The 72089-nt window shown below is 44.6% G+C and overlaps 1 long non-coding RNA gene across 2 annotated transcripts; it reads left to right on the forward strand.

Moving 5' to 3' along the window:
- Positions 1-14431: 14431 nt before the first annotated feature.
- LOC137312846 (uncharacterized) lies at positions 14432-49205 on the forward strand. Of its 2 annotated transcripts, XR_010960828.1 has the most exons (4): positions 14432-14594; positions 26534-26699; positions 43238-46263; positions 47778-49205. It is a non-coding gene; the product is annotated as an uncharacterized lncRNA (long non-coding RNA). The 2 variants fall into 2 exon arrangements; XR_010960829.1 differs by lacking the exon at positions 43238-46263.
- Positions 49206-72089: the final 22884 nt, after the last annotated feature.

The following is a 72089-nucleotide window of genomic DNA, read 5'->3' on the forward strand; positions in this document are numbered from 1 at the left end:
TTAGGAAATTGCAGGCAATCAGCCCATAATATTCTGTCAATTATTTTTAATGGAATCGAAGTGAAAATGTGGCAGGGTGTGCAATGGACGGTCGATCTGACACCACCTGCTGAAGGTGGAAATCGAGGCAACCGAGTCACCGAATCATAGATAATCGGAGCAGGAGTAGGCCATTCGGCCCTTCGAGCCTGCTCCACCATTCAATATGATCATGGCTGATCCTCTATCTCAATATCATGTTCCCTCTTGTGAAGTTCTTACAACCCGCTTTTATGTTCCTTCCAAGTTCACACTCATACTCTATTTTTCCCTCTTAATCAATCTCTTGGCTCGTTTTTGCTCAATTCTAAACAGCTCCCAATCCTCAGGCTTGCTACATTTTCTTGCAAATTTTTATGACTCCTCTTTGGGTTTCATCCTATCCATAATTTCTTTTGTTTGCCGTGTTTGGACCTCGTTTCCTTTTGTCTTTTTGTGCCAGATTGGAATGTATAACTGTTGCAATTCATGCATTCGTTCTTTAAATGTCAGCCATTGCCTATTCACCGTCATACCTTTTAATGAAGGTTCCCAATCTATCATAGCCAACTCGCTCCTCATAACTTCCTAGTTTCCTTTGTTTAGATTTAGTACCCTAGTTTCGGATTGCACGACTTCACTTTCGATCTTAATGAATAATTTTATCATGTTACGGTCACTCTTCCCGTAAGCATCCCGCACGACAAGGTTATTAATTAATCGCTTCTCAATGCACAACACCCAATCTTGGATAGCCTGTTCCCAAATTAGCTCGTCAACATACTGGTCTAAAATATCATCTCGTACACACTCCATAATTTAATGCTCCAAAGTAATATTGCTAATTTGGTTTGGCCAGTATATCTTTAAATTAAAGTCACCCATGATGAAGTGGGAATTGAAGGATATGGCGGAAATACGTCAATGGGGGGTTCATGGATAAGAGAGGTAGTTGTGGATTGAGGGATTTTTGTGAATGCGCGTCGGTGGGATTCAGTGATATGGGGAGAAGATGTGTCGGTGGGGATTGAGGGATATGGGTAGAATGTTTGTAGGTGCGGTTGACGGATATGGTGAGAGGGTGGTTAAGTGGTAATTAATGGATATGGTGAGAAGGTGGTTGGGTGTGTTTGAGTGATCTGCTGAGATGGTGCGTTTGTGGGATACGGAAGGAAGGTGGTTAGGTGGGGATTGAGGACTCTGCTGAGAAGTTGGGTTGGTGGGATTGAGGGATATGGGGTTAAGGTGCATGGATGTTGATTGAGGCATCTCGGAATGTGGTTAGTTGGGATTGAATGAAATGGTGAGAAGTTGTGTAGATGGGATTGAGGGATATGTTGGGATGGTGTGTTGGTGGGGATTGAGTGATGTTGTGAGAATGTGGGCAGTTGGGGTTGAGTGTTACGGGGAGAGTTTTGTAGCTGTGATTTGAGTGTTATTGGGAGTTGGTTAGGTTGTCCTGAGGGATATGGTGAGTATTTGGGTATCTGGGGTTTGAGGGATAGGGTGAGAAGGTGTGTAGGTGGGATTGAGGAATAAGGAGAGAATGTGGGTAGGTTGGGATTTAGGGATATGGGAGTAAGATAGGTCGGTGGGAAATGAGGGATATGGGGGGAAGATTGGTCGTTGGGAATTGTGAGATTTTGTATGACGGTGGTTAGGTGTGGTTGAGTGATATGTGGAGAAGGTGTGTAGGTGGGGATTGAGAAATATGGGGAGAAAGTGGTCGGTGTGGTGGACGGATATGGTGAGGAGATGGTTAAGTGTGATTGTGGGAAATATGAATAAAGGGGGTAGGTTATGATTGAGAGATATTGTGAGAAACTGGTTAGGTGGTTTAGAGTGATCTTGGGAGAAGGATGTAGGAAAGAATGCGGGATATGGAGAGAAGTTGGGTAGCCGTGTGTCAGGTGTATGTGGAGAAGGTGATTAGGTGGAGTTTGAGGGAAATGTGGAGAATGTGAGTTGGTGGGTATTGATGGATATTGTGTGAATGTGTGTTGGTCGGGTTGAGTGATGTGGGCAGAAATTCGGTAGGTGGGGTTGATGGATATGGTGAGAAGGTGATACGTTTTGTTGAGGGATATTGTGAGAAGGTTTGGGTGGTTGTGTTGAGTGAAATGGGGAGAAGATCGGTCGGTGGGAGTCTCTCTCTCTTTCCCTGTCCCTCTCCCTGGACCCCTCACTCTCTCTCTGTGTCTCACCCTCCTCGCTCTCTGCTCGCACTCTCCCTCTGCTCGCTATCTCACCCCTTCCTCTCTCCCTCTCTCTCTCTCGGCCTCTCTCTCTCTGTATGTCGCACTCTCCTCGCTCTGTACTCGCTCTCACCCTCAACTCCATGTCTCTCCCCATTCCTCTCTCTCTCTCTCTGTCTCTCTCACTCACTCTCTCTGTCTCTGACTCATCCCCATCTCTCACTATTTCTCTTCCGTTTCTCTGTCTCCACTTTTTCTTTCTCTTCCTGTCTGTTTCTCCATCTGCCTGTCTCTTTCTTTCTCCCTCGCCCCCACTATCTCTATGTCTGTATTATTCAGATTCTCACAGTCTGTCTGCCTGTCTCTCTGTGACTCCGCCACCTCCTCATTGTCTCTCTCGGTGTCTCTCTGCCTCTGCACTGTGTCATCCTCTTTCGTTATTCACTCTCCCCCCACTCTCTGCCTCTACTCTCCATCTCTCTCCCTCTCCACCTCTAGTCTCCACCTCTCTCAGTCACTAACTCTCTCCCTTTCTATATATCTCAACTTCAATTTCAAGCTTCTCTTTTACTCGTTCTCTTTGTCTCTGCCACGACACTCTGTGCCACTACACTCTGTGCACTACAGTCTGTGCCACTACACTTTCTGCCACTGCACCCTCTATCCCATCCCCATCCCTCTGACTCTTTCCCTCAGGTTCTCTCTTTCCCAGTCACTCAGCCTCCACTTTCTTTCATTCCCCGTCTCTCTACAAGCACCGTCCTATCTCTGTCTCTACTCTCTCTCTCTCTCTGTCTCCCTCCATTTACACTCATTGATCCATCTCCGTCTCTCCCTCTCTTTCTTCCTCCCTCCGCCCTCTCTCTCTGACCGTTTCTCCCTCTGTTTGTATCTTTCATTCTTTCTCCGCCACCATCTCTCTGTCTCTATAATTCTGTCTCTCTCTCTATGTCTCTCTCTCTCTCTGCTGATTCTCTGCCTTTCTATCACTATCTCTCTGTCTCCCTCTCCATCGCTCTCCCCCCGCCATTCGTCTCTCTCTCTCTCTCTCCGTCTCCCTCTGCGTCTCTCTCTCTCTCTCCCTCAGCTATCTCTCCCTTTGTCCTCGTCTCTCCCTCTATCCTCGTCGCTACCTCTCTGTCTTTCTCTCTTTCGGGCTCTCCTATTTCTCTCTATCTCTTGCTCTCTGCTCTCTGTTTCTATCTCTCTTTGTCACCTGTCTGTATCTCTCGTTCACTCTCCCGAACTATATGTCGATGTCTTCATTTTTTCTCTCCCTCCCTCTCCCCATTTATCAACCGTTTTGCTAATGTCTCTCTTTCTCTTGCCGCTTTCTCTGTCTCTCATTGCTCTGTCACTGCTGGTCAGCAGCGCCGACTGTTGAAGATTGTGGTGGGTGATGACATTGACCAGGTACGTCGGAACAGGAGTCGGTCATTTGATCCCTCGAACCTGTTACGCCATTCATTGGCATCATGGCGGATGTCTGACTGAACGTCATTCGCCCGCCTTAAACACAATATTAACAGAGTTAACAAAAATCTAACAACCTCAGATTTAAAATTAACAATTGAGCGAACATCGACTTCCGTTTGCAGAAGAGAGTTCCAAACATCTCCCACCCTTTGCGTGTAGAAGTGTTTCATAACTTCACTCCTGAAAGTTCTGGCTCTAATTTTCAGGCTGAGACCACTAGTGCTGGACTCCCCAACCAGCGGACATAGTTTATCTCTATCTACCCTATCAGTTCCCCTTAATGTCTTGAAAACTTCGAACAAATCTCCCCTTAATCTTCTAAATTCCAGAGAATGCAAACCTAGTTTGTGTAATCTCAATTCATTGTCTAACCCTTGATGTCCAGGTATCATTCTGGTAAATACAATGTCCAAACTGAGTTTTAACAGCTCGGTAAGTTTTAATGACTGCGTAACAAGTGAAGATTAACTTTTAAAAACGAGGACTCTCATGTTCCTCTTTATTTTATTAGTTTTTGGTTATTGAATAACAATTAAAACTACAATATTATTTTTTAAAACTTTTCCCTTCTGTCTCTTTAATTTAATTCGATTATTTCTTTGTTTTTAAATTCTTTTAAAATTTACAATGCCACACAGAATGCTAACTTTGAAGGAATGAAGTATGCTTGATTGTTTCAGCAATGCAGCCTGATTCTGTTGGCGGGACTGCTCGTCCTTACCGATTTTGTGGGCGTGTCTTCTCCTCGCACACCATTCCAGCTGCGCAGCAAATCACGCTGCTCAGAGGCTGGGTTGATCGTGCACAATTTTTGTGCAGTTCGAATTCTAGCAATTGATCGCCACAGAGCCGACAGTCAGTAGTTTTGTTAATTTCATTCGCAAGAGCTGCAGTGAGCGTTGCCTCGCCGCTCGTAGCGATTTCTGTCCCAATGTCTCCTGCCGCTCTGCCAATTTCCTATCCAGGTCAATCATTTCACCTCAATTCGACCAGCTTCAACTTTAGCCAACAGTCTCTTCTGAGGCATTTGATCGAATGACTTTTGGAAGTCCATTGAAACAAACTCCATAGGCATTCCCCTGTCCACTACTTTAGTCACCTCTTCAAAACAAAATCCATGCTGGCTCTTTCGATCAGCTGAAAATGTTCAAGGTGTTCAGTCACTATCCTTAATTAGAGACTCGAGTAATTTCTCGAAACAGATGTTTGGCGAACTGGTCCATAATTCCCTGGTTTCCTTCTGTCACCTTTCTTAAACAGTGGAGTGACATGTGCAGTTTTCCAATTTAGATAAATGTTCATGCACCTTTAGGCTATTAACTAATCTGCCCCATTATTCATTGATAATTCTAGTATGGCCTGCCCCCTTGTTGGTCCTCGGATATATTGTTGCAGAAATCTTTCCTGAACTTACTCCAGAAATTCGTTACCTTTCTGACATGAGCTCGTCTGTTTATCCCAATCAATAAGAAAGTTAAAATCTGTCCCCTTTACAAACACACTGCTTGTCTAATCTCCGCATTTATACATTCTGCCGCTTCACAGCTGCTACAGGAGGGTCCATACACAACTCCCACTTTGGTCTTAATTCCTTTTCTATTTCCTAATTCATCCAATAAAGCTCCACTGCCTGCTTACCTCTCGTTACATCCTCTCTTATCAATGAAGTAAATTCATACTTAATCACTCAGGATACTCCTCCCACTCTACCAGTTCTCCTATTCTTCCTATAGACATTAAAACCTGGTATATTCAGTTCACATTCCTGACTGTTGTGCAGCCATGCCTCAGCAATGGCGACCATTTCGTACCCTGTCGGTTGAATTTGTGCCCGCATTTCATTCAATTTGTTGCTTATACTCCAAGCGTTTCTATAATGAACGCTTATTTGGGCCACACACCCTACCCATATTGTAATATTTTATTTCTCACACTTTCCTTGTTTCTCCCTCCCGATTTAATTACTTTACATATTTCAATTTTTCCTTTACCTGCAGTGCCTAAAGCATAATTTCTGACGATAGTCTCTTCCCTTTTGTTCTAGAATTGTTATTTCTATTACTTTCCAACTGAGCCCTAACCCCCATTTACTCGTTTAAAGCCCGAGTTATCCTTGGCGCTGGGATCCTGGTCCCCGCCCGGGTCAGGTGGTGCCGCTCCCAACGGTACAGTTCCATCCTGTCCTCGTACAGGTGAATGTGTCCCATGAAATGGAACCACTCCTTCATCCATGTGTTCTCCTCCCAAATCTGCTTATCCCTCCGACTATTTGCACCTGGCTCAGGTAATAATCCAGAGATTATAACCCTTGAGTGCATTTCAAAAAAAAAATTGCTCCTGATATTCTCAGTGTCTGTACTGTGATCTCCTCTCTCATGGCTGGACTGTGATCCACTCTCTCAGTGTCGGGACTTTGATCTCTCTCAGTGTCTGGACTGTAATACCCTCGCAGTATTTGGACTGTGATCACCTCTCTCAGTGTCTAGACTCTGATCGCCTCTTTCAATATCTGTTCTGATCTGCATTCTCAGTGTCTGGACTACGATCTACTTTCTCTGTGTCTGCACAATAGTGGGCCATGGGAATGATGCCCCCGTCCCCCCACCATGATCCAATTGCCACATTCAGCACTGACCTGTGAAGGAACTGCTCGAGTAACCGAACACCAGTGAGAGACAGAACCTTCCGGTGTGATCAGAAGGATTTTTGTAATAACAGGGCTCACCAACAGAGACACTGTCACGGAATTAATGCTTTGGAAAATGAGGCATGGGAAATGCCAACCACCTGAGTTTAAAGTGTTCCCAGGACAGGTATTAAATGGGTCAGATATAGAGTAAAGCTCCATCTACAATGTCACATCAAGCACCCCAAGGGCAGGTGAAGTTGGGGTTAGTAACAGATTCAATCTCCCTCTGCACTTTTCCATCAAACCGTCCCAGGGCAGGTCCAACAACGGTGAGATACAGAGTAAAGCTCCCTTCACACTGTGCCATCAAACACTCCCGGCGCTGTTACAACACAGGTTAGATACAGAGTTAAAGTCCCACTGCACTCTCCCATGCTCTGTGTGTGGGTCTCAATCCCACACCGGGTGTTATCAACGAAAGGAGACCGGGATGGAGGCTGGGCCTTTCCCAGAGATCAATGTCTTCACCCATTCTCGCTCATTCTCCATTCCTTCGATGTCTGTTCCAGTCTCTCAGTCCGATTGATGTTAAGATACAAATTGCTGTTTTTGTCGAAATTCTTCTTGGAGCAAATCCATTGAAGCAGCAACAAGTGGCTATTGTTCAGCTGCCAAGAGCTCACAGGCATTTCCAAAACATATTCTTCTGTCTCTATTTACTTATCCCTCCTCTCTTTCTCGATATTCTGTTCCTCAAACTCTCTCTCTTTCTCTGTCTGTCTCTGCCTGTCTCTCTCGTTTTCTCTCTCTCTCCCTCTACTCTCTCTTTCTCCCTTTACTCTCTCTCTTTCTCTTACCCCCTACATACACTGTACAGCACAGAAACAAGCCATTCGTCCCAAAGAGTCCATGCCGTTGCTTATGCTGCAGATGATCCTCCTTTCATCCTTCTTCATCGAACCCAATCAACATATCCTTCTATTCCCTTTTCCCTCGTGTGTTTATCAAGCTTAATCTTAACAGCATCTTTGCTCGTCGCCTCAGCTCACTTGTGGTAGCCAGTTTCTCACTCTCACCACTCTCTGGGTAAAGGAGTTTCTCCTGAATTAATATTGGATTTATCAGTGACTAGCTTCGTTTTATAACCCCGAGGTCTGCTCTCACTCGCTGGTGAAATCATCTTCTCTCCGTCTGCCCTATCAATCCTGTCATTACACTTAAAGTCTTCTATCAGGTCACTCCTCAGTCTTTTCTTTTCAAGCTTGTTCTCTCTTTCGTGATAGTTATATGCTCCCCGTTCTATGATATTGTTTCAGTAAACTGTCCGAGATGCACTATAACGCAGACAATGGGAAAATTCAAATCTCCGATTATGACTGCTTTGCCTTAGCTCCAGGCTCCTCTGACCTCCGTATTTCTGTGTGGGCTCAATTCTTCCTGTTTGAAGTATTTGTTTCATTAATTGAAAGCTTTTCATGCCCCAGTTCCCCTCAGTGGGTTGTGATCTCCAGTATGATCGAGCCGTCTACGATTTCATTCTCTGAACAGTAACTTGAGTCTATGATCCAGGACAGACAGAACACCCCTTTAAAACAGACACAGACTGATCCTGGACTGACAGCACTCCCCTTATAAACAGACGCAGAATGATCCGGGACTGACAGCACACCCCTTATAAACAGACACAGACTGATCCGGGACTGACAGCACACCCCTTATAAACAGACGCAGAATGATCCAGGACTGACAGCACACCCCTTATAAACAGACACAGACTGATCCGGGACTGAAAGCACACCCCTTATAAACAGACGCAGAATGATCCAGGACTGACAGCACACCCCTTTAAAACAGACACAGAATGATCCAGGACTGACAGCACACCCCTTTAAAACAGACACAGAATGATCCTGGACTGACAGCACACCCCTTTAAAACTGGCACAGGATGATCCTGGACTGACAGCACACCCCTTATAAACAGACACAGGATGATCCTGGATTGAGAGCATACTCATTTTAAACAGGCACGGAATGATCCAGGACTGACAGCACCAACATGAAAATGCTTCTCCGATGCTCTGTTCTGAGTGAATTTCCTTCCGAACTTTGCATTTATAATTCGCTCACAGTCTAAAATAAAGAGAAGATACTGCGCCTCAATATAAAAACGTTCGTGGCCCTTACATGGATCAAACCTTCGCCCTTTGTGGTATTAATATCTAACCAACTGAGCTAATTTTCACTCTCTCTGTTTGTCTCCCCTGTTTTTTTTCACTCTCTCTGACTTTTTTTTATCTCTCTGGCCCAGTGTCGGTCTCTCTCCTTATCCCCCTTATCGTTCTCTGTCTTCCCCTCTGTCTCAGTTTCTCTTCTTGTGCTCACCTTCTCTCTCTCTTACCCTGTCTCATCCTGTCCTCTGCCTCTGCCTCTCTACTCTCTCTCTCTCTTTCTCACCTTATTTTCTCTATCTCTCTCTCTCTCTCTCTCTCCTGCTTTCTCTCTCACTATACTCGTTCTGTCACTCTCTGCATTCTCTCTTTCTCCAGCCCAATATTCTCTCTCTCTATTTCTCCTCTGTGATAATAACATAATTGGCAAAAGATCTCGGGGAAATTTGGACACATTTTTTTCACTGAGGTTTGTTATGATTTGGAATGCATTTCCTGAAAGAGCGGTGGAACCACATTCCATCGGCACTTTCAAAAGGAAAGTGGGCATATCATTGAAGAGGACTAATTTGCAGGGTTATGGGGCAAAATCTGGGGTGTAGGACTAAATTGGGGAGTTCTTTCAAAGAACCAGCACGGGAATGACGGTCCCAATGTATGCTAAGATTCCAGAAATACTTAGACTGTACAGCTGAGAAACGGGCCATTCGGCACAATAGATACATGCCGGGGTTTATGTTCCACACGAGCCTCCCACCACCCTTCTTCATCTAACCCCATCTATATATCCTATTCCTTTCTCATCTCATAGAAACATATAGTATTCTGAGGGACTTGACAGGATAGATGGTGACTCCACTGACTGGCGAATCTAGTCCAATGGGGAATAGGCATTCCCCATTCCCCAGATAAGGGGTCGGCCATTTAAGACTGAGAGGAGCGCACTCGGTTTAACATCTCATCCAAATGACGAAACTTCAAAGAGTTCAGACCTCCCTCAGTACTGACCTTCCAAAACTGCAGCGCTCTCTCAGTCGTGACCTTCCGACAGTGCAGCGCTCTCTCAGTCCTGACCCTCCGAAAGTGCAACACTCCCTCAATACTGACCCTCCGACCGTGCGGCGCTTCCTCAGTACTGCTCCTCTGACAATGCATCATTCCCTCAGTCCTGACCCTCTGAGCGTGCAGCGCTCCCACAGTACTGGCACAGGAAATTGTCGGCCTGGATTAAGATGCACAAGTCTCTGGTGTGTGTGGGGTCCGAGCGCAGGACCTTCTGACTCTGAGGAGAGATGCTACCGACTGAGCCTCGGCTCATAATGATTATGTCAGGTTATTGCTTGACGAGTCTGTGGGGCAGATCTCCCAACTTTGGCACCAGTTCACAGACGTTAGTGAGAAGGACTTTCAGGCCCGTCTGGGCTGGGTGCGCCTGTCTGATCCAGAGGCCATATTTCAGAGCGCATTTATGTCAACCAGGTGAGTGTGGGAGTTGATTCAAAGTTTGAATGAAAGTTTGAGTATCATGAACAAATTAGCCCTTTATACCCCTTCAGAAACTGGAATACTCCTGCGAGTGATTCTCAGTCTCCAAACTCACCTTAATGAAAGGAGTATGTTCTGAACTCTTGAGAAGGTGGGTAGGTGGGAATGAGGGATAAGGGGAGAAGGTTGGTAGGTGAGAGTGAGCAATATGGGGAGAAGATGGATAGTTGAGATTAAGGAATATGGGCAGAAAGTGGGTCGGTTGGAATTAGGAAATCTGGGGAGCAGGTTGCTAGTTTTGGATTGAGGGATATGGTTGGAAGGTGGGAAGCTGGGTAGGTAGGGATTGAGGGATATGTTGAGACGGTGGGTAGGTCGGGTTCAGCGATTGGGAGAGAAGGTTCGCAGTTGGGGATTAAGGTAATGGGGAGAATGCGAGTAGGTGGGGTTTAGTGATATGGGGAGAAGGTTGGAAGTTGTGGATTGAGGGATATCGTGAGAAGCTGCTTTTTAAGTAGCGTCACAAAGGAGGAGAGTGAATCAGAGGCAGGAAATTCCAGAGCTTATGGACCAGGCAGCTGAAGTCACAGCCACCAATGGTGCAGTGCAGGAATTCGGGAATGCGCGAGAGGCCAGAATGGGAGGAGTGCAGAAAACTCAGTGGTGGAGGATGGGGTTGTCGTCTTGGGGGAGATTACAGAGATAGGGGGATCGTTGGCCGTGGAAGGATTTGAACACAGCGATGAGAATTTTAAAATCGAGTCGTTGCCGGACCGGGAGCCAATGCGAACACAGGGGGTGATGATTGAACAGGACTTTGTGCGAATTTGGATACGGGCAGCTGAATTTTGGATGAGCTGATGTTAATGAAGGGTGGATGATGGGAGTTTGGCCAGAAGAGCATTGGAATAGTCCAGTCTCGAGGTAACAAAGGCACGGACAAGGGTTTCAGCAATAGGTGAGAAGAGACGTGAGCGAGACCGTCGAGATACAGAGATGGAAGTAGGCGGACTTGGTGATGGATAGAATATGTGGTCGGAATTTCAGCTCAGGTTCAAATCGGAAGTCGAGGGTTGTGCATCGTCTGTTTCTGCACCAGACGTTCGCCAGGGAGAGGGATAGAGTCGGTGGGTTGGGCCTGTTACGCGAGCATATGATGTGGACTGGCAGTGATACACCCCATGGTACACAAACCACACTCAGCACTGACCCGTGGGGCATCTGCCGGTGGAACACGGATCCATGCGAGAGGCAGAACCTTCTGAGGTGAACAGAGAGAGTTTTATAATAACAGGGCGGAGCAAAATAAAACACTGTCACAGTGTTTAATGCTTCGGAATGTGAGGCATGAGGAATATCAACCACTTCAGTCTGAACTGTTCACAAGTTAGAAAGAGCACGGGTTAGATACAGAGTGCAGCCCCCTCTACATTCTCCCATCAAACACTCCCCTGGCAGGCACAGCACAGTTTAGATACAGAGTAAATCCCCCACTGCACTGTCCCATCAAACACTCCCAGGGCAGGTACAACACGAGTTAGATACAGAGTATAACCCCCTCTACACTGTCCCATCAAACACTCCCAGGGCAGGTACAGCACAGGTTAGATACAGAGAAATCCCCCCTCTACACTGTCCCATTAAACACACCCAGCACAGGTACAGCACGGATTAGATAGCGAGTGAAAACCCTTCCAGAGTGTCCCGTCAACTACTCCCAGTGGAGGTGCAGCACCGGTTAGATCCAGAGTAAAGGCCCCAAGACACTGTCCCATCAAAAACTCGCAGGACAGGTACAGCACGGATTAGATAGGGAGTTAAAGCCCCTCCAGAGTGTCCCTTTAAACACTCCCAAGGCAGGTACCGCACGCGTGAGATGGAGAGTTAAGCTCTCTCTTCTCTCTACCATTCTCTGTGTGTGGGTGTCAGTCGCACACCGGGTGAGATCTACCAACAGAGACTGGGATGAAGCCTGGGCCTTCTCCAGAGATCACTGCCTTCCCCCATTCTCAGTGATTCCAACGCCCTGTGATGCTGTGATCCTTGTTCTCTCTCTCTCTCTCTCTCTCTCACACACACACTCGACTCTCTCTCTCTCTGACCAGTCTCTATCACTCGCTCGGTCCCTGTCTCTCCCTCTCTTCGTCCGTCTCTACCCTGTTTCTCTTTCTGTCTGTTTCTCTCCCTCTCCATGTCCCTCTGTCGTTCTCTCACTCTCTCCGTGGTCATTCACTGTCTTCCCCTTTGACTCTTTTTCTCTTTTTGTGTTCTCCTTATCTTCCTCTTGTCTCTGTCTCATCCTCTCTTCCTCTCTTCGCCGCTACCCTCTCTGTCTTTTTCTATTCTCTCTGTTTCTCTCTTTCTCTCCTCTCTCTCTTTCTCTGTCTCTCGTGCTCTCTCTGTACTCTCTCTGTCTCCTTCCACTCTCTCTCTATCTCCCTTCCACACCTTACTCTCCTCTTTCTCCTACTCTCTCTGTCTGTAATCTCTCTTTCTCATTCTACTCTGTCTTTCTCACGCCCTCTACTCTCTCTCTCTCTCTCTCCCTACCGCTCCTCTGTGAGATAAAAAATAATTGGCAATATATCTCGATGGGAAATTAAGAAACATTTTTTCACCGAGGTTTGTTATGGGATTGAGTGCAATACCTAAAAGAACGGTGAAACCACATTCCATATGCACTTTCAAAAGGCAATTGGACATGTCATTGAAGAGGAATAATTTGCAGGGTGATGGGGAAATCGCTGGGATGTAGGACTAAATTGGGCAGTTCTTTCAAAAAGCTAGCACAGGCATGACGGGCCGAATGTAGGCTAAGGTTCCAGAATTCCGTGGACTGCACAGCTCAGAAACAGGCCATTCACACCACAAGGTCCATGCCGGTGCTTATTCTATAAAACACCCCACGCCTATCCATCTTCCTCCAACACCATCAACATGTCCTTCTATTCCTCTGACATCTCATTGAAACATATAAAACAGAATATAAGATTCTGAGGGGGCTTGACAGGATAGATCCGGAGAGATTGTTCCCCTGGCTGTCGAGTCTAGAACAAGAGGAAATAGTCTTCAGATAAGGAGTGGGCCATGTAAGACTGAGATGAGGAGGAATTTATTCACTCAGAGGGATGTGAATCTTTGGAATTCTCCATCCAGAGGTCTGTCGGTGCTCAGTCGTTGATTATATTCAAGGCTGGAATTGATAGATCTTTGGGCTTAGGGGAATCAAGGGATTTGTGGGTCGGGCGGGAATGTGGAGTTGAGGTAGAAGATCAGCCAAGATCTGATTGAATGGTGGAGCCGGATCGAGGGGCCGGATGGCCTCCTCCTGCTCCCATTTTTTATGTTCTTATGTTCTTTCTCTCTCATGTGTTTATCCAGATTCCCCTTAAATGCATCTGTGCGATTCTTCTCAACTACCCTTTGTGGTAGCGAGTTAAACATTCTCACCAGTCTCTGGGAAAAGACGTTTTCACTGAATTCATTATTCGATTCAATTCGATTTATCAGTGACTATCTTATAATAATGACCCTTGGTTCTGGTCTCCCCTTCAAGTGGAAACATCTTCTCCAGATCCACCTGAACAAACACATCATTAATCTTAAAAACCTCCATCACGTCACTCCTCATTCTTCTCTTTTCGAGAGAAAAGAGCCTCAGCTTGTTCTCTCTTTCCTGACATGTGTAACCTCTCAGTTCCATGACATTGTTTCAGAAAACTGTCCAAGATGCATTCCAGAAATGTATTGCCTCCGTGTCCCAGTCTATATGAAAATTAAAATCTCCCTTCATAACTGCTTTGCCTTAGCGACAGGCTCCACTGATCTCCGTATTTCTGTATTGGGTCAATACTTCCTGTTTGAACTATTTTTTTCATTCATTGAAAGCTTTTTATGCCCCAGTTCATCTCAGTTGGTTGTGATCTCCAGTGTGATCGAGACGTCTATGGGTTCAGGCTCTGCACAGCAACTTGATTCTCTGATCTGAGACTGACAGCACACCCATTTTAATCAGGCACAGAATGATCCGGGACTGACAGCACACCCATTTCAAACAGGCACAGAGTGATCCGAGACTGACAGCACAGCCCTTTTAAACAGACACAGAAAGATCCGGGACTGACAGCAGACCCCTTTCAAACAAACACAGAATGATCAGGGAATGAAAGCACATCCCTTTGAAACAGACACGTAATTAGTGAGCATTTCAAATTCGGAGAAGGTGAGAATGGATTAACTGTAGACATTTGACATTGTATTTGACAAATTTGAGACAGTCTTGTTGAGACGTGACGATATAGGTCAATGTATTGTAACACATGCGGCATATATGGTTTTTCAGAAGGTATTTGATAACGTGGCTCACAGGAGGCGTCAGTCGTTTCGTTTAAGGGCAAATGTAGCCGCGCGGATGGAAGGTCGATAATGTGTATTTTTCTCCATTGTTGTTCACAGACCGAACACTGCGATCACTGAGTTCTGGACAAAGTCTGCCGGTTACCAACTGATCCAGTTTAAGAAATTCTACCGGGACAGACTAGAACAGGAAGTTGACGAAGGGGTGGACGGAGTCAGTTCGTTGACAACATACGAGAGACATTTCAGTGGACAAGAACATCGGGTAAGTGGGAGGGGACAGGATGAGTTTGGATTATTTAAACATCACAAAACTAACAAGATATCAGATCTTAGAATCAGAGAAGGGAACAGAAGAGAAACAGACCAAACTGGAAAGAAATGGGTCAAACTGCAGTTATTGTGAATCTGAAACAATGAAAGGAAGAGGTGAAACACCCAGCGGATCGGTCAGTATCTGGACAAAGGACAGGGTAACGGTTCAGGTATAACTCTAGTGTGGACTGAAAACAAAGTGAAACAGTTTTAGTGGAACTGGGAAAAGGACAGAACGGAGGCGACAAACAGGAGTTAGACGGAATTTCATGCTTTCACTGACGTGGAATCTATTTCAGGATATTGAGGAATTGAGAGATGACAAAAATTTCCGCGGAGTAAATGAGAGACATTTCAAGAACAAAAATGTTTAAATGGTTGAAATGCCTAAGACCGAACACGGAAAATAATCAAACAAACAGTGGGTAGCGCGAAACCGAGGCCGTGCGGGGTTTTGTTCTCCCCCATTCATCACCGGGGGTTAATTCTGCCTTCAGCGGACTCACAATCCGGGCAGTGGAGCTTGCGCTGGAGCGTCACTCCCCGGGAGAGCACTTTAGGAAATTGCATGCAATCAGCCCATAATATTCTATCAATTACTTTTAATGGTATCGAAGTAAATGGAAGTGAAAATGTGACAGGGTGTGTCATGGACGGTCGATCTGACACCACCTGCTGAAGGTGGAAATCTAGGCCTCCGAGTCATAGAAACATGGAAAAGATGAGCAGGAGTAAGCCATTCGGCCCTTCGAGCCTGCTCCACCATTCAATATGATCATGGCTGATCGTCTATCTCAATACAATATTCCCGTTTGTCGAAGTTTTTACAGTCCGCTTTTATGTTCCCAGATAGTTCACTCTCATTCTCTATTTTCCCTCTTAATCAAACTCTTGACCATTTTTTGCTCCGTTCAAAACTGTTCCCAATCCTCTGGCTTGCTGCATTTTCTGGCAAAATGTTATGATTCCACTTTGCATCGCATCCTAGCCTTTACTTCTTCTGTTAGCCATGGTTGGGCCTTTTGTCCTTTTGTCTTTTTGTGCCAGAATGGAACGTATAACTGATGCAATTCATGCATTCGTTCCTCAAATGTTAGACATTACCTCTTCACCGTCATGCCTTTTAATGAAGGTCTCAAATCTATCACAGCCAACTCACTCCTCATACCTTCGATTTAGTACCCTAGTTTCGGATTGCACTCCTTCACTTTCCATCTTAATGAAGAATTATATCATGTTCCGGTCACTCTCCTCTAAAGGACCCCGCACAACAATTTAATGAATTAACCGCTTCTCGATGCACCATACCCAATCCAGGATAGCCTGTTCCCGAAATGGCTGCTCAACATATTGGTTTGAAAAACCATCTCCTGCACACTCCAGGAAATAATGCTCCACAGTATTATTGCTAATTTGATTTGGCTAGTATATATGCAGATAAAAGTCACCCATGATTAAGTGGGGATTGAGGGATATGGCGGAAAGATGTGTACAGGTGATTGAGGGATATGGGAGGTAGTTGTGGATAGAGGATTTTTTTTTAATGTGGGAAGTTGGGGTTGAGTGATACGGGGAAAAGGTGTATAGGTCGGGATTGAGGGATATGAAGATAATGTGGGTAGGTGGTGTTGACGGATATGGTGAGAGGGTGGGTAAGTGGTAATACTGGATAGAGTGAGAAGGCGGTTGGGTGTGTTTGAGTGATCTGTGGAGATGGTGCGTCGGTGAATTTGTGGGATACGGAGGGAAGGTAGTTTGGTGGGGATTGAGGGCATTGCTGAGAAGTTTGCGGAGGTGGGATTGAGGGATAGGAGGCTAAGGTGCGTATGTGTTGATTGAGGTATATGGGGATGTGGTTCGTTGGGATTGACTGACATGGTGAGAAGTTGGGTAGATGGGTTTGAGGGATTGGGACAACGTGAGTAGTTGGGGATTGAATTATATGGCGTGAAGGTTGTTATGAGGGATATGGTCGAAGGTTGGAAGGTGGGGTTGAGAGATTTGTTGAAAAACTGCGTAGGTGAGTTTAAGCATTTGGTGAGTCGATGGATATGTGCAGATTGTGGAATATTTGGAGAAGATGGGTAAGTATGAGTGAGGGACATGAAGAGAAAGCGGTTAGGTGGGGATTGAGGGATATGGTGCGACGAAGTGTAGGTGGTGATTGAGAGATGTTGTGAGAATGCGGGTAGGTGGGTTTGAGTGTTATGGGGAGAAGGTGTGTAGCTGTGAATTGAGGGATATGGGTAGGTGTGTCGGCCCGATTGAGGGATATGGTGAGAAGTTGGGTGGTTGTGGATTGAGGGATATGGTGAGAAGTTGATTAGGTGGAATTGAGGTATAAGGAGCTAATATGGGTTGGTGGGGATTGAAGGAATTGTTGTGAAGGTCGGTAGGTGGGGATTGAGGGATAAGTGGGGAAGGTGGGTATGTGGGCATTGACGGATGAGATGAGAATGTGAGTAGGTGGGGTTGAGGGATATGTGTAGAAGGTGCTTCAGTGGAGATTTAGTTAAATGAAGGGATGGTGGGTAAGTGGGGGTTGTGGGATATTGTGAGAAGGTGGGTAGGTGGGGTTGAGGGATATGGCGAGAGGTTGGGTGGGTGAGGATTGTGGTCTTTGGGGATGTGGATAGGAGTGTCGGAGGAATCTGGTCTGAAGATGGCAGGTGTGGATTGAGGAATATGGGGAGAAGATAGATAGGTGTGAGTGAGGGATATGAGGAGAAGGTGGTTAGTTTGGGATTGAAGGATATGGTGGGAATGTGTGTTGGTCGGGATTGAGGGGTCTTATGAGAATGTGGGTAGCTGGGGATGAGTGTTATGGGGAGAAGGTGTGTAGTTCTGGTTTCAGGGATATGGGAGGTGTTTACGTGGTATTGAGAGATAAGGTGGGATGTTATGTCCGTGGGATTGAGGAATAAGGTCATAATATTGGTAGGTGGGGATTGAGGTATTTGGGGGTAAGATAGGTAGGTGGGGATTGAGGGACACGGGGGATGATGGGTAGTTTGGAGTTGAGGGATTTTGTATGAAGATGGGTAGGTGTAGTTGAGTGAAATGGGGAGAAGGTGTGTCGGTGCGGTCGACCGATATGGTGAGGAGTTGGGTAAGTGTGATTGTGGGAAATGTTAATAAGGCGGGTAGGTTATGATTGAGAGATATTGTGAGATGGTGGTTATGTGGGGTTGAGTGATCTTGGTAGAGGGTGGGTAGGAGGTAGTGAGAGATATGGAGGAGAAGTTGGTTAGCCGTTTGTGAGGTATATGTGGAGAATGTGTTTCAGTGGGGATTGATGGATATTGTGTGAATGTGTGTAGGTGGGGTTGAGTGATATGGGGAGTAATTCGGTCGGTGGGGTTGATGGATATGGTGAGAAGGTGGTAAGTTTAGTTGAGGGATATTGTGAGAAGGTTTGGGTGGTTGTGTTGAGTGATATGAGGAGCAGATCGGTAGTTGGGATTCCCTCCCACTTTCCCTGTCCCCCTCCCTCTACCCCTCTCTCCATCTCTGTGTCTCACTCTTCTCGCTCTCTACTCGTGCTCTCCCTCTACTCGCTCTCCAGACCCTCTCTCTCTCCCCCTCTCTCTCTCGGCCTCTCTCTCTCTGTCTCTCACACTCTCCTCACTCTCTGCACGCTCTCACGCTCGACTCCATGTCTCTCCCACTTCCTCTCTCTCGCTCTCTCTCTGCCTCTCTCTCTACGCTCCTTGTCTCATCCCCATCTATTACTCTTTGTCTTCCGCTTCTCTGTCTCCCCTGTTTCTCTCTCTTTCTTTATCTGTCTGTCTCTTTCTTTCTCCCTCACCACCACCATCTCTCTCTCTCTGTATTATTCAGACTCTCACAGTCTGTCCGCCTCTCTCTCTGTCAATCCCCCCCCCCCCACATCCTCATAATCCCTCTCGGTGTCTCTCTGCCTCTCCACTGTGTCTCCATCATTCGTTCTTCACTCTTTCCCCTCACTCTCTCCCCCTACTCTCCAACTCTCTCCCTCTCCACGTCTACTCTCCACCTCTCTCAATCACGAACTCTCTCCCTTTCTTTATATCTCACCTTCAATTTCAAGCTTCCACTTTACTCTTCCTCTTTGCCTCTGCCACTTTACTCTGTGCGACTGCACTCTGTGCGACTACAACCTCTGACCCAGCCCCATCTCTCTGTCTCTCTTTCTCCCTATCTCTCGCCCTCTGACCATCCCCGTCTCATCCTCTCTCTATCTGTCCCTCCCTCTGTCTCTCTCCCTATACTCTCTAACTCTGTCCCTTTCTCTCTCCCTCTGACTCTTTCCCTCTGGTTCTCTCTCTTTTCCGGTCACTTACCCACCACTCCCTTTATCTCTCCCTTTCTGTCCGAGTATATCTGCACCTACACTTCTATCTCTGTCTCTCATCGCTCTCTTTCTCTCTGTCTCCCTCAATCTACACTCTCTGATCCATCCCCGTCTCTCACTCTATGTCTATCTTGTATCTCTGCCTCCCCTGTTTCTCTCTCTCTGTCTGTCTATTTCTCCCCCTGTCTGTCCCTTTCTTCTCCCTCACCCGTACATTTTATCTGTCTCGATTATGCTTACCCTTACAATCTGCCTGTCTCTCTGCCACTCTCAAAGTCGTCATTCTCCCTCTCTCTGTTTCTGTCTCCCGGTCTCTCTCCCTCTAATCTGTCTCTCCTTCTCCACTTTCCGTCTCAAATCCATTGAAGCAGCAACAAGTGGCTATTGTTCAGCTGCCAACAGCTCACAGGCATATCCAAAACATCTCCTTCTGTCTCTATTTACTTATCGCTCCTCTCTTTCTCGATATACTGTTCCTCTAACTCTATCTCTTTCTCTGTCTGTCTCTGCCTGTCTCTCTCGTGTTCACTCTCTCTCCCTCTACTCTCTCTTTCTCCCTTTACTCTCTCTCTTTCTCTTACCCCCTGCATAAACTGTACAGCACAGAAACAAGCCATTCGTCCCGAAGAGTCCATGCCTTTGCTTATGCTGCAGATGATCCTCCTTTCACGCTTGTTCATCGAACCCAATCAACATATCGTTCTATTCCCTTTTCCTTCGTGTGTTTGTCTAGCTTAATCTTAACAGCATCTTTGCTCGTCGCCTCAACTCACTTGTGGTAGCGAGTTGCTCACACTAACCACTCCCTGGATAAAGGAGTTTCTCCTGAATTAATATTGGATTTATCAGTGACCAGCTTCGATTTATAACCCCGAGGTCTGCTCTCACTCGCGGGTGAAATCATCTTCTCTCCGTCTACCCTATCAAACCTGTCATTAAACTTAAAGACTTCTATCAGGTCACTCCTCAGTCTTTTCTTTTCAAGCTTGTTCTCCGTTTCGTGATAGTTATATCCTCCCCGTTCTGTGATATTGTTTCAGTAAACTGTCCGAAATGCACTATAACGCAGACAATGGGAAAATTGAAATCTCCGTTCATAACTGCTTTGCCTTAGCGACAGGCTCCTCTGATCTCCGTATTTCTATGGGGTCTCAATTCTTCCTGTTTGAAGTATTTGTTTCATTAATTGAAAGCTTTTCATGCCCCAGTTCCCCTCAGTGGGTTGTGATCTCCAGTGTGATCGAGCCGTCTACGGTTTCAGGCTCAGAACAGCAACTTGAGTCTGTGATCCTGGACTGACAGCACACCCCTTATAAACAGACGCAGAATGATCCGGGACTGACAGCACACCCCTTTAAAACAGGCACAGGATGATCCTGGATTGACAGCACACCCCTTTTAAACAGGCACGGAATGATCCAGGACTTACAGCACACCCCTTTTAAACAGACACAGAATGATCCCGGACTGACAGCACCAACATGAAAATGCTTCTCCGATGCTCTGTTCTGAGTGAATTTCCTTCCAAACTTTGCATTTATAATTCGCTCACAGTCTAAAATAAAGAGAGGAAACTGCGCCCTCAATAAAAAGAACGTTCGTGGTCCTTGCAGGGATGAAACCTGCACCCTTTGTGGCATTAATATCACGCTCGAAACACCTGAGCTAAATGTCACTCTCTCTGTTTGTCTCCCCTGTTTATTTCATGTCTCTCTGACTTTTATTTTCTCTCTCTGGCCCTGTGTCGTTCCCTCTCCTTATCACCCTTATCTTTCTCTGTCTTCCCCTATGTGTCTGTTTCTCTTCTTGTGCTCACCTTCTCTCTCTCTTACCCTGTCTCATCCTGTCCTCTGCCTCTGCCTCTACTCTCTCTCACTCTTTCTCACCTAATTCTCTCTATGTCTCTCTCTCTCTGCTGCTCTCTCTCTCACTATACTCGTTCTGTCTCTGTCTACACTCTCTCTCTTTCTTCAGCCCAATATTGTCTCACTCTCTATTTCTCCTCTCTGTGATAATAAAATAATTGTCAAAAGACCTCGGGGAAATTTGAACACATTTTTTCACTGACGTTTGTTATGATTTGGAATGCATTTCCTGAAAGAGCGGTGGAACCACATTCCACAGGCACTTTCAAAAGGCAAGTGGGCATATCATTGAAGAGGACTAGTTTGCAGGGTTATGGGGCAAAATCTGGGGTGCAGGACTAAATTGGGGAGTTCTTTCAAAGAACCAGCACAGTCATGATGGGCCCAATGTATGCTAAGATTCCAGAAATACTTGGACTGTACAGCTGAGAAACAGGCCATTCGGCACAATAGATACATGGCGGGGTTTATGTTCCACACGAGCCTCCCACCACCCTTCTTCATCTAACCCCATCAACATATCCTATTCCTTTCTCATCTCATAGAAACATATAGTATTCTGAGGGGACTTGACAGGATTGATGGACTTGACAGGATAGATGCACTGACTGGCGAATCTGGAACAATGGGGAATAGTCATTCCCCATTCCCCAGATAAGGGGTCGGCCATTTCAGACCGAGATGAGCGCACTCGGTTTAACATCTCATCCAAATGACGACACTTCAAACAGTTCAGCCTTCCCTCAGTACTGACCTTCCAAAACTGCAGCGCTCTCTCAGTAGTGACCTTCCGACAGTGCAGCACTCCCTCAGTACTGACCATCCGACAGTGCAGCACTCCCTCAGTACTGAGCCTCCGACCGTGCGGCGCTTCCTCAGTACTGCTCCTCTGACAATGCAGCATTAACTCAGTACTGACCCTCTGAGCGTGCAGCGCTCCCACAGTACTGGCACAGGAAATTGTCGGCCTGGATTAAGATGCTCAAGTCTCTGGTGTGTGTGGGGTCCGAGAGAACGACCTTCTGACTCTGAGGACAGACGCTACCTCCTGAGCCCCGGCTCATAATGACGATGTCAGGTTATTGCTTGACGAGTCTGTGGGACAGATCTCCCAACTTTGGCACATGTTCACAGTCGTTAGTGAGAAGGACTTTGCAGGCCCGTCTGGGCTCGGTGCGCCTGTCTGATACCGAGGCCATATTTCAGAGGGCAGTTAAGTCAACCAGGTTAGTGTGGGAGTTGATTCAGAGTTTGAAGGAAAGTTTGAGTATCAGGAACAAAATAGCTCTTTATACACCTTCAGAAACTGGAATACTCCTAGGAGTGATTCTCAATCTCCAAACTCACCTTAATGAAAGGAGTATATTCTGAACTCTTGAGAAGGTGGGTCGGTGGGAATGAGGGATCAGAGGAGAAGGTTGGTAGGTGAGAGTGAGCAATATGGGGAGAAGATGATTCGGTGAGATTAAGGAATCTGTGTCGAAAGTGGGTCGGTTGGAATTAGGGATGTGGGGAGAAGGTTTGCTCGTTGGGGATTGAGGGATATGGTTGGAAGGTGGGAAGGTGGGTAGGTAGGGATTGAAGGATATGTTGAGACGGTGGTAGGTCGGGATTAGCGATTGGGAGAGAAGGCTTGCAGTTGGGGATTAAGGGATATGGGGGGGAGGCGCGTAGGTGGGGCTTAGTGATATGGGGAGAAGGTGGGCAGTTGTGGATTGAGGGATATCGTGAGAAGGTGCATTTTAAGTAGCGTCATAAAGGAGGAGAGTGAATCAGAGGCAGGTAATTCCAGAGTTTAGGGACCATTCAGCTGAAGGCACGGCCACCAATGGTGCACTGCAGGAATTCGGGAATGCGCGAGAGGCCAGAATGGGAGGAGCGTAGAGACCTCAGTGGGGGTGGATGGGGTTGTAGTCTTGGGGGAGGTTACAGAGATGGCCGTGGAAGGATTTGAACACAACGATGAGAATTTTAAAATCGAGGCGTTGCCGGACCGGGAGCCAATGCGAACACAGGGGGTGATGATTGAACAGGAAATTGTGCGAATTAGGTTACGGGCAGCTGAATTTTGGATGAGCTGAAGTTAATGAAGGGTGGAAGTTGGGAGTTTGGCCCGAAGAGCATAGGAATAGTCCAGTCTCGAGGTAACAAAGGCACGGACAAGGGTGTCAGCAATAGGTGAGAAGAGGCGGGAGCGGAGACGGTCGAGATACATAGATGGAAGTAGGCGGACTTGGTGATGGAAAGAATATGTCGTCCGAGTTTCAGCTCAGGTTCAAATCAGACGTCGAGGGTTGTGAATGGTCTGTTTCTGCACCAGATGTTCGCCAGGGAGAGGGATGGAGTCGGTGGGTTGGGCCTTTTTCGCGAGCACATGATGTTGACTGGCAGTGATAGACCCCATGGTACAATAACCACACTCAGCACTGACCCGTGGGGCATCTGCCGGTGGAACACGGATCCCTGCGTGAGGCAAAACGTTCTGAGGTGAACAGAGAGAGTTTTATAATAACAGGGCGGAGCAAAATAAAACACTGTCACAGTGTTTAATGCTTCGGAATGTGAGGTATGAGGAATATCAACCACTTCAGTCTGAACTGTTCACACGTTAGAAAGAGAACGGGTTAGATACCGAGTGCAGCCCCCTCGACACTGTCCAATCATACACTCCCATGGCAGGCTCAGCACAGTTTAGAGACAGAGTAAATCCCCCACTGCACTGTCTCATCAAACACTCCCAGGTCAGGTACAACACGAGTTAGATACACAGTATAACCCCCTCCACACTGTCCCATCAAACACTCCCAGGGCAGGTACAGCACAGGTTAGATACAGAGAAACCCCCCCCCCCTCGACACTGTCCCATTAAACACACCCAGGATAGGTACAGCACGGATTAGATACGGAGTGAAAACCCTTCCAGAGTGTCCCGTCAAGTACTCCCAGTGCAGGTGCAGCACCGGTTCGATACAGAGTAAAGGCCCCAAGACACTGTCCCATCAAAAACTCGCAGGACAGGTACAGCACGGATTAGATATGGAGTGAAAGCCCCTCCAGAGTGTCCCGTTAAACACTCCCAAGACAGGTACCGCACGCGTGAGATGGAGAGTTAAGCTCCCTCTACACTATCCCATCAAACACTCTCAGGGCAGTAACAACAGAGTTTAGATACAGAGTAAAGCTCCCTCTTCTCTCTCCCATTCTCTTTGTGTGGGTGTCAGTCGCACACCGTGTGAGATCTGCCAACAGAGACTGGGATGAAGCCTGGGCCTTCTCCAGAGATCACTGCCTTCCCCCATTCTCAGTGATTCCAACGCCCTGTGATGCTGTCATCCTTGTTGTCTCTCTCTCTCTCACACTCGACTCCCTCTCTCTCTGACCAGTCTCTATCACTCGCTCTGTCCCTGTCTCTCCCTCTCTCCGTCCGTCTCTCCCTGTTTCTCTTTCTGTCTGTTTCTCTCCCTCTCTCTGTCCCTCTGTCGTTCTCTGTCACTCTCTCCGTGGTCATTCACTGTCGTCCCCTTTGACTCTATTTCTCATTTTGTGTTCTCCTTATCTTCTGCTTGTCTCTGTCTCATCCTCTCTTCTTCTCTACCCTTCTACCCTCTCTGTCTTCTTCTATTCTCTCTGTTTCTCTCTTTCTCACCCTACTCTCTCTCTATCTCTGTCTCTCGTGATCTCTCTGTGCTCTCTCTGTCTCCTTCCAAACTCTCTCTATCTCTCTTCCTCAACTTACTCTCCTCTTTCTCCTACTCTCTCTGTCTGTACCCTCTCTATCTCCTTCTACTCTGTCTTTCTCACGCCCTCTACTCTCTCTCTCTCTCCCCACCGCTCCTCTGTGAGATAAAAAATAATTGGCAATACATCTCGATGGGAAATGAAGAAACATTTTTTCACCGAGGTTTGTTATGAGATGGAGTGCAATACCTAAAAGAACGGTGAAACCACATTCCATATGCACATTCAAAAGGCTATTGGACATGTCATTGAAGAGGAATAATTTGGAGGGTAATGGGGAAATCGCTGGGGGGTAGGACTAAATTGGTCAGTTCTTTCAAAAAGCTAGCGCGGGCATTACGGGCCGAATATAGGCTAAGGTTCCAGAATTATGTGGACTGCACAGCTCAGAAACAGGCCATTCACCCCACAAGGTCCATGCCGGTGTTTATTCTATAAAACACCCCTCGCCTATCCATCTTCATCTAACACCATCAACATGTCCTTCTATTCCTCTGACATCTCTTTGAAACATATAAAATAGAATATAAGATTCTGAGGGGGCTTGACAGGATAGATCCGGAGAGATTGTTCCCCTGGCTGTCGAGTCTAGAAAAAGAAGAAATAGTCTTCAGATATGGGGTGGGCCATGTAAGACTGAGATGAGGAGGAATTTATTCACTCAGAGGGATGTGAATCTTTGGAATTCTCCACCCAGAGGTCTGGGGATGCTCAGTCGTTGAGTATATTCAAGGCTGGAATTGATAGAATTTTGGGCTCTCGGTGAATCAAGCGATTTGTGGGTCGGGTGGGAAAGTGGAGTTGAGGTAGAAGATCAAGCATGATCTGATTGAATGGTGGACAAGATCGAGGGACCGGATGGCCTACTCCTGCTCCCATTTTTTATGTTCATATGTTCTTTCTCTCTCATGTGTTTATCCATATTCCCCTTAAATGCATCTGTGCGATTCTTCTCAACTACCCTTTGTGGTAGCGAGTTTCACATTCTCACCAATCTCTGGGTAAAGACGTTTTCACTGAATTCATTTTTCGATTCAATTCGATTTATTGGTGACTATCTTATAATAATGGCCCTTGGTTCTGGTCTCCCCTTCAAGTGGAAACATCTTCTCCAGATCCAGCTGAACAAACACACCATTAATCTTAAAAACCTCTGTCACGTCACTCCTCAGTCTTCTCTTTTTGAGAGAAAAGAGCCCCAGCTTGTTCTCTCTTTCCTGACATGTGTAACCTCTCAGTTCCATGATATTGTTTCAGAGAACTGACCAAGATGCATTCTAGAAATGTATTGCCTACGTGTCCCAGTCTATATGAAAATTACAATCTCCGTTCATAACTACTTTGCCTTAGCTACGGGCTCCTCTGATCTCCGTATTTCTGTATTGGGTCAATACTTCCTGTTTGAAGTCCTTTTTTAATTAATTGAAAGCTTTTTATGCCCCAGTTTATCTCAGTTGGCTGTGATCTCCAGTGTGATCGAGCCGTCTATGGGTTCAGGCTCTGCACAGCAACTTGATTCTCTGATCTGGGACTGACAGCACACCCATTTTAATCAGGCACAGAATGATCCGGGACTGACAGCACACCCATTTCAAACAGGCACAGAATGATCCGGGACTGACAGCACAGCCCTTTTAAACAGACACAGAATGATCAGGGACAGAAAGCACATCCCTTTTAAACAGACACGTAATTAGTGAGCATTTCAAATTCGGCGAAGGTGAGAACGGATTAACTGCAGACATTTGACATTGTATTTGACAAATTTGAGACAGCCTTGTTGAGACGTGACTATATAGGTCAATGTATTGTAACACATGCGGTATATATGGGTTTTCAGAAGGAATTTGAAAACGTGGCTCACAGGAGGCGTCAGCCGTTTGGTGTAAGAGCAAATATAGCCACCCGGATGGAATGTCGATAATGTGTATTTTTCTCCATTGTTGTTCACAGACCGAACACTGCGATCACTGAGTTCTGGACAAAGTCTGACGGTTACCAACTGATCCAGTTGACGAAATTCTACCGGGACAGACTAGAACCGGCAGTTGAAGAAGGGGTGGACGGAGTCAGTTCGTTGACAACATACGAGAGGCATTTCAGTGGACAAGAACATCGGGTAAGTGGGAGGGGAACAGGATGAGTTTGGATTATTTAAACATCACAAAACCAACAAGAAATCAGATCTTTGAATCAGAGAATGTAACAGAAGAGAAACAGACCAAACTGGAAAAAAATGGGTCAAACTGCAATTATAGTGAATCTGAAACAATGAAAGGAAGAGGTGAAAATACCCAGCGGATCGGTCAGTATCTGGACAAAGGACAGGGTAACGGTTCAGGTATAACTCTAGTGTGGACTGAAAACAAAGTTAAACAGTTTTAGTGGAACTGGGAAAAGGACAGAACGGAGGCGACAAACAGGAGTTAGAGGAAATTTCATGCGTTGACTGACCTGGAATCTATTTCAGGATATTGAGGAATTGAGAGATGACAAAAATTTCTGCTGAGTAAATGAGAGACATTTCAAGAACAAAAATATTAAAACGGTTAAAATTTCTAAGACCGAACACGGAAACTAATCAAACAAATAGTGGAGAGCGCGAAACCGAGGCCGTGCCTGGTTTTGTTCTCCCCCATTCATCACCGGGGGTTATTTCTGCCTTCAGCGGACTCACAATCCGGGCAGTGGAACTTGCGGTGGAGCGTCACTCCCCGGCAGAGCACTTTAGGAAATTGCATGCAATCAGCCCATAATATTCTGTCAATTACTTTTAATGGTATCGAAGTAAATGGAAGTGAAAATGTGACAGGGTGTGGAATGGACGGTCGATCTGACACCACCTGCTGAAGGTGGAAATCTAGTCCACCGAGTCATAGAAACATGGAAAAGATGAGCAGGAGTGAGCCATTCGGCCCTTCGAGCCTGCTCCACCATTCAATATGATCATGGCTGATCGTCTATCTCAATACAATATTCCCGTTTGTCGAAGATTTAACAGTCCGCTTTTATGTTCCTTGCAAGTTCACTCTCATTCTCTATTTTCCCTCTTAATCAATCTCTTGACCCTTTTTTGCTCCGTTCTAAACTGTTCCCAATCCTCTTGCTTGCTGCATTTTCTGGCAAAATGTTATGATTCCACTTTGCATCGCATCCTAGCCTTTACTTCTTCTGTTAGCCATGGTTGGGCCTCTTGTCCTTTTGTCTTTTTGTGCCAGAATGGAACATATAACTGTTGCAATTCATGCATTCGTTCCTCAAATGTTAGACATTGCCTATTCACCGTCATGCCTTTTAATGAAGGTCTCAAATCTATCATAGCCAACTCACTCCTCATACCTTCGATTTAGTACCCTAGTTTCGGATTGCACTCCTTCACTTTCGATCTTAATGAAGAATTGTATCATGTTACGGTCAGTCTCCTCTAAAGGACCCCGCACAACAATTTAATTAATTAACCCCTTCTCAATGCACCATACCCAATCTAGAATAGCCTGTTCCCGAATTGGCTTCTCAACATATTGGTTTGAAAAACCATCTCGTGCACACTCCAGGAAATAATGCTCCACAGTATTATTGCTAATTTGGTTTGGCCAGTATATATGCAGATGAAAGTCACCCATGATTAAGTGGGGATTGAGGGATATGGCGGAAAATGTGTACAGGTGATTGAGGGATGAGGGAGGTAGTTGTGGATAGAGGTTATTTTTAAATGTGGGTAGTTGGGGTTGTGTGATACGGGGAGAAGTTTTACAGGTCGGGATTGAGGGATATGAGGATAATGTGAGTAGGTGGTGTTGACGGATATGGTGAGAGGGTGGGTAAGTGGTAATAATGGATATAGTGAGAAGGTGGTTTGGTGTGTTTGAGTGATCTGTGGAGATGGTGCGTCGATGAGTTTGTGGGATCCTGAGGGAAGGTAGTTACCTGGGGATTGTGGGCAATGCTGAGAAGTTGCAGAGGTGGGATTGAGAGATATGAGGCGAAGGTGCGGAGGTGTTGATTGAGGTATATTGTGATGTGGTTAGTTGGGATTGACTGACATGATGAGAAGTTGGGTAGATGGTTTTGAGGGATTGGGACAACGTGAGTAGTTGGGGATTGAATGATATGGCGTGAAGGTAGTTAGGAGGGTTATGGGTCGAAGCTTGGAAGGTGGGGTTTAGAGATTTGTTGAAAAGGTGCGTAGGTGAGTTTCGTCATTTGGTGAGTCGATGGATATGTGTAGATTGAGGAATATTTGGTGAAGATGGGTAAGCATGAGTGAGGGACATTATTGAGAAGGCGGTTCGGTGGGGATTGAGCGTTATGGTGCACAGAAGTTTCGGTGGTGATTGAGAGATGTTTTGAGAATGTGGGTAGGTGGGGTTGAGTGTTATGGGGAGAAGGCGTGCAGCTGTGAATTGAGGGATATGGGTAGGTGTGTCGGCCCGATTGAGGGATATGGTGAGAAGTTGGGAGGTTGTGGATTGAGGGATATGGTGAGAAGTTGATTAGTGGGATTGAGGTATAAGGAGCTAATATGGGTTGGTGGGGATTGGAGGAATTGTTGTGAAGGTCGGTAGTTGGGGATTGAGGGATAAGTGGGGAAGGTGGGTCGGTGTGGATTGACGGATGAGATGAGAATGTGAGTAGGTGGTGTTGAGGGATATGTGTAGGAGGTGCTTAAGTTGGGATTTAGTGAAATGATGGGATGGTGGGTGGTGGGGATTGTGGGATATTGTGAGAAGGTGGGTAGGTGGGGTTGAGGCATGTGGAGAGAAGGTGTGTAGGTGGGTAGGTGCGATTGAGGGATATGGCGAGAGGTTGGGTGGGTGAGGATTGTGGTCTTTGGGGATGTGGATTGGAGTGTCGGAGGAATCTGGTCTGATGATGGTAGGTGTGGATTGAGGAATATGAGGAGAAGATAGGTAGGTGTGAGTGAGGGATATGAGGAGAAGCTGGTTAGTTTGGGTTTGAGGGATATGGTGGGAATGTGTGTTGGTTGGGATTGAGGGGTCTAATGAGAATGTGAGTAGGTAGGGTTGAGTGTTATGGGGAGAAGGTGTGTAGCTCTGGTTTGAGGGATATGCGAGGTGTTTAGGTGGTATTGAGAGATATGGTGGGAAGTTGTGTCTGTGGGATTGAGGAATAAGGTGATAATGTTGGTAGGTGGGGATTGAGGTATTTGGGGGTAAGATCGGTCGGTTGCGATTGAGGGATACGGGGGATGATGGGTAGTTTGGAATTGAGGGATTTTGTATGAAGATGGGTAGGTGTAATTGAGTGAAATGGGGAGATGGTGGGTAGGTGGGGTCGACGGATATGGTGAGGAGTTGTGTAAGTGTGATTGTGGGAAATGTTAATAAGGTGGGTAGGTTGTGATTGAGAGATATTGTGAGAAGGTGGTTAGGTGGGGTTGACTTATCTTGGTAGAAGGTGAGTCGGAGGTAGTGAGAGGTATGGAAGTGAACTTTGGTAGCCGTTTGTGGGGGATATGTGGAGAAAGTGATTATGTGGAGTTTGAGTGAAATGTGGAGAATGTGTTTAAGTGGGGATTGATGGATATTGTGTGAATGTGTGTCGGTGGGGTTGAGTGATATGGGGAGAAATTCGGTCGGTGGGGTTGCTGGATATGGTGAGAAGGTGGTAAGTTTTGTTGAGGGATATTTTGAGAAGGTTTCGGTTGTTGTGTTGACTGATATGAGGAGAAGATCGGTAGCTGGGAGTCTCTCCCACTTTCCCTGTCCCCCTCCCTCTACCCCTCTCTCCATTTGTGTGTCTCACTCTTCTCGCTTTCTACTCGTGTTCTCTCTCTACTCGCTCTCCCGACCCTCTCTCTCTCTCGGCCTCTCTCTCTCTCTGTCTGTCACACTCTCCTCACTCTCTACTCGCTCTCACCCTCTACTCCATGTCTCTCCCACTTCCTCTCTCTCTCTCTCTCTCTGTTCACTCTTTGACACATCCCCATCCATTACTCTTTGTCTTCCGTTTCTCTGTCTCCCCTGTTTCTCTCTGTTTCTTTATCTGTCTGTCTCTTTCTTTCTCCCTCACCACCACCATCTCTCTGTCTGTATTATTCAGACTCTCACAGTCTGTCCGCCTCACTCGCTGACAACCCCCGCCCCCCCTCACCCACACGCATGTCCTCATATTCCCTCTCGGTGTCTCTCTGCCTCTCCACTGTGACTCCATCTTTCGTTCTTCACTCTTTCCCCTCACTCTCACCATCTACTCTCCAACTCTCTCCCTCTCCACCTCTCTCAATCACGAACTCTCTCCCTTTCTCTATATCTCAGCTTCAATTTCACGCTTCCCCTTTACTCTTTCTCGTTGCCTCTGCCACTTTACTCTGTGCGACTACACTCTGTGCGAATACACTCTCTCACCCAGCCCCATCTCTCTGTCTCTCTTTCTCCCTATCTCTCACCCTCTGACCATCCCCGTCTCATCCTCTCTCTATCTGTCCCTCCCTCTGTCTCTCTCCCTATACTCTTTAACTCTGTCTCTTTCTCTCTCCCTCTGACTCTTTCCCTCTGATTCTCTTTCTTTCCCGGTACTTACCCTCCACTCTCTTTCTCTCTCTCTTTCTGTCCGAGTCTCTCTGCGTCTACACTTCTATCTCTGTCTCTAATCGCTGTCTCTCTCTCTGTCTCCCTCAATCTACACTCTCTGATCCATCCCCGTCTCTCACTCTCTGTCTTCCTTTTTTCTCTGCCTCCCCTGTTTCTCTCTCTCTGTCTGTCTGTCTGTTTCTCCCTCTGTCTGTCCCTTTCTTCTCCCTCACCCGTCCTATTTCTCTGTCTCGATTATGCTTACCCTTACAATCTGCCTGTCTCTCTGCCACTCTCAATGTCGTCATTCTCCCTCTCTCTGTTTCTGTCTCCCGATCTCTCTCCCTCTAATCTGTCTCTCATTCTCCACTCTCCGTCTCAACTCTCCATCTCCACTCTCCGTCTCCACTCTTCTTCTCCAACCTATGCCCGTCTCTCCCTTTCTCTCTTCCTCCCTCCGCCCTCTCTGTCTGTCTGTTTGTTCCTCTGTTTCTGTCTTTCATTCTTGCTCCCCCACCATCTCTCTGTCTCTATAATTCTGTCTCTCTCTCTGTCTCTCTCTCTCTTCTGATTCTCTGCCTCTCTATGCTATCTCTCTGTCACCCACTCCATTGCTCTCTCCCCACCCCCCCCCCCCCCTCTGCGTCTCTCTCTCTGTCTCTCTCTCTTCCCCTCATCAATCTCCCCCTTTACCCGCGTCTCTCCCTCTCCGTCTGTCTCTGTTTCTGTCTCCCCAGTTTCTCTCATTCTTTTGCTCTCTCCTCTCTGTTTCTCTTTCTCTTTGTCCGCTGTCTGTTTCTCTTGTTCACTCTCCCCAACTATCTGTCTCTGTCTTTATTTTTCTCTCTCCCTCCCACTCCCCATTTCTCACTCGTTTTGCGTATGTCTCTCTTTCTCTTGCCCATTTCTCTGTCTCTCTGCTCCGTCACGGCTGATCAGCAGCGCCGCCTGCTTGAGGTTGTGGTCTGTGGTGACATTGACCAGGAACGTCGGAACAGGAGTTGGCCATTTCGCCCTTTTAGACTGTTACGCCATTCAATGGGATCATGGCGGATCTCTGACCGAACTTCATTTACCCGCCTTAATCCCATAGTCCCTGAACACATGGTTAACAAAAATCTATCTATAAAATTAACAACTGAGCTAACATCAACTTCCGTTTGCAGAAGAGAGTTCAAACATCTCCCACCCTTTGCGGGTAGAAATGTTTCATAACTTCACTCCTCGAAGTTCTGGCTCTAATTTTTAGGCGATGTCTCCTGGTCCTCGATTCCCCAACCAGCGGATATAGTTTCTCTCTATCTACCCTATCAGTTCCCCTTAATATCTTGAAAAATTAAAACAAATCACCCCTTAATCTTCTAAATTCCAGAGAATGCATCCCTAGTTTGTGTAATCTCTCTTCAAAATTTAACCCTTGATGTCCAGGTAGCATTCTAGTAAATAAAGACAAACAGAGTTTTAACAGCTCGGTAAGTTTTAATGACTGCCAAACAAGTAAAGATTATCTTTTAAAAACGAGGGCTCTCATATCACTACTTATTTTATTAGTTTTTGGTTATTGAAGAAGAATTAAAATTACAATATTATTTTTTAAACTTTTCCCTTCTGTCTCTTTAACTTAATTCTATTATTTCATTGGTTTTTGATTTTTTAAATTTACAATGCCACACAGAATGCCAACTTGAAAGGAATGAATTCTGCTTGATTGTTTGAGCAATGCAGCCTGATTCTGTGGGCGGGACTTCTCGTCCTCACGAATTTTGTGGGCGTGTCTTCTCCTCACACACATTTCCAGCTGCGCAGCAAATCACGCTGCTCAGAGGCTGGGTTGATGATGCAAAATTTTTGTGAAGTTCGAAATCAAGGAATTCATCGCCACAGAGCCTACAGTCAGTATTTTTGTTAATTTAATTCGCAAGAGCTGCAGTGAGCGTTGCCTCGCCGCTCGCAGCGATTTCTGGCCCAATGTCTCCTGCCGCTCTGCCAATTTCCTATCCAGGTCAATCATTTCCCCTCAATTCCATCAGCTTCAACTTTAGCTAACAGTCTCTTCTGAGGGACTTTATCGAATGCCTTTTGGAAGTCCATATGAACAACATCTATAGACATTCCGCTGTCCACTACTTTAGTCACCTCTTCAAAACAAAATCCATGCTGGCTCTTACTGATCAGCTGAAAATGTTCAAGGTGTTCAGTCACTATCCTTAATGAGAGACTCGAGTAATTTCTCGAAAACGGATGTTTGGCGAACTGGTCTATAATTCCCTGGTTTGCTACTGGCACCTTTCTTAAATAGTGGAGTGACATGTGCAGTTTTCCAATTTAGATAAATGTTCATGCACCGTTAGGCTGTTAATTATATCTGCCTCATTACTCATTATTAATTCGAGTAAAGCCTGCACCCTTGTTGGTCCCAGGACATATTGTTGCAGAAAGCTTTGCTGAACCTACTCAAGAAATTCGTTACCTTTCTGACATGAGCTCGTCTGTTTATCCCATTCCATATGAAGGTTAAAATCTATCCCCATTAAAACCACACTGCATTTGCTACATGCGTGTCTAATCTCCGCATTTATACATTGTGCCGCTTCACAGCTACGACAAGGGGGTCGATACACAACCCCCACTTTGGTCTTAAATCCTTTTCTATTTCCTAATTCGACCCATAAAGTTTCCACTGCCTGCCTCCCTCTCGTTATGTCCTCTCTTATCGATGAAGTAATTACATCCTTAATCACTAAGGATACTCCTCCCCCTTTACCCATTTTTTCTATCATTCCTATGACCTTATAACCTGATATATTCAGTTCCCATTCCTGACTGTTGAGCAGCCATGCCTCAGTAATGGCCAACATGTCGTGCCCTGTCGGTTGAATTTGTGCCCGAATTTCATTCAATTTGTTGCTTATACTCCATGCGTTTGTATAAAGAACGCTTATTTGGGCCACACACCCTACCCATATTGTAATATTGTATTTCTCACACTTTCCTTATTTCTATCTCCAGATTTAATTACTTTACATCTTTCAGTTTTTCATTTACCTGTAGTACCTAAAGCATAATTTCTGACTATCACTCTACTCTCTTCCTTTATATTCTGGAATTTTTATTTATATTACTTTTCCAATGAGCCATACCCCCATTTACTAGTTTATGACCTTATTTATCCATGGCGCTGTGACCCTGTTCCCACCGAGGTCAGGTGGAGCCGGTTCCAACGGTACAATTCCTTCCTGTCCCAGTACAGGTGCAAGTGTCCCACGAAATGGAACCTCTCCTTCCCACACCACTCCTTCATCAATGTATTCACCTCTCAAATCTGCTAATCCCAACGACTATTTGCACGTGGCTCAGGTAATAATCCAGAGATTATAACCCTTGAGTGCCTGTTTTTTTTTTAAAAATGCTCCTGATACTCTCAGTGTCTGGACTGTGATCACCTCTCTCAGTGTCTGGACTGTGATCTCCTTTCTCAGTGTCTGGACTGTTATCTCCTCTCTCAGTGTCTGGACTGTGATCCTCTCTCTCAGTGTCTAGACCGTAACCTCCTCTCTCAGTGACTGGACTGTGATATCCTTTTAGTGTTAGAACTGTGATCACCTCGCTCAGATTCTGGACTGTGATCACCACTCTCACTGTCTGGGCTGTGATGTCCTCTCTCAGTGTCTGGACTGTGATCACCTCATTCAATGCCTGGTCTGTGATCTCCTCTATCAGTGTCTGGACTGTGATCTCATCTCTCAGTGTATGGACTGCGATCTCCTCATTCAATGCCTGGTCTGTGATCTCCTCTATCAGTTTCTGGACTGTGATCTCCTTTTTCAGTGTATGGACTGTGATCCTCTCTCTCAGTGTCTAGACCGTGACCTCCTCTCTCAGTGACTGGAATGTGATATCCTTTTAGTGTTTGGACTGTGATCACCTCTCTCAGATTCTGGGCTGTGATCACCACTCTCTGTGTCCGGCCTGTGATCTCCTCTCTCACTGTCTGGACTGTGATCCTCTCTCTCAGTGTCTAGACCGTGACCTCCTCTCTCAGTGACTGGAATGTGATATGCTTTTAGTGTTTGGACTGTGATCACCTCTCTCAGATTCTGGGCTGTGATCACCTCTCTCTGTGTGCGGGCTGTGATCTCCTCTCTCAGTGTCTGGACTGTGATCTCCTCTCTCAGTGTCTGGTCTGTGATCTCCTCTCTCAGTGTCTGGACTGTGATCCTCTCTCTCAGTGTCAAGACCGTGACCTCCTCTCTCAGTGACTAGACTGTGATATCGTTTTCGTATTTGGACTGTGATCACCTCTCTCAGATTCTGGACTGTGATCACCACTCCCAGTGTCTGGACTGTAATCTCCTCTCTCAGCGTCTGGACTCTATTCTCCTCTCTCAGTGTATGGACTGTGATCGCCTCTCTCACTCTCTGGGCTGTGATCCACTCTCTCAGTGTCTGGGCTATGATCCACTCTCTCAGTGTCTGGACTGTAATCTCCTCTCTCAGCGTCTGGACTCTATTCTCCTCTCTCAGTGTATGGACTGTGATCTCCTCTCTCACTCTCTGGGCTGTGATCCACTCTCTCAGTGTCTGGACTGTGATCTCCTCTCTCAGTGTGTGGACTGTGTTCTCCACTCTCAGTGTCTGGACTGCGATCTCCTCTCTCAGTGTATGGACTGTGATCTCCTCTCTCAATGCCCGGTCTGATCTTTTCTCTCAGTGTCTGGAATGTGTTTTCATCTCTCATTGTCTGGACTACGATCTACTCTCTCTGTGTCTGCACGATGGTGGGCACTGGGATTGATGCCCCCAATGATACAATTGCCACACTGAGCACTGACATGTGAAGGAACTGCTCGAGTAACTGAACACCAGTGAGAGACAGAACCTTCCGTTGTGAAAAGAAAGATTTTTGTAATAACAGCGCTCACCAACATAAACACTGTCACGAACTTAATGCTTTGGAATATGAGGCATGGCAAATATCAACCACCTTCGTTTAAACTGTTCCCAGGACAGGTATAAAATGGGTCAGATATAAATGGATCACTGTCACATCAAACACTCCCAGCGCAGGTGAAGTAGGGGTTTGATATAGAGTAAAGCTCCCTCTACACTGTCCCGTCAAACACTCCCAGGGCAGGTACAGGGTTAGAAACAGAGTAAAGCTCCCTCTATACTGTCCCAACAAACACTCCCAGGGCAGTAACAGGGTTAGAAACAGAGTAAAGCTCCCTCTATAATGTCCCATCAAACACTCCCAGGGCAGGTACAGGGTTAGAAACAGAGTAAAGCTCCCTCTACACTCTCCCATCAAACACTCCTAGCGCAGGTGAAGTAGGGGTTATATATAGAGTAAAGCACCCTCTACGCTGTTCCATCAAACAATCCAAGAGCAGGTACAACACAGGTTAGATACAGAGTAAAGCTCCCTTCACACTGTCCCATCAGACACTCCCAGGGCTGTTACAACACAGGTGAGATACAGGGTAAAAGTCCCTCTGCACTCTCCATGCTCTGTGTGTGGGTCTTAATCCCACACCGGGTGATATCTACTGACGGAGACCGGGATGGAGCCTGTGCCTTTCCCTGAGATCAATGCCTTCCCCCATTCTCGCTCATTCTCCCTTCCATCGATGCTCTGCTCCAGTCTTTCAGTCCGATTGATGTTAAGATACAATTTGCTGTTATTGTCGACATTCTTCCTGGAACAAATCCATTAAAGCAGCAACAAGTGGCTATTGTTCAGCTGCCAACAGCTCACAGGCATTTCCAAAACATCTCCTTCTGCCTCTATTTACTCATCCCTCCTCTCTTTCTCGATATTCTGTTCCTAAAACTCAATCTCTTTCTCTGTCTGTCTCTGTCTGTCTCTCTCGTGCTCTCTCTCTCTCTCCCTCGACTCTCTGTTTCTCCCTTTACTCTCTCTCTTTCTCTTACCCCTACATGGACTGTACAGCACAGAAACAAGCCACTCGTCCCAAAGAGTCCATGCCGTTGTTTATGCTACACATGATCCTCCTTTCACCCTTGTTCATCGAACCCAATGAACATATCCTTCGATTCCCTTTTCCCTCGTGTATTTATCTAGCTTCCCCTTAAAAGCATCCTTGCTCGTCGCCTCAACTCGCTTGTGGTAGCCAGTTGCTCACTCTCTCCACTCCCTGGGGAAAGGAGTGTCTCCTGAATTAATATTGGATTTATTAGTGACTATCTTAGATTTATAACCCCTAGTTCTGCTCCCTCCCGCGGGTGGAATCATCTTCTCTCCGTCTACCCCATCAAACCCTTCATTAAACTTAAAGACTTCTATGACGTCACTCCTCAGTCTTCTCATTTCCAGAGAAAAGACATCCAGCTTGTTCTCTCCTCTGATCTCCGTATTTCTGTGCAGGATCAATACTTCCTGTTTGAAGTCTTTGTTTCATTAATTGAAAGCTTTTCATGCCCCAGTTCCCCTCAGTGGGTTGTGATCTCCAGTGTGAACGAGCCGTCTACGGGTTTAGGCTCTGAACAGTAAATTGAGCCTTCGACCCAGGACTGACAGGACACTCTTTTTAAACAGGCGCAGAATGACCCGGGACTGACAGAACACCCCTTTTAAACTGGGGCAGATTGATCCGGGACTGACAGCGCACCCCTTTTAAACAGACTCAGAATGATCCGCGACTTGCAGCACATCCCTTTTAAACAGATACCGAATGATCTGGGACTGACAGCACACCCCTTTTAAACAGATACCGAATGATCCGGGACTGACAGCACACCCTTTTAAACAGGGACAGAATGATCCGGGACTGACAGCACCAACGTGAAAATGCTTCTCTGATGCTCTGTTCTGAGTGAATTTCCTTCCAAACTTTGCATTTGTAATTCGCTCAAAAACAAAGAGCAGAAACTGCGCTCTTAATAAAAAGAAGGTTCACTACCTTAACAGGTATCAAACCCGCCATCTTTGTACTATCAATAGCATGCTTTAAACAACGGAGCTAATCGACCATGGCCGAACGATGGCTGTTGTGCTTCATTTTACTTTGTATTGATGGCGTTCCCGGGAAACAAATCCTCTGCAGCTGCCAATCAAACAAACCGTTGGAGGGAACTTCCTGCATGCAACCAACCACAAGCAGTCTGCAGCTGTCAATCAACCCACATTTCCCAAGGGAGACTGCCTGCAGTCTACAGTCTGCAGCTGTCAATCAATCCCCATCCTCCCCAGAGACACTGTCTGCAGTCTGCAGCTGTCAATCAATCCCCTGTCTTGCCCAGGGAGACTGCCTGCAGTTGACAGTCTGCAGCTGTCAATCAATCCCCTGTCTTCCCCAGGGAGACTGACTGCAGTCTGCAGTCTGCAGCTGTCAATCATCCAGTCACCTCAATCCACTCTATCTGCTCCCGTCATAATTTCATGTACCTCAATTAAATCTCGTCTCAGCCTCCTTTGTTCCGAAGAAAACAACACGAGCCTATCCAATTCTGTCCCACAGCTAAAATTATCCAGCACTGGCGATATCCTCGTCAATTTCACCTGCCTCCCCTCTTGTGCAATCACACCTTTCCGGTCATGTGGTGATTTCCCCTCCCTGTGATGCTCTGATCCTTATTCTCTCTCGGACTCTCTCTCTCTCTCATTCTACTCTCTCTCTCTGTCATGTTTTTATCACTCGTTTTGTCGCCGTCTCACCCTCTCTCTGTTTGTCTCCCATGTTTCTCTCTCTCTCTCTCTCTCTGTTTCTCTCTCTGTCTGGCCCTCTGTCAGTTTCTCTCCCTCTCCCCAATGTATTTCTCTGTCTTCCCCTCTGACTCTGTTTCTCTTCTTGTGCTCACCTTCTCTCTCTCATTTGCGAACTAGGGGTGCAGAAGCTGTGATCAGCTCATTCAATGTGTTCAGAGTACAGGCTGGGGTCAGTGTGAAATTGTTTGTGTTTGGATAGTCCTGTTGCATCAGTGTGAAATTGTTTGTGTTTGGATATTCCTGTTGCACCCCTAGTTCGCAAATGAGCTGCTCAGGATGTGCAAGGCCCACCAGTGGCCTGGGGTCCTGGAAGACTTTGCCATTGCTCGAGAGGGAAGCCTGCTTTTGGTTCTAAGTTGTGCCGCACCTCTGCCCCCACTTCTCATCCAACCTCGATTCCTGAACTAATTTTATTACCTTCCATCTTCAAGTGACATATACACCCTCTTCTTTATCCAGGAATTATACATGCCTCTGATTTGCTTCTCTCCGTAAATCTTCTGGACCTTGTTTTTCATCATTTTTGACAGTACGTCTCTGTAACTGAATCTGTTTGTTCATTTTCTAATTTGATCTGAAATGTTTGAATAGCTGGCAAGCAATACCTGCTATTCTGCCAAGCGTATTTCCACAAACAAAGATGAATCTAGGGAGCCGGAATTAACCTTGTGAACCTTCGTTTCACCTCCTCTCAGGCAACTTCTTAACTTAGAAAGAAGACAAGGACAGAAAGAGAAAGTGAGTTAGTGAAAGGCAGCTAGGAAACAGTGACAGGTGGAAATAAGAAAGAGAGAGACTTAGAGAGAGCGAGAGAGAGAAGAGAGGGTAGGAGAGAGAGAATGAGGCAGAGAGATAGAAAGGAGGGAGGGAAGATACAGCAGCAGAGATGGAAAGGAAGAGAATGAGGCAGAGATAGAAAGAGGAGAGAGAGACAGGAAATCGACAGAAGTGGCGAGAAACAACGAGGCAGAGAGAAGAAAGAGGGACGATACTGATGGAGTAACGGGGAATTAGTGCGAGGCAAGAAGAGGGAACGTGAGATAGAGAAGAGAGGAAGGCAGGAAGTGTAAGAGAGACGAGGCAGAGTGAAATAAGCGAGAGGTAGAGAGAGAGGAATTGAGAGAAAGAAAAAAGAATCCCCGTAAAGGTGAATGAAAGAGGGAGAACGAGGCAGGGAGTGATAGGGCGAGAGATAAATAAACAGAGGCAGAGAAATCAGAGGCAGAGAAAGAAAAGCATAGAGAGAAATAAAATAAGTCAAAGAGGGAAAGAGTGAGATAAAACGAGACCGAGGGATTTGGTAAGGCAGGGAGAGAGAGACAGAAGGTGGAACAGATTTTGTCCCTGCTTCCGTGCACAGTTAAATATTTCTTATATTTTTTATTCTTCTATGATAAGAGCGCTGTTGGATTATAATCACAGATTTTGAACCCATAAAATTTTGCTCAATAAGTATTGATTTTGAGACAGTTACTGATGTCAGAGCAGGTTCATCCAGCAGCATCGAGTTATACTGCCAGCTGTACTTGGGTCTCTGGTCAATCGCCCTCTGCGTTGACAAATCAAACTCTCCCAGGGCAGGTACAGCAAGGGTTAGAAGGAGAGTAAAGCTCCATTTACACTGCCGCAATCAAATACTCCCAGGGCAGGAACAGCACGGATTAGATACAGAATAAAGCTCCCTCTACACTGTCCCATCAAACATTCCCAGGGCAGGTACAGCACGGGTTAGATTCAGAGTAAAGCTCCCGCTTCAATGTCCGATCAAACAATCTGATGGGCCTGATGCAATGCGCGTCTCCTTCCAATCTTGAACCTTGAACGGTCAGAGAGCTGACACTCTGGGACACCTGTCTTATCTCAGTAACTTTCTGAATGTGTGATTAGGCACTTTCAGAGATTCCCTGCTGTGGTCTCCTCTTCCCATTACCTACAATTCCCACATCTTCCCGCAGCCTCAGAAGACCCCTGAACACCTCGGACACAATGATCCAAAAGAGAAACAAGACACGGATATGAAGCTGTGATCAATGCAGTGAGATTTATTTCTGAGTACAGCCCATTATTCAGACAGCAGTAATACAGGGTCAGGGGTTGTGGGATTTACACAATCAAACAGAGCCTGCTCCCCGTGAACGAAAGTTTCATTCAGTGAGAACTTGGAGAGCTCGGGCTGGTGAGAATCCATCACTGGATCTTTCACTCTTTCGGTCTACAACATTGTAACCCATCGCCGCAGAATTTCGGCAGAGTCTCCTCGTTTGTGTGACAGGATCCGAAACGACACATTCCTACAAGAGGGCGGCATATATCGTTGCCATCTAAAATCCAAAATGAAGAGTTAATTAATTGACCGTTCTGGACATAGAGGGAGGGAGAACAATGAGAAAACATGAAGCTGAGTCTGTCCGTGTTACTGGAACTGACTCTGGACCACACATGAACCTCAGCTCATTTGTACTTCATTAAACCTCACCCTGACCCCTCCCCAACCGGTAGAGACTGACTCTTTGTTCTCAAGGGCAGCCCAATAGTTTTTGCACAGAATGGAGCCCACCGTTCGCGCTTTCTGAGACTAGAGACAAAGAAAAGAATGATCTCACATTTATATGGAGCCTTTCCCGTTAACAGAAGGGCCCGAAGAGTTTCACAGACAAAGGATTATTTCTGAAGTACCGAAACTGTTTTGTAACCAAATTGCTCACAGCAAAGTCCCACAAACAGCAAATGAGATTTGACAGTGTGGGGAGTTTCTGGTGATGTTAGTTGAGAGAGTGATGTTGGTCCAAGATACCAGGAGAACTCCCAGCTCTTCAAATAATGCGACCAAGTGTTTCCAGCCCCATGAACAGGTAGACAAGGTCTCCGTTTAACGATTCATTCAAAAGATGACACCTCCAACAGTGCTGCACTCCCCCAGTGCTGGGCTGTATGTACCGGAGTGGGACATCAACCCTTAACTTGTTCACTCAACTCCCAACTGAGGTAAACTGACACCCGGCTCCTGAAAATTGATAGTTTCACCGCTTGACTCCTCCACTTATTTAGTGTCCTCATATCCTGATCTCTATGAAGGCTGCAGAATTATTCGAATTCAGAAACCTATTTTGAAACCCTTTTGATCCAATCCCCTCCCCTCATGTTATGAAAATCTGACTCATCTCTGGGGATCGGTTCCTGAGACGCCTCCAGTATCACTCCCAATTCACCATTCTTTGTCTGTGGGTCTGAGCAGCGAGTGTGGGGGAAAGGGACTGAAGGAGCTCCCGTCCGCACACTCACCTTTTACAGCAGGTAACACTGATCGGGAGCAGGAACTGTGAGTTTCCCCCTCCACAGTACCTGGGTACTGAAGCCAATTTCAGACTTTCCCAAACAGGTCAATTCTCCGGCTGAGATCCGGTAACTCGGCACTGGTCAGTAATTTGTGCTTTAATTCTTGGTCTGTTTGGATCCTCACACAACACCCACCATTCCCACTCCCCGCTCAGGTACCGACTAAACAATCGGACGATTTTCCTGTGGAACTGGTTCAGATTAATATTCTTCATTCATTCTTACAATATTACAATAATGTTCATTTAAGCAATCAAACCGTGAGCTTCAGTCAGAGAATAAAATAGTTTAAACAAAAATTGGTGTTGAGAGATCAAAGAAACTTACTTCTTGCAAAGAATGATATTCCGCCACCTCCAACACCGAAACCGATCAGCTTTCGAGCAGTGATGGACTGAGTCAGCACCAGGAATACAAATACCAAAATTAGAACTTTCGCCATCTTCCGCTGAGTACCTCAGAGTCAGGATCAGACGGCTGGAGATCACAAATTTTGTATCTGGACATAGAGAGTTTGCTGTATTTATAATCACATAAAAGGGGAGTGACTTTCTGAAAATATCCTGGGAACAGGACTTTCCCTTCCGTGTGACGGTGGATCAGTTGGCAGCTTGCCTCAGTTGGCAGTTCTCTATCTTTCAGATCACAAGGTTGTGTTTTTGGCCCAACTTCAGGGTTTGAAACATGAGCTCATCTGACAGATTGTGCCAGGTGCAAAAGCTGGACATTTAATGGTTAACTCCACCCCCACTATTGCTTCCACAGGAGCTCTAAATCTGCCCTCTCTCTCCTGTTCCCTCCTCGTGCCCTTTAATATACCACTTAAATTGATCTCTCTTCCACCGAGCCCACTTCAAGCAGTGATGGACTAATTCAACACCAGGACTCCAAGGACCGAGAGCAGCGATTTCATCAGTTTTGGCAAAGAGTTTGCTGCATTTTATCATCACACACACGGGGACTGACCGGTCTCTGAAAATATCCTGGGAAAAGTTGCTTCCGTCCTGTATGACTGCTGATCAGTTGACAGGTGGACTAAGCTGTCAGTTCTTTATCTTTCAGATCACAAGATTGTGAAATTCCGCTGACAGGATGTGCCAGGTAGACGAGCAGAGCATTTAACCCATCAACTCCAACTAAAGTATTCTCCCCACATGAAGCCTGTATCTCACCCCTCGCTCCTGCTTGCTCCCTGTGCCCTAGAGTATTTTCCAGCCTGATCGCTCTTCCACCGTTAAACAGGCACAGAATGATTCGGGACTGACTGCACATCCCTTTCAAATGGATACAAACATAAAATGATCTGGGACTGAGAACGCACCTTTTTAAAAGACATCGACACAAAATGATCCGGTATTGACTGCACACTCCTTTTAAATAGACATCGACACAGAATGATGCGGGATTGAGTGCACATCCCATTTAAACAGACATAGACACAGAATGATCCGGCACTGACGGCAGACCCATTTTAAACAGACATAGACACAGAATGATCCGGCACTGACGGCAGACCCATTCTCAACAGATACAGAATGATCCGGAACGACAGGACACCACGATTAAACAGACAGTGACACTGTATGATCTAGGACTGGTGCATATAAATGACCTGAACTTAGGTAAACAGTATATAATTTAAAGTTTTCAGCAGACACGAAACTCAGAAACGTGGTAAACAATGTGGCGAATAGTAACAGTCTTCAGGAGGACACAGAGAGACTAGTAAAATGGGTAGACCCATGGCAGATGTAATTTAACGCAGAGAAGTGCAGTGATACATTTGCTGGAAGAATGAGGAGAGGCAATATAAATGAAATCGTACAATTTTAAAGGGCGAGCAGGAACAGAAAGATCTGGGGGTATATGTGCACACATCTTTGAAGGTGGCAAGACAAGTTGAGAAGGCTGTAAAAAACATATGGGATCCTGGGCTTTATTAATGGAGGCATAGAGTATGAATGCAATAAAGTTTTGCGAAACATTTATTATACACCGGTTAGGCCTCAGCTGGAGTATTGCGTACAATTCTGGACACCACTCATTAGGAAGGATGTCAAGGTCTTGGAGAGGGCACAGTCGAGGTTTTCCAGGATGATACCAGCGAAGTTGGACTTCAGTTATGTGGAGAGATTGGAGAAGCTAGGATTGTTCTCATTAGAGCAGAGAAGGTTATGGGATACCTATGGAGGTATTCAAAATAATGAGGGGTTTTCATAGAGCAAGTAGGGAGAAAGTGTTCACTTTGGCAAGTGGGTCGGTAACCAGAGGTAATAGATTTAAAATAATTGGCCAACGAACTAGAGGGGAAATGAAGAGATTTTTTCACACGGAGGGTTATGAAGATCTGGAACGCATTACCTGAAAGTGCCTATCAGGCTCGATAGGACCTTTCAAAAGGCAATTGGACATGTACTTGAACAGGACTAATTTGCAGGACAATGTGGAAAAAGCTGGGAAGTGGGATTGAATTGGACAGTTCTTTCAAAGAACCGGCACGGGCCCGACGGGACGAAGGGCCTCGTTCTGTTCTGTAAGAACGTATCATTCTATGATTCTCTAAACCTGCAAACTTCTTTCATCTCTGTTTGACATAATCAGGAGGCGTTTACCATTCTTTGTGTTTCTGGACTTCTGAAGTGTGGTTGAACCGTGAGACAAAAGTTTCCTGTAATTAGTGCGGGAGGAAACTATCAGTGTAAATATCAGATATGCACGTGGATGGTTCACTGGGTACCGTCGGAACCAGATACACTGCTCATTCCGGTTATTTGTCCAGCAGAACACAGCGATCATTCTCTTCAACTGTACTCACCAGAAGGAAAATGAAACAAACTAAACTGTTCTGTCATCTTCTGCTGGTTTATGTCCACTCATAGAGAGAGACTGAGAGATTGGATTGGCTTTTTCACTTTGTAATCGATTATACTTTGTATTTATTGTAAGAGGCGGTTCCATCCCTAACGTCCTGTGCCTGACATTCTCATTGATACTAAGATGTGTTGTGAAAGAGTTTCTACCAATTGCACGTTGCGGATAAAAGCTGAACATCGAAAACGACTTTGAAACCAGTTTCGCTTCGCACCCTTGAGTAGGAGATGGGTTGCTGGTTGTAAGGAAGGAAGTTTGTAAAATCAGCCCTTCAGAGCAGTATCGGTGAAATGTGTTCTGGACACATTCTATGAGATGCCTGTTGAACAATGAAGGGGCACTCACACACAGTAATTCCAGAATCCTTACCTTGTTGGCTCCCGTACTATTACAAATCGCGCGCTCGGATATTTTTTCCTTAAACTCACAATGAATAAATATCACTGAGGTAATAGAAAGGCCCCGCGATAAAGCGAACCCAGGATGTCCTATTTATTAAACAAGTGCTTTGACCAGCTAAACCACGGCGCCAAATCACCGAGATCGATCAGCTACCGCACAGCAGAGAAGGTTGGTTTGAGGAGTATCCTCATCGCTTCTCTTGCCTATTTCCCGCAGGTTTCCCGATACTGCCAGTGTCTCTCGCTCTGTTTATCTGTGTCAATGTGTGAGTTGATTCTAATTTAAGACGCCTGCTTGTGTTTGTTTCTTATACGAAATAAATGAGGAGATCAGAGAATTCTCCTTCTGACACTGGGGAACTAATGAGACAAATTTATAGCAAGATATTGTTTATTATGATGCAGCAAAGAAAATCTGCCATCTTGAATGATTTCTGTTCAGTTTCCTCCAAAAACAAACTGTGACCCCCAACCTATTTCCAACACAGCGCCTTTAAGTTGATGCCAGACACGCTATTATTGAACCTCAGGCTGTAGTCAGCGCACTGATGACCTTCAAGTTTATATGGGCTCTTCAGGCACTTCGTGTGACACAAGAGCTTTCCAATCCCGTCCAGCTCCTGGAGACGGAGACATCCGTCAGAAGCAGCTTTCGCCGCTCGGGGCGATATCGCGCTCGAATTAATCGCCTGCCGTCAGCAGAAGGCAGCAAATCCAAAACAAAGCAATGCGGACAGCGTCTGGAAAACAGTTAACCGTTCAGTGTGCAGACTTTCGTGAGAGCTCCAAACAGGACCAGCGGAAGTTTTAAACTGGGTATGTGGATATGACTGCGCTTTTGCTTTATAAAATATCGGAGTATACATTTGAGTATGACGTTGAAAAATGAAGTATGGGTATGAATGAGTGTGAGATTTATATTGAAGAATGTGTGTGTGTGAATGGGTTAGGGTCACCCTAACGCAAACCCTAACTTTAAGGTTTATAGCAACGTAGGAGCAGAAGTAGGTGATTCAGCCCCTCGAGCCTGTTCCATCGTTTTATTGGATCATGGCTGGCCTGTGTCTTAACTCAATCTACAACCTTGGTTCCCTAACCCGTCGTAGGCTTGCCAAACAAAAATCTCTCAATCTCAGTCGTGAAATTTTCAATTGGCCCAGCCTCAACAGCTTTTTGGGGCAGAGTGTTTCAGATTTCTAGTCCTCTCTGTGTGAAGAACTATTTCTTGACATGAACCCTGAACTGCCTGGCTCTAATTTAAAGGTTATGCCCCCTTGTTCTTGACTCTCCCACCAGAGGAAATATGTTCTCTCTATCTACACGATCAACTCCTTTAATCATCTTAAACACCACAATATTTAAGGGAATGCAAGCATCGTATGTGGATTCTGTCCTCAAAATTTAACCCTATTGGCCCCAGTAATATTTTGGTGAAACTGCTCTGCACCCCTTCGAAGGTCAATATGTCCTTCCTGATTTGCGGTGTCCAGAACTGAACACAGTACTCGAGATGTGGTCTATCCAGAGTTTTATATAACTTTAACATCACTTACACCCCTTTATATTTTAACCCCCTTGAGAAAGAGGCCAACATTCCATTCGTCTTTTTTATTATCTTTTGTACCTGTCCACCAGGTTTTAATGATTTCTGTACTCGGACCCCCAATTCCCTCTGCTCATCCACAGTTCCTAGCTACTCGTCATTTAGAAAATATTCCGATCTATCAATCTTAGTTACGAAGTGGATGACCTCATACTTCTCCACGTTGAACTCCATCCAAAACAGTTTTTTTTCCACGTAATTATCTACCAATATCCTTTTGCACATTTCTGCTCCAATTTACACTATTTACTGTACCACCTGACTTGGCATCGTCAGCAAACTTGGATGTCTAGCTTTCCATTCCTTCATCTAAGTTATTTATAAATATAGTGAAAAGCTGCGGCCCCCTCTCAAATCTGTGGGTGCCACCTCTAGTCACATCCTGCCAATTGAAGCACACTCATTATCCTTACTCTATATCATCTACATCTTAACCAATTCGCTATCCCTGTCAATAGTTTCCTTCCAATTACATGCACTCTCATTTTTGTTAACAGTCTCTTTTGAGGAACTCTAACGAATGCCTTCTGGAATGCCATATAAATAACATCAACAGACACTCCCTTATTTACCACGTTGGTTACATACTCAAACGATTCAACTAGATTCGTTAAACATGACATACCCGTGAAAAAGTCATGCTTGCTGTCTCTGATCAGTTCATGTTCGTCCAAATGTTCAGTCACTCTGTCTCTACTAACAGATTCAATTAACTTCCCCATAACAGGTGGAAGACAAATAGACTATAATGTCCTCGTTTATCTCTCTCACCATTCCTAAATAATGGAGTGACATTGGCAATTTTCCAATCCAAGACGAAAGTTCCTGAATCAAGAGAGATGTAGAAGATCATGATTAAAGCATCTACAATGCCCTCGTCTGTTTCTTTTAATACCCTGGGTTGGAAACCACATGGAGATTTGTGTGTCTTTAGTCTTGTTATTTTCTCCATTGCATTCTTTTACTCCTATTCACGACAGAAGGCGGCTGAAACGAGCACGATATGGGCGCTGAGAAGGAATTCTACTTCCCAAGGCTGGATCACACCCTGCAGGAGCTGGTGGAGATTTGAAAGTCTTTATATATCACAAAGCTAGTATTTATGACACGGTGCCTCAAATATCTGCATAGCCAGGAAGGGCGAACTGACCATCAACGACCTCGAGGCAATAAGGTAGCACATTCAGATCTGGAGGCTGCACGTTAAAATCACGTCGGAGTCACCGTTACCTTTATACCAGATGTGTGTCTGGATAAATCGAACCGCCTCACAATAAACACAGTCGCCTTTAAAACTTTAGCGGACGAGTTTGGGGAACGATGTATGTGATTCTCACATTAATGCACTCGTACAAAGTTCGGGAGAAGTCTGTGTGAATGATTTACTGGGAAATCTTCAAAACATTTCGAAAATTCTCCGGTTCACTCACAAAGAAACACAAAGTGACGAATTCATTCATTCAGAAACAACAGGTGGAGAATCACAGATAACACAACCAGAGAGACCTGTAAAGACTGCAGCTCAACGAGATTGTGAGAGCGTCATTTCGCTGCATGTTGTAGTTGGTTAAAGTGCCAATAGAAACATAGGGACAGAAGTGGGCCAATTAGACCGTCGAGCCTCTTCCGCCATTCAAAGTCAGTGAACACTTCAGCAGTCAAGGACATTCAGCCACCTACCTTCGGGTAAGCATACTCCAAGGCGGCCTTCGAGACACACAACAACGCAAAATCGTCGAGCAGAAATTGATAGCCAAGTTCCGCACCCATGAGGACGGCCTCAACCTGGATCTTGGGTTCATGTCACGCTACACGTATCCCCACCAGCGGACAAATGTTATCTGTTTTTAATGTAACGGGACATTTGCTGTCTTTCTCTTCCTTCCGGATGTCTCCATGTTTCTGCCTCTCTCTCTCTCTCTGTTTTTTTTTTGGTTGTTTGTATATTCGGTGGCCTTGTAGGTAACACCTCTCTGTCTGCACACTATGATTGCCTTGGCAACGGGCAGTTGGAAAGACTGTCTGTAATCACCAGGTATTGTTCTGTGATTTATAAATGCGAAGAGTTCGAGGATTTCATTTCCACAACATTCACCTGAGGAAGGAGGAAGCCTCCGAAAGCTTGTGAATTTCAAATAAAATTGTTGGACTATAACTTGTTGTTGTAAAATTGTTTACAATTGTCAACCCCAGTCCATCACAGGCATCTCCACATCATGGCCATTCAATGAGATCGTGGTTGACCTGTGACCTAAATCCAAATCGCCCCCTTAGCCCAATATCCCTTCATACCTTTGGTTCACAAAAATCTATAAATCTCAGATTTAAAATGAACAATAGAGCTCGCATCAACTGCAGTTTGTGGAAGAGAGTTCCAAACTTCTATCACCCTTTGCGAGTAGAAATGTATCTGAACTTCACTCCTGAAAGTTCTTTCTCTATTTTTAGGCTATGTCCCCTCTTCCCAGACTCAACAACCATCAGAAATAGGTTCTCTCTATCTAACCTATCAGTTCCCCATGATGTCTTGAAATCTACGATCAAATCACCACTTAATCATTTAAATTCCAGGGAATACAACTTTAGTTTGTATAATCTCTCCTCGAAATTTAACCCTTGAGGTCCAGCTGTCATTTTTTAAATCTACACTGCACTTCCTCCAACGTCAATATATCCATCCTAAGGTGCAGTGTCCAGGACTGAAGACAGAACTCCAGGTGTGGTCTAACCAAGCCTTTGTATAGCTGCAGTATAACTTCTACCCCCTTGTATTCTGGTCCTCTAGATATAAAGGCCAGCATTTCATTCGCCTATTCGATTATTTTCTGTACCTGACCATGACATTTTAATGATCGATGTACATGGATCCCGAAGTATATTTGGACCTCCACTGTTTCGAGCTTTTTATCATTTATAAAATATTCTGATCTATCCTGTTTAGTTCCAAAGTGCATGACCTGACGTTTGCCTACATTGAAACCCATTTGCAACAGTTTTGCCCATTCATTTAATCTACTAATATCTTTATTACTTTATACTTCCATTTACGTTGCTTACAATGATTTGTGTCATCAGCAAACTTGGATATGTGGCTCTCTATCCCGTCATCTAATTCGTTAATAAATACAGTGAGCAGTTGAGGTCCCAACAAAGGTCCCCGCGGGAAACCACTCCTCACATCCTGCCAATTTTATAAACTATCCGTTATCCCTACTCGCTGTCTCCTGCCGCTCAGCCAATTCCCTAACAAGGTCAATAATTTGCCCTCAATTCCATGGGCTTTAACTTTAGCCAACAGTCTCTTATGAGGGACTTTATCGAATGCCTTCTCGAAGACTATATAAACACCATCCATCTACATTCCCCTGTTCAACACTTTAGTCACAATTTCAAAAATTCAATCAGGTTCGTCAGGCATGACCTATCATTTAAAAATCTCTGCTGTCTCTCTCGGATCAGCTGGAAATTTTAAAGATATTTAGTAGCTCCATCCTTAATTAGAGTATCTAGTCATTTCCTGACAACAGATGTCAGGCTCACTGGTCTATCATTCCCAGGTTTCCCTCGCTCACCTTTCTTAAACAGCGGAGTGCAATGTGCAATTTTCCAATCTGAAGAAACGGTTCCTGAATCGAGAGAACTTTGCAAGATTATATTTAAGGCATCTGCAATATTCTCAACTACTTCCTTTAAGTCCCGGGGATGGCAACCTCCTGGTCCTCTGGGACTTGTCACTTATTGGTGCCATTATTTTATTCATTACTGTTAATGTGCTTACACTCTTCCTATGCTTAACCCCATGGATTACCACAACTGATTCTGTGCGCTCATTTATTTTCTGATCCCGGAAACGAGAAGAAGATATGGGCAGAGATCTATCACTGGAGCTTCCAGAAGAACAAACGCTTTTTTCCTCTGAGTCACTATTCTCTGCTTCTGAAATACGGACTGTTTGCCCCATAAATGATTCAGAGTATAACCGTATTTCGAACTATTGTATTTAATTATTCAACTTGCAGCACTCGGACAAATGTTTCTCGCCCTTTGTCCTGGATTCATATAACTTTTCATTTGGAACCTAATATGTTCTTGATTTGTCTATATCTCCTAGACAGGTCCCAATACTCTCAATACAGTGAACGTTAAAGATTCATTATTACTCTGATCAGCAGGTGTTGCTATGGTAGGGGAGAAAACACTTCTACTGTTAAACCAGCAATTTCCCTTTTCCAATTTCTCCTTTTCATCTGGTAACGATTCGTGGTCTATTGTCTGGGATATTAATAACCGCTTCATAAAATCTCAAAGCGCTACCCATTTAGCAATTCATTCGACCAGAGCCTTTTTTTTGTTAGTCAAAATTTCTACTGGAACCTCAACATTTTCTACGTTGGAGTTGGGCCCATGTTTCGCTTCTGTTGTCAATTTGTGGGAAGAGTCTTTCCAAGTCTCAAATTCCTCTTTAAAGTCGCCATATCTGTACATTAAAGCTTTAATTTCAGCTTCAATTAGCAGTGTCTTAGCTGCCACTTGAAGTCAAATCAGTTCGATTGCTTTTCTAAAAATCTCAGAATGCCTGAAAATTGTATTCTACATCTCCTGATCCTTAATTACAAAATAAGATATCTCAGGATATCAAAAGTAAGATTTCTAGTTAAGAATCAAAAACAATATGATGTGAAAAATTAGGATGACCGCATGCTCCACCAAAACTAGGGAGGAGCAAAAAGCTGCAATGTAATTTTACACTTTAATTTGGGGCAATGGTTTTTTATCTCCACGTGGTTTATTTTTATTTTGAATTTAATGGGCTTTTTACCCTAAAGAGCTTCAGGCACAAACAAAGGCTTTCAAAGAAAACAATAATTTATGATTAATACATTGGGAAAATTGACATTCGAATGTTAACAACATGTTGCATGGGGATTATGCCTGATTGAGAATCGCTTCAACAAAAATAAAACGATACATTCTGAATTCCCAAAATGCATAACCGTTTGGAAATCAAATGTCGATCTTAGATTAATCCCAGGACGAAAGTTATATCCTGATGGTTGGCTCAAGCTTGCCGGGAAGATTCTGGGTATTTTGAGGGATACCGTTGTAGAGTCGCATGTCTTTCTCTTGTCGCCAGGTCATCTGCTTCACAGACAATCTGTGAACCTGCATCGAGGCACCAAGCTGTGTGGTAGCGAACAGTCATGAATAGTACAGCTGTGGTGGTGCGGGCAGGAAGCGAAAGGTGAAGTCGGGGCAATCTTGGTGGATCTGTGCCTCTCCGCACTCACTTTCTGGTCAGCTTTTAAAGACCTTTTTAACACAGAGTCAAATCACTGGGGCGGTGATTTGTCAACAATAGGTTCGTACTAATAGAGCCACGATTGATTGGCACTTCACTTGTTTTCTCTGAGGGTCCACAATGCAACCAAGTTAAGTCGGCAGGTGTTCAAACTACCTCCAACGCTCCTGGGATTGTTCTTCTTGTTGTTATCCTTTGCTGTGTGTATTTTACAATGGGCCATTAACAATCCTTTTAAAAGCCCGTCCACCTTTTAAGAGACCCTTTCCTCCAGACATGCTGAAGCCGATTTAGTATCAGGATTTCGTTTAACAGATGATTTTTTTTTACTGCACAGCGCATCTGGGAAACTCCCGCAATAAATAATGGGCCGGTTAAGTTACACAAGGCTGAGTGACGTTATTGTGCAGCCTCCAGGCATCATCTTTAGAACTGTCAAAATTAAACCGAAAAGAGTTTAACCCAGAAAAAAGGAAACATTAATTGTCTCACTGGCTTCATCTGCTGCTGTCCTGCGAGTCAGCACTCACCATCCAGGCTGATTACACAGTTTGTTTGTATATTTAATGCTTTCTATGTTTTATTCTCACTCCTGACTCGAACCTCCTGTATTTCATATACTGGTCTGTCTTTCATTGTGTCTGTTTTCTGTGCATATCGTTCATCTCCATTTATTTTCTGTGTGTTTTCCTATCTTGTTATTTCTACTTTAATTTCTAATTCTCTGCCGCTGTTTTTGTCTCTATCTTTTCCTATCTATGCTCTTGGCTTTTTTTTTTGCTATTTGCCTCTCTCTGTGTCTGTACGACTCTGTCTGTCTTCTCTCTCTGCCTCCTATGTCTTTTTTTTACGACCGCCTCCCTGTCCCTCTCGCTCGTTGTCTCTCTCTCTCTGACTTCATCTGTCATTTACTCTTTCACCTCTGTCTCCGCTTCCTCCTGTCCCTTTTTGTTTACCCCTGTCTATCTCACTCTTTATTTCTCTCTGTGTATCTACTTTGACTGTTTCTTTCTCTCTATTTGTTTCTTCCCGCTCCCATTTTCACATGTCTTTGTTTCAATCTGTTTGTTTCTCACTCTTTGCTTTGCATTTGTTTCTGTATTTTCTTCCATTTCTTTCTATCTCGGCTTTAATCTTTGTATTTCTCCTCCTCTCTCCTGTTTTCTATTCTTCTTGTTTTCCACTCCTCTTTTTCTCTTCCTCTTACCGTCTTATTATGCCTGAAACTCTCGTACTCTGTCTATCCCTCAGTCTTTAATTGATTTGGTTTGACTTCTTCTGTCTATTAACCACCCTGCTGCTATCACTTTATAATTCTTTGTCAGTGTCTCTCTCTCTCGTTCCATCCATGTTTGCATTCTCTCTCTCTCTCTCTCTCTCTCTCTCTACATATATATATTTACCTGCTTTCTTTCTTCCTTTATTTTTCCCTTCTGTCTGAATAACTCTCTATTTATTTATCTCCATCTCTGCCCAACCGTGTCTCCGCCCCTCTTTATTTCTATATATCTCCCTCACACACACTCCCACCCCTTTATGTGAACCTGTCTTCATTTTTGTCGTTGTTTTATTTATCATTACTTTTTTTTGTCCTTGTATTCTCTATCCGTGTCCCAGTTCCGATTTTTATTTTTGTCCCTGTCCTTATCACTTCTTTCCTTTGGCCCATTTCTTGCCTTCTCCCTGTCTCTTTCCTACTTTCTTTTCACTTTATGTCTTTTGTTTGACTATCTCTGTTTATTTCTCCGACTATATCTCTATCCGTCTTCATGTCTTTCTAATCGCCTCTCATGTGTTTTTTTCTTTATCTTTTCTTTTCTCCTCCTCAATCACTGTCTTATTATTTCCCCTTTCCTACCGTTTCCTTTCTATCTTTCTCTCCCCTGATCTCTTTCTGTCCTGAACTCTATATCTGTTTCTGAGTTTGAGACTGCCATTCTCTCAATCTCCATTTCTGTCTGCCTTCATTAGTATGTTTATCTTCCTGTGCAACTGTGCCTCATCCTTTCCACACCTCCCTCTCTATCTATATTCTATCTCTCTCTCACACACAAACACACAAACACAAACACACACATACGCACACACACCAGACACACACTCGCTCTCCGGAAGCAGCATTGAATATCTTACAGGGATAGTTCCAAACAATGTAGTTACAGTATAGTAGCAGATTTCAGCAAGACATAGACAGACTGGTGTAATGGGCAGGCACATGGCAGAGAAATATAACGCAGGGAATTGTGAAGTGATGCAGTTTGGATGAAAGGGTGAGGAGGTGCAACATAAACTCAATGGTACAATTTTAAATGGTATGCAGGAACAGAAAGGACTGCGGGTTTAAGTGCACAAATCTTTGAACGTGGCAGGACAGATTGATAAGTGTCACAAAAATCATACCGGTTCATTGGCTTGACAAATGGAGTCATAATGCATAAAAGCAAAGAATTTAACCTAAACCGTTGTAAATCAGTGATTACGTGTCAGCTGGAGTATTGCGTCTAATTCTGGGCACTACACTTCAGGAAGGATGTCAAAGCCCTGGAGATGGTGCAGACGATATTTACTAAAATGGAATAAGGGAGGAGGGACTTCATTGATGTGGTCTCTATTTTCTTGATCTCTATCTCCAACTATCTTTATTTGTCTCTCCCTCTCGCCCTCTGCCTGTGTCTCTCTCGCTGTCTCTTTCTCTCTCTCTCCCTCTGTCTGATCATCTATCTCGACCTCTCTCTCCCTCGGTCTGTATGTCCGTCTCTCTCTATCCCTGTCTTTTCTTCTGCCTGTCTTTCTGTCTCTCTCTCTATCTCCATTTATGTGGACTGCACCCATTCTGATCAGGCCTAAGGGAGCTATTTTGATTGCCAGGTTTGCCCATTTTGCGGGGCAGCCATTTAGTTGAAGTCCAGCTGAGATCTTTAGTCCGGCCATTTTGACCAACCATTCAAGTGTTGTCTGTAAAGCAAGCCCCGCCTCAATAAATCAGATTATCAATGAAATATAATATCAGAATCCGATTTAAGATCATGTCATGGCTCTGTGCTGCTGATATAAAATGCACTTTCCGTCCCCTGAGAAGTGTTGGGGGTGGATTATAAAATCGGAATTGGTTCCAATGCTTGAAACCCATCAGCTCCTTCTATGATCTCACTAATTTGACAATTAGATGGAATGGATATTTCACCGCGTTCTTCAGCTCCTCTCTGAATTTAGTCTGGGTCAGGACATAAATGCACGTGTTTGTGCAGGAACTGAAAAGCTGCAGCATCTTTGCTGTGTGTTCTGCGATATAAACAGGGTCAGTGGCAGAGTTATACGACTGAATGTTTAGAATTCGCGCAAAAATGTAAAATATAACCTGTGTTACCCATAACAATATAAAACTGCCCGATACGCTGAAGAGTATAATGATGGATTTATTTCGGTTCTCCATCTCTGCATCCTTGTGATTCTCTCCATTGCTGTGGCCCCGGAGTCCACTGCGGGCTCGACTAGCCACCAAAATACGTCTGACCGTCAGAACATTGAGCAGCAAAATCAGACAGAACGGGACACAAGGGGTTAAAATGAGGGGAAACAAGTCAAATGCGGACCATGCGGGGGATGTACGGAAGCTTCCTGTTATCACACAAAACCAGGCAACATTATCAATTATGTAGTCAGCTTTAAGTGTAAAGTACCAGTGGAGACTTTCCAAACAGCCCAGCACACTCAGTGTTCCCAGAACCACAGCCACTGTTTTCTCGGTGCAATATTTAGTTTTCAGCTCCTCGCAACAAATGGCCACAAATCGATCAAAGGTGAAAGCTTCTGTGAGCCAAACTGAAACCACATCGGTTGCATAACTCAAGAAGATGAAAAAAACTACACACGGGAGTAATGTCCAGGAATGACCATGGGAGATAAATCTGACCAATCCATCTCAATATCGGATCAGTGATAACGACCAGGAGATCGGCCACTGCCATTCCCACCAGGTAGCGACTGATACATTTGGAGAGACCGCACTTTCCTCGGGACAGGATCACAATCGCCACCAAGGTAACTACAAAAGGAAGCAGAGAAATTACTGATCAGACCTGGAGCCAAAGCAACAGTTTGAGAGGATCTGCGGTGAAATTTCCAGCTTTGTTGCTGCATCTAACGGTCGAAAGTGATTCATAGACCTGGGCAGCGCTTTCGGGCAGAGAATTGTTTTTTTTTTAAACACAATGATCAATAATGAATTGGGAAATCGATAAAGAAAGTGAGTAAAATGAGCATCTGATCCATTGGAATGGCTGAGTGAGGGCGCAGTTCCGGTTTGGAAAGGAGACGGGGCGCTCCCGACCTGGAATCCAGCGGATTGAAGCCGGATTTGGGCTCCTGACGAACGGGGAAAGTGAGCGAAGGGTCGGGAAGGCGAGGGGACAGGGGCAGATGCTGTTGATTTGTTGCCCAGGGTTAAGAGAGTCGACAGGGGCTGGCACTAAACGGGAAAATCAGGTGGAGTGGAGCCAGTGAGTGACATTGGGAGGGAGATAAGGAAATGGACATGAGGAGCTGAAGGGGAGTCCTGAGCAGATAATTTGAGAAAGCGGATCAACTGAAGCAATCAATGAGGAGACAGATGATTCAATGCAGTGGGAGGAGAGGCTGGGATTCACAGGGAAAGAGACTGGAGCAGAGTGTTAGAGGAAATCTAATCTATATGTCCCACTAACACAATATAACTCATAAATTCAACAGTTCTTTTCTGTGATTATTGGTGTCAGGGGATAAAATTTGATCATCAAATTTACTTTGTACATTCAATGAAAATTAAACTGAAAATTTTAGTTGAACCAGCCTCGTTTTTTATTGAATTCAGCCGAGCTTTAAAGATAGAATATTGAAATAATTTATTACGATCGAGAAATTACTGATTCTATTATTTAAGTAAGGTTTAATTTTGTTTAGATTTAAGTTGGGAAACAAGGAGAATTCACAAAACAGATTGAGGACCTGACGGGGATATAAAAGAGCAGCGAATCCCTCAATAAAAACTCACTCAATCTGACCACATCGTAAAAATACCTTCAAGTCACATTTTCCATGATTAATTGCACTGGAAGTTTCAGCAGTTCATTCTGATGAATTATTCACACCACAGCCTATCGCTTTCTCTCTCAGTCACCCTCTCTAGCATTCAATCTCATCTCTTTCTCAAGTGCAGTTTCATTCCCGATTAAATCCTATCATCGTACACCAGCATTCATTTCACCATCCACGTATTCCACCGATCCGATTCTCAGTGTCAGTTTCTGAAATGCTAAAGCTGCCAAGGCACAGTTCACTGTGTCGACAGATCATTCACCTCTCCACCTGTTCACATACACTGCCAAATCTTCGCACCTCGACATTGGGGAGACTACACACAGATTGGGTAACCGCTTTGCCTGACCGTCACCTTCTGGTCGCTTGACATTTTAATTCTCTATCCCACTGCCACTCTGTCCCCTGTGCCCTCGGACCCTTACACTGTTCCAACGAAACTCAGCGGAAGCTCGATCAACAGCAGCTCATCTTTCCATTAGTTACTTTACAACCTTCCGGACTCAACAGTGATTTCAATTACTTCAGATCATAAACACTGCTCTCATTTTCTCGGACTGTAGGTGCTGGTAATGGTTCTGCTTTTGCCATTTACAGTTCCTATAGACCAATCTTTTATTTATTTATTTATTTGTCCCATTGCCACCCGACTTATCTTGCATCATTTTGTCATTTAATCACTCCCACCTTCCACCCTATCACAGATCTTCCCCTTTGTTCTTCCCCACCCCCACCCCAACCCACCCAACCCCCACCTGCCTTCCTCCCCACTTTGTCGGGCTCTGTACTTGCTTAAAAACTGTTACATTTTAAACTTCCCGTTCCGAGGAACGATCATCAACCCGAAGGGTTAACTCTGTCTCTTTCTCGTCAGATGCTGCCTGATCTTCTGATACTTTCAGGAATGTCTGCTTATTTCACCTAACATTTTACTTCATCTGCAAATCATAGAATAAGCAAAATCGAATACCTCTTCCAGACAGGTCTCAAAATAATTGAGATTCCTTCTCCTGCAATTATGAAGAAAAGCCATAGATGGCGCGATTGTTCAATTAACAAAACGGTAACATGATACTAATAATCCACAGATAAATGGCCTCCTGATTCTTACAATGCAAACTGACACAACATAACTACAAACATTGCATTTTACAATGACTGTCAGTAAATTCATCCACAGTGCAGCAGAGAAGGAGAGGTGAAAGAATCAGAAGCAAACTCAGTTCAGTTGCCAGGCATCTAAAGTGGCGTCAGATACACACATGATGAAATAATATTACATAACAGTGATGCTAAATAAATTGAAATGCTAGTTAAACCGAAGCATGTTTTAGGGGCAGGAGGACTTTGCGCTGCCTCCTTGTAACACTGAGACCCTGGTCTGTCACATTATCAATCACCGAAAACAGATTGATGAAAAAATATTCCAGGACAGGGTAGTTACCTGTCATGAAACGGTTAACAGCTCCTGGTGGTCTGATATCAGCTCTTAACAAAGACACCTGGTTCTAGTACATTCAGTACAGAGAATAATCCAGTAACAATGCTAGGTTTCGATACACAATAGATGTAACTTCTACAAGACCGAACGGTTAGAAGCTAAGCGCATCCCTTTATCCAACAATACATTCAGGACATAGACTAATCCAGTGATAATTCAAGGACATAAAAATGGTCTTTAAAGATATCAGGTAATTGTTATATGATCGAACATATCGGTGTTAAGGAAATACCATCATTCGACAATATATGAAGTACTGAGAACAATCCAATAACAATGCCGGGGCTGGATATAAAAATATCATCACGGATATAATGTAACTTGACAATTGAGAACGTTTAGAATTTAAGGACATTCCATTACTCAACATAGAGTAAGTACAGAGAATAATCCCGTAAGCAAGGCCAGGGTTGGACATAAAAACTTAATTACAGCTATAATGCATTTGATACAGGATAGAAAGGACACATTCCATCATTCAGCCAATGGAGCAGAACAGGCCACTGTGTAAAACATGCAGGGAGAAAAAATAATTTGCCAAGTATAGCAGCAGAGTTAACACCAACAACGGCTTACCTGGAACACCAACGGCTGCAAGAACAGGATAGTAAATGTCCTGTACCTGATATATTACTGGATAATGCATTTCTGCGAGAAGCACTGACTTATGTTGGCCTGGAAACCTTCGCTCCGGTAGGCACTCTGAGCTGGTCCGTTCCAAAAAGCCCTGATTTATACAGGGGATAAGTCTCCAGTGACATGGTCATACTCCTGATCATTTCCATTACATACAGTCAATTGATCAAACACATTAGATCAGCAGCACCTTCTCAAGGGCAATTAGGGATGGGCGATAAATGCCGGCCTCGCCAGCGATGCCCAAATCCGATGAACGAATAAAAAAAAAGAATAATGTGGTGGATAGAACACAAACATCTCAAAGTCCAGGATATTATCTCAATCAGACCTCTCTCAGGAATAAAGTTAAAAACTGGACTCATACAGGACTGATCCAAGAATAATGAGCGGCTTCATTTACAGTTTTTCTATAGTTGAAATTTTATTGATCATGTTCACTCCTGGCGATTCATTTATAAATGTTACCGATTTCTCTGCAGTGTAAACTGAATCCAGGGACACAAGAATACCGGTTTCACCCTGTTCCTGCAGTTTCCCAGTTAAAATATGAACTTTGAATGTCAGACACAAGGTCATTAAAGGGTAGGTTGAGGACTACAGCCTCGAAATGACTGTGGGTGATATTAGGGGACAGACACTGAATGTACCCCATTGGCATCCCTCTCTCCGCTATTTTAGTGCAGATTTACCTGTTTATGCTTCATTGGTTAACAACTGCAAGAAAATTGGCCCCGTGTAATACCGAGCTGAGCTCATGACCCGATTTGACCTCCATCACAAAGGCCCCGTGATGCCCTCACCAGCCTCTATTCCTTCTTCTACCCATTTCCATAGAAACCCCCATCCATGCCACTGTCCCCTCCAGACTCCATTCCTCCAATGCACTCCTGTAGACACCATAACTCTAGCTTCCGACGCGCACCAGGACCTGCTTGTTCTCACATTATCTTCATTGGCTCCGAGATCCCCATCGCCTTAAATTTAAAATTCTCATTGTTGGGTTAAATCCCTCCATGTCCCACCACTCCCTATCCCCCTCCCCTCCTCCACACATGATATCAAAGAAGCATATAGCCCACAGCAGAGAAGAAGGCCATTCGATCCCTCATGCCGGCTCTTTGAAAGAGCTGTCTACACTTAGCGCAGAGCCTTGTAAATGTCCCCATACACCAACAACAAACCTACCCCTGACCCCCTTATTGAATGGACACTGTCCTCCTTTGTTGGGACTACCCTCGCTTGGTTCCACTCACCTATCTGATCACAGCCAGGAGAAGCTCCTCTTCACAACCTATCACGGATTATCTCTGATGTTTCAAAAGTTTGAATCCATGGCTCCCTTCTTTTCCTCATCTATAGGCTGCCATTTGGTGAAATAGTCCGCAGTCACAAACTGGTTTTCAGATGTACGCTTATCAAACCTCGGCTTCTCTGGACGCTTCCAATGTCTTTGTGTTTTTCAGACAGACATCGTGTTTTAGATGAGCCACGATTTCCTCCAGTTACAAATGGAGAATCATGCTCTTTTTGTCCCACAACCTCCACATCGTTGTCATTGATTCCAGCCCCATGCCTGGCCTTAGTCTGAGGCTGATCCTGACTGTTCATAACTGCAGCGTCCTATTCGAACACAAGCGAAACTTCTGACTCCATATCCTCTCCATCCCAAAGACAGCCTCCTTCTACATCCGTACTAACATCCCACCCGTCGAGCTCATGTGCTACTAAAACCCTCAGCCATGCCTTTTTAACGTCTTTTTAGTCTTTGATCTCCTCTCCGGCCTCTCCACAAACTTAAGCTAATCCAAAACTCTGCTGTCCGTGTCCTATCCCGCACAATGTCCGTCACCAATCACCCAAGTCCTTATTGGATGCAATGGTTTCCTGTCTCCTGAGCCTGCAGTTTAATTTTTCTTTCGTCTATGGGAGCAGAAGAAATAGGAGCAGGAAGAGGCCATTCATCCTCTCGAGCCTGCTTCCGAATTCAATAATATCATGGCTTATCTTCGACCTTAAATACATAAGAGCCTCACGCCTCCCAATCTCTGTAATCTCCTCCAGCTCTGCAGCCCCTCCCACTGCTCTTCAAACTTTGGCCGCTTGTGCATCTGCAGTTCATTTGCCCTAATTTTGGCAGACGCGGCTCAAGCCATATCCACGCTCCAAAATACCCGCCCGAAGCCCCGCTACCTTTCATCTCCGTCTCCCCCTTTCAGACCTTGCAAGAAACCAATCTCATGCTCCAAGCTTTTGACACGCCTCCGAATATCTCCTCCATTGGCTGGGGGTCCATTTTTGTCTGATATATACTCCTGTGAAGCACTTAGTGATCTTTATCAATGTTAAAGGCACTACAAGTTATTCTTGTTACATTTAACCGACTTCCACTCTCTCCATCCCACCATTGGTGGCCATGCCTTCAGTCAGCTTAGTCTCCCATTCTTCCTTTTACATCCTCCTTAAACCTACTCTTTGACCAAGCTTTTCATTACTCCTCTCGGTATCTTCTTATTTCTGTTGTGACCGTGTTTTCTCATTAGTTGTTCATTATATGAGCAAATGTTGTTTCTGGGCTAAAATTCTTGTACCAGACAGAGATTTATACAACAGATGGGCTTGTTGAGATAAATTAACATTGAAAACTATTCGTCGACACAGCTTTGTTCGAACAACATAAATTGGTTTATGTGCAGACATTGCATTGAAATAGATTTGTACAACTCGAAGGAAGCTTTTACTGATATCTTGAACTGATGACGAGCATGATGCTTAATTCGGAACATAGGAACATCGGAACAAGATTCGGCATTCAGCCCCTCGTGCCTGATCCGCCATTTGATAAGATCATGGCTGACCTGTGATCTAGCTCCATTTACCTGCCTTTGGCCCATATCCCTTAATACCTTTGGTTTCCAAAAAGCGATCTTTCTCACATTTGAATTTAGCAATTGAGCTAGTATCAATTGCCGTTTGCAGAAGAGAGTTCCAAACTTCTACCACACTTTGTGTGCAGAAATGTTTTCTAATCTCGCTCCTGAAAGGTCTGGCTCCATTTTTTAGACTGTGCCCCCTATTCCTCGAATCCCCAACCAGCGGAAATAATTTGTCTCTATCCACCCTATCCGTTCCCCTTAATATCTTATAAACTTCGATCAGATCACCCCTTAACCTTCGAAACTCTGGAGAATACAATCCAATTTGTGTAATCTCTCCTCGTAACTTAACCCTTGAAGTCCGGGTATCATTCTAGTAAACCGACGCTGCACTCCCTCCAAGGCCAATATGTCCTTCCGAAGGTGCGGTGCCCAGAACTGCTCACAGTACTTCAGGTGCGGTCTAACAAGGGTTTTGTATACCTGCAGCATAACTTGTGCCTCCTTGTACTTTAGTCCTCTAGATGTAAAGGCCAGCATTCCATTCGCCTTCTTGATTATTTTCTGCACCCGTTCATGACACTTCAATGATCTATATACCTGAACCACTAAGTCCCTTTGGATATCCACATTTTTCAACTTTTTACCATTTAGAAAGTACCCTGTTCTATCCTTTTTTGATCCAAAGTGGATGACCTCACATTTGTCTACATTGAATTCCATTTGCCACAGTTTTGCCCATTCACCTAATCTATCAATATCCCTTTGTAATTTTATGTTTTCATCTACACTGCTTACAATGCCACCAATCTTTGTGTCATTGCAAACACAGATACGAGACATTCTATGCCTTCATATAAGTCGTTAATAAATATTGTGAATAATTGAGGCCCCAAGACAGATCCCTGCTGGACTCCACTAGTCACATCCTGCTAATGTGAGTGCCTTCCCATTATCCCTGCTCTCTGTCGCCTTTCGCTCAGCCAATTTCCTAACCAAGTCCGTACTTTTCCCTCGATTCCATGGGCTTCTAACTTAGCAAACAATCTCTTTCGTGGAACTTATCAAATGCCTTCTGGAAGTCCATATAAATAACATCCATTGACATTCCCATGTCCATTACTTTAGTCACCTCTTCAAAAAATTCAATCAGGTCAATCAGTGCGACATGACGGTGTGCGGACAACACAGTGAACTGCTGAGAGTTTGGTAAGTGTGGGAGTTTTCGGGTAAATCTCGTTAAAATCGAGTGCATAATGCTTTCAACTGTTTAAGTTCAAATGCTATCAACTGTTTAAGTTCAATTTTGAAGTTAAAATTTTTTGCTTTCTTTCAGGCTTCAGCAGAGAGAGCTGCTGTAGGAAGTTAATTGGTTAGCTAGTTTAAACTGGTTCCTGAAGGTGGGGCAGGCCTGACTCATCTGAGTCACAAACTGTCGAAATACTGGGGCCTATCAGTGCGACAGGACGGTGTGCGGACAACATAGTGAACTGCTGAGAGTTTGGTATGTGTGGGAGTTTAAGGGTTAATCTCTTTAAAATCTAGTGCATATTGCTTTCAACTATTTAAGTTCAATTTTAAAGTTTACATTTTTAAGTTTTTGCCAGGCTTCAACAGAGAGAGCTGCTGTCGGAAGTTAATTGGTTAGCTGGATTAAACTGGTACCTGAAGGTGGGGCAGGCCTGACTCATCTGAGTCACAAACTGTAGAAACACAGAGGCATGTCAGTGCGACAGAACGGTATGCGGACAACACAGTGAACTGCTGAGAGTTTGGTCAGTGTGGGAGTTCGGTGAAGTGGGGGAAGGAGGTGCTGCTTTGCCTTGCTTTTCCTAACGTTTTCCACAGAGCGGCAGTGGACCTGAGCGTTGAAGAATGAGATTGGGGAATAAAAGTAGCAGCAGACCTGCAACAAGAGAAAACTACTGTGCGACGTCACAGTTGAGGCAGGAGAGTCCGAAAGGTGAGCACAGTATAACAGGAGAGACCTAGAGCGGGAGGAGAGTCTGAGAGTCTAAGGCAATCATGGCAGGACAGCTCGCACACATGATATGCTCCTCCTGCACTATGTGGGAAGTCATGGACACTACCAGTGTCCCTGGCAACCATGTGTGCAGGAAGTGTGTCCAGCTGCAGCTACTGGCGAACCGTATTTCGGAGCTCGAGCTGCGTGTGGATTCACTGTAGAGCATCCGCGATGCTGAGACTATCGTGGATAGCACGTTCAGTGAGGTGGTCACAACGCCGGTAAAGATTACGCAGGCAGAAAGGAATGGGTGACCGCCAGGCAGATTAAAAGGACTAGGCAGGTAGAGCAGGAGTTCTCTCGGGCCATCTCCCTCACAAATAGATATTCTGCTTTGGATACTGTTGGGGGAGATAGCTTATCAGGGGAAAGCAGCAAGAGCCAAGTTCCGGGCACCACGGGTAGCTCCGCTGCACAGGAGGGGAGGAAGAAGAGTGGCAGGGCTATAGTGATAGGGGATTCAATTGTAATGGGAACAGATAGTTGATTCTGCTGCCGCAAACGTGACTCCATAATGGTATGTTGCCTCCCTGGGGCGAGGGTCAAGGATGTCACGGAGCGGATGCAGGGCATTCTGGAGGGGGAGGGTGAACAGCCAGTAGTCGTGCTCCATATTGATAACAACGACATAGGTAAAAAAGGGATGAGGTCCTGCAAGGTGAATTTAATGAGTTAGGAGATAAATTAAAAAGCAGGACTTCAATGAACTCGTCCTCAAGGCAGAGCAGCCTTGAGGACGAGTTCATTGAGTGCATCAGGGATGGATTTCTTGAGCAGTATGTAACTGATCCTACAAGGGGGCAGGCAACCTTGGACCTGGTCCTGTGTAATGAGTCAGGATTAATTAATAATGTCCTAGTTAAGGATCCCCTTGGAACGAGCGACCACAACATGGTTGAATTCCATATCCAATTAGAGGGTGAGAAGGTTGATTCTCAAACAAGCGTACTGAGCTTGAATAAAGGAGACTATGATGGTATGAGAGCGGAATTGATTAAAGTGGACTGGGAAAATAGATTAAAGGGTAAGACGGTACATGAGCAGTGGTGTTCATTTAGGGAGTTATTTTACAACTTTCAAAATAAATATATTCCACTGAGGAAAAAAGGGTGTAAAAGAAATGACAGCCACCCGTGGCTAAGTAAAGAAATCAAGGATAGTATCCGACTAAAAACAAGGACATATAAGGTAGCCAAACTTAGTGGGAGGATAGAAGATTGGGAATTCTTCAAAAGACAGCAAAAAGTAACTAAAGGATTGATTAAGAAAGGGAAGTTAGATTATGAAAAGAAATTAGCAAAAAATATAAAAACAGATAGCAAGAGTTTCTATAGTTATATAAAAAGAAAAAGGGTGGCTAAGGCAAACATAGGTCCCTTAGAGGATGAGACCGGGAAATTAATGGTGGGAAACATGGAGATGGCAAAAATGCTGAACAAATATTTTGTTTCAGTCTTTACAGTAGAGGACACTAAGAATATCCCAACACTGGACAAACAGGGGACTCTCGGGGGGGAGGAGCTAAATACGATTAAAATCACTCAAGAGATGGTACTCAGTAAAATAATGGGACTCAAGGCGGATAAATCCCCTGGACCTGATGGCTTCCATCCTAGGGTCTTGAGGGAAGTGGCAGTAGGGATTGTGGATGCTTTGGTGATAGTTTTCCAAAATTCCCTGGACTCAGAAGAGGTCCCGGCAGATTGGAAAACTGCTAATGTAACACCGTTATTTAAAAAGGGTAGTAGGCAGAAGGCTGGAAATTATAGGCCAGTTAGCTTAACATCTGTGGTGGGTAAAATTTTGGAGTCTATTACTAAGGAGACAGTAACGGAACATTTAGATAAACATAATTTAATAGGACAAAGTCAGCATGGCTTTATGAAGGGGAAGTCATGTCTGACAAATTTGCTTGAGTTCTTCGAGGATATAACGTATAGGGTGGATAAAGGGGAACCAGTGGACGTAGTGTATTTAGACTTCCAGAAGGCATTCGACAAGGTGCCACATAAAAGATTATTACTTAAGATAAAAAATCACGGGATTGGGGGTAATATTCTGGCATGGGTGGAGGATTGGTTATCGAACAGGAAGCAGAGAGTTGGGATAAATGGTTCATTTTCGGACTGGCAACCAGTAACCAGTGGTGTTCCACAGGGGTCGGTGCTGGGTCCCCAACTCTTTACAATCTATATTAACGATTTGGAGGAGGGGACCGAGTGCAACATATCAAAATTTGCAGATGATACAAAGATGGGAGGGAAAGTAGAGAGTGAGGAGGACATAAAAAAGCTGCAAGGGGATATAGACAGGCTGGGTGAGTGGGCGGAGATTTGGCAGATGCAATATAATATTGGAAAATGTGAGGTTATGCACTTTGGCAGGAAAAATCAGAGAGCAAGTTATTTTCTTAATGGCGAGAGACTGGAAAGTACTGCAGTACAAAGGGATCTGGGGGTCCTAGTGCAAGAAAATCAAAAAGTTGGTATGCAGGTGCAGCAGGTGATCAAGAAAGCCAACGGAATGTTGGCTTTTATTGCTAGGGGGATAGAATATAAAAACAAGGAGGTATTGCTGCAGTTATATAAGGTATTGGTGAGACCGCACCTGGAATACTGCATACAGTTTTGGTCTCCATACTTAAGAAAAGACATACTTGCTCTCGAGGCAGTACAAAGAAGGTTCACTCGGTTAATCCCGGGGATGAGGGGGCGGACATACGAGGAGAGGTTGAGTAGATTGGGACTCTACTCATTGGAGTTCAGAAGAATGAGAGGCGATCTTATTGAAACATATAAGATTGTGAAGGGTCTTGATCGGGTGGATGCAGTAAGGATGTTCCCAAAGATGGGTGAAACTAGAACTAGGGGGCATAATCTTAGAATAAGGGGCTGCTCTTTCAAAACTGAGATGAGGAGAAACTTCTTCACTCAGAGGGTGGTAGGTCTGTGGAATTTGATGCCCCAGGAAGCTGTGGAAGCTACATCATTAGATAAATTTAAAACAGAAACAGACAGTTTCCTAGAAGTAAAGGGAATTAGGGGTTATGGGGAGCGGGCAGGAAATTGGACATGAAGCTGAGTTCGGATCGGTCAATGCCCTGTGGGTGGTGGAGAGGGCCCAGGGGCTATGTGGCCGGGTCCTGCTCCGACTTCTTGTGTTCTTTAGATTTGTGGTTGGGATCAGATCAGCCATGATCTTATTGAATGGCGGAGCAGGCTCGAGGGGCCGATTGGCCTACTCCTGCTTCAATTTCTTATGTTCTTAAAGGTACTGATCTCAGGATTACTACCAGTGCCACGTGCTAGTGAGTATAGGAACAGGAGAATAGACAGGATGAATGCGGGGCTGCGGGGATGGTGTAGGAAGGAGGGATTTAGACTCCTGGGGCATTGCGACCGGTTCTGGGGAAGGTGGGACCTGTACAAACTGGACGGGTTACACCCGAGCAGGACCGGGACCAATGTCCCCGCCTGGGTGTTTGCTAGTGCTGTTGGGAAAGGTTTAAATTAGAGTGGCAGGTGGATGGGAACCTGAGCGGGGAGTCAGAAGGGTATAAATTTGAGAGCAGCAAGCGAGTGGAAGACCCAGGGGAAATTTACATTACAAATAGTACAAACAGTTGTTCAAGAACAAGTGGAAGGGAAAAGCGTAAAGCAGCGGAAAGAAAGTGTACTTTCGGCACGACGGATAAAATAAAAACTAGAAGGCGTAATGCGATTAACCCTGCATCAAAGCTGAAGGTCAGGCTGGGTTGTGTGGCCCAACTAAGATTTCTATATACAAATGCACGGAGTATAAGGAATAAATTAAATGAACTACAGGTTCAAATTCAAAATAGAGGGTATGACATGATAGATATTACTGAGACTTGGCTGCAGGATGGCCAGGATTGGGAACTAATTATACAAGGTTATCAGGTCTACAGGAGAGATAGGGTAAATGGAAGAGGGGGAGGAGTAGCCTTAATGATTAGAGATGAAATCACTTCAATGATAAAGGGGGATATAACGAGAGGTAAGCAGCCAACAGAGACCTTATGCGTTGAATTGAGAAATAGGAAAGGATCTAAGACTATAGTGGCAGTTGCATATAGGAGCCCTGGCAGCAGCTCTGAAGTGCTAGATTGTATAAATGCAGAGATTCGACAAGCTTGTGAGAAAGGCATTGTGGTCTTAATGGGGGACTTCAACCTTCACATAGATTGGGAAAAGCAGACTAACAACTGTCAGAAAGGTAGTGAATGTCTTGAGTGTGTCCGGGATAGTTTTCTACAGCAGGGGGCAAGCCATACTAGATTTGGTAATGATTAATGAACCAGATTTAGTTAACGGCTTAACTTTGCGTGAAAATCTATCCAATAGTGATTATAACATGATCGAGTTCAATGCAGTGTTTGAAACGAAAAAAAGCGAATCAGCTGCTAAGATTCTAGACTCGGGCAAGGCCGACTTCAATGGGATGAGACAGAGACTGTCCACAGTAAACTGAGCAAATCTGTTAATGGGTAAAACGACTGATGATCAGTGGGAAATGTTTAAAGAAACATGTAACGTGATACAGAATCGGTTTATACCCCTGAGGGGCAAGAACTCTACTTGGCAATAAAAAACAGCCATGGACAGCTAAAGAGGTAAGGGACAGTATAAGACATAAGGAAAGGGCATACAAAAAGACAAAAAATGGCACAGATCCTGGCGAATGAGAAAGATACAAAGATCAACAAAGGGAACACTTCAAGGGAAAAATACAAGGCTATGGCGAAAGAGCAGGGGACAGGGACTAATTGGATAGGTCTTTCACAGAGCTGGCACTGGAACGAAACAGCTATAACCTCTGCAACAATGTGCAACATCGGCCTGGAAATTTTCTAATATATTCAGCAATCAGTAACATAGGGCTGAAACATCTCTAATGTAAGCAGAAATGTGTAACATAGGCCTGAAACATTTATAATGTAAACAACAATGTATAACATAGGCCTGAATTATCACTAATATATACAACAATGGGTTACATAGGTCTGAAACATCTCTAATGTATACAACAATATTATAACACAGGCCTGAAACATCTCTAATTTAAACAAAAATGGGTAACGGAGGCTTGAAAAATCACTTATTTTAACAACAATGTGTAACATAGGCCTGAAACATCTCTAATTACACAGCAATGTGTAACATCGGCCTGAATCATCTCTAATAGATACAACAATGTGCAAAATAGGCCTGAATCATATCTAATGTATACAACAATGTGTAACAGAGGCCTGAATCATCTCTAATGTATACAACAATGTGTAACACAGGCCTGAACCATCTATAATATATAAAAAATATGTAACATACGCCTGAAATTTCTCTAATGTATAAAACAATGTGTAATATCCGCCTAAGTAATCTCTATTGTAAACAATAATGTGTAAATTGGGCCTGAAACATCTCTAATGTATACAACATTGTGTAACATAGGCCTGAAGCAGCTCTAATGTAAACAACAATGTGTAACATGGGCCTGAATCATCTCTAATGTATACAAAAATGTGTAACTTTGGCCTGAATCAGCTCTAATTTAAACAACAATGTGTAACATGGGCCTGAATCATCTCTAATGCATACAAAAATGTGTAACATAGGCCTGAATCATCTCTAATGTATACAAAAATGTGTAACTTAGGCCTGAATCATTTCTAATGTATAAAACAACGTGTAACATCGAACTGAAACATTTCTAATAAATACAAAAATGTGTAACATAGACCGGGAACATCTCTAATCTTTACATCAATGTATAAAAAAGGCCTAAAGCATCTCTAATCTCAATAACAATGTGTTGCGTAAGCCAGAAAAGTCTTTATTCCGTGCAACAACACCAATCTCAACAATAATGTACAACATTGGCTGGAAACTTCTCTAATATCTGCACAATATATAAAATAGCCCTTAAACATATCTTACCTGCAACAATTTGTAACATAAGCCTGAAAAATCTGTAATTGTTGCGAAAATGTGCAGCATAGATAGCTTTTTGCAACCAAAGGTATTAAGGGATATGGGCCAAAGGCAGGTATATGGAGTTAGATCACAGATCAGTCATGATCTTATCAAATGCCGGAGCATGCACGAGGGGCTGAATGGCCTACACCTGTTCCTATGTTCCTATGAAGCATCAATAATCTTTACAACAATGTTCAACATAGGCGTGAAACATCTGTAAGGACTACATAAATGTTTAACAAGGGACGGAAACATCTGCAGTTGCTCCAACGATGTCTAACATAGGACTGAAACATCTCTAATCTCTAAAACAAATTGTAACATAGGCCTAAAACTTTGCTCATCTCTGCAACAATTTAAAACCTAGGGATGAAACATCACCAATCTGTACAACAAACTGTAACATTTGCCTGAATTATCGGCAATCTTTGCAATAATGTATAACATGGACCTGAAACACCTGTCATCTCGACAACAATGTGTACGAATTGGCCTGTGGTATCTGCAATCACCATAACAACGTGCAACATTGTCCTGAAACACCAATAAATACTGCAACAATGTATAAAATAGACCCGAAACACCTCTAATCTCGGCAACAGTTCATAACATAGGGCTGGAACATCACTAATCTCTGCAACAATGTGTAACATCAATCTGAAACATCGCTAATCTCTACAACAATGTATAACTTCGGCTGGAAACATCTTTGATCTCCACAACGATCTGTAACATAGGCCTGAATCATCTGTAATCTTTGCAGCAATATGTAACAAAGGTATTAAACCTCTCTAATCTTTGAATCAATGTGCAAGGTAGGTCTGAAATATTTGTAATCTTTGCATCAATATGTAACATAGGTTTGAAACATCTGTAAGCTTTGAATCAATGTGTAACGCAGGTCTGAAACCTCTATAATCTTTGAATCATTGTGTAATGCAGGTCTGAAACATCTATAATCTTTGAATCAATGTGTAACATGGGCCTTAAATATTGCTATCAATTGCAAAAATTTGCACCACTGTCGGAAGAACGAGGAGAGGCAATATTAACGAAAGGTTACAATTGTAAATGGGGTGCAGCGATAGAGAGACCTGGGGGATTATGTGCACAGGTCGTTGAAGGTGGCAGGTCAGGCTGAGAAGGCGGTGAAAAAACGAAAGGGATCCTCGGTTTTATAAATATGGGCATGGAGTACAAAAGCAAGGAGGTTATGACCAACCTTTATGAAACACTGGTTCAGCAACTACTGGTGCATTGTGTCCCGTTCCAGGCACTGCACATTAGGAAGGATGTGAAACTCTTAGAGAGGATGTGGAAACGATTTCCTGGAATTGTTCCAGGGATGAGGGACTTCAGTTATGTGGATAGACTGAAGAAACTGGGATTGTTCTCCTTAGAGCACAGAAGATTGAGAGGAGATTTGATAGAGGTGTACAAAATCATGAGGGGGCGAGGCAGAGTGGATGTAGAGAAACTATTCCCAATGGCGAAAGGGTCGAGAACCAATGGACACAGATTTTCGGTGATTGGCAAAAGAACTAAAGGCGAAATGAGGACATTTTTTTAGCGAGCGGTTATGATCTGAAATGCAATGCCTGAAAGGTTGGTGGAGGCAGATTCAATCTTGGC

This window comes from Heptranchias perlo, unplaced genomic scaffold, assembly GCF_035084215.1.
Source record: "Heptranchias perlo isolate sHepPer1 unplaced genomic scaffold, sHepPer1.hap1 HAP1_SCAFFOLD_44, whole genome shotgun sequence".
Classification (NCBI taxonomy): Eukaryota; Metazoa; Chordata; class Chondrichthyes; order Hexanchiformes; family Hexanchidae; genus Heptranchias; species Heptranchias perlo.